The 72089-nt window shown below is 42.3% G+C and overlaps 1 pseudogene; it reads left to right on the forward strand.

Moving 5' to 3' along the window:
• Positions 1 to 34559: 34559 nt before the first annotated feature.
• LOC142457837 (peroxiredoxin-1 pseudogene) lies at positions 34560 to 35225 on the forward strand (annotated as a pseudogene).
• The last annotated feature ends 36864 nt before the right edge of the window (positions 35226 to 72089 follow it).

Here is a 72089-nt window from a genome sequence, read left to right on the forward strand (position 1 = left end):
ATGGAGACTCTAAGGAGCAGTGCTGAGACTGTCGTGTACCTTCACCTCAGCTCGCCCAAACCAAGAGGCTGTGAGGCACAGCAGGGGCAGGAACCAGGGGAGCATACGACAGAGATGGCGGACCAGAGAGACGTGGTTGGTGGCTGAGGAGAAGTGACACTATGGACCACCAGTTATATCCGTCCAATGAATGCCCCCCAAAGGTGAAAACGTCCATTTACTGATCTTTGCTTTCAGCGAGCAAACATGATATTACCGACACCAAAGGCTATGGTGTGAGATCTTGATGATGCACCCAGAAATGCCCAGAGATCTTTCTGGTGCCATGCCTGCCAGCACATTCCACACCAGGAGCACGGTGCACTCGGCACATCAGCAGCTGCTTCTGCTGACAACGATTGCAGCCACGTTGCCTCTGTGGCATTGAACTCTGGGGGGGGGGGGGAACAGTGAAGCCACGGTTGTTATAGTATACTTCTCAGAACTTCATTTCTGAAGTCCTTGTTGGATAATATGAAGAATTAGCTTAGAGGTAGGAGAGGCCATGAGCTTTTGAGTCAGATAGACCTAAATATGAAGTTTACATATGACACCCTAGACCTTTATTCTGCTTGCCAACCTCATTGAGCTTCAGGGTTTTTTTATTTGTAATTAACACACGCACTCTTTGTTGGCCAGCATGGCTGGATTCCAAAGACCAGGTCATTGTACAAAACCCAGCATTTTGCAAAACTGGAGGAGGAGCACATCAGATGTTGAAGCGGCTGCCTCCTTACATAACTGCCAACCACTGAGAAGAGTGGCGCAGCTGACGCATCGCCCGGCAGTCCCAGCCGGAATTACTCCTGCTTTGTACCTCAGCATTCGTTAGTGATAGACATACATCATTAATGCACGACAGGACCAGGCAGGAGATTGGTTTTTTACTAATGTCATAAATTCAAAGTGATAAAGAATAGCGGATAAATGAGGAGTAGGTGTAGAATTTAATGCAAAAAAAAAAAGAATTTAATGCAGCCACGCATTAAGTAAGTTGAAAGGTAAGGTGGATAACCTGTCTACCTCAGTCTGTGCGCATAACAACTGAACCCAAAAATGTTTCCACTTTTCAATTTTTCTTCACTGAGTGTGGAGTCCTCAAATCTCAAACATGGGCAAATAAATGGACTTCATAATTCTTCAGTATACAATGAATAATTGGTTCCTGGATAGTTCCACCATTTGACCTCTTTTGAATTCATTTCTCTCTCTTTTTATAATAAATCATTTTATTGGGGCGTATACAACTCTTATCACAATCCCTTCTACTTCTCATCTTCAGTCACCCACAAATAGTCAGCAGAGCAGGTGAGGAAGAGGAATTGGAGGAAGGCTCACTCACACTCACAGCTGGGTCCCATTGTCATGGAGAGTTCTTGAAGCCCACCCTCCAGGCCTGAGCTAACAAACTCACATAGACTCAGTTCTCTGTTTATTTTCTTCTGCCTGCTACCCAGAGCGTTTGCATAACAATTACAGCTGCCAGCAGACATTTGACTCTGCAACATGCACCACTTGCAAAACTCTGCCACGGAGAATCACTTTTGCGGTTGATGGAAAGGAGAAGGTGGCAGAGTTGGTCATTTACCATAATGGCTTTTTCATGATAAACAGCCAGCATCTGTGATTATTTCCAAAGGCACTGAGAAGATTCAAAGTCTTACATTATTGGACTTTAATTAGGAGTCTAGTTTGCATACATTGTAAATGTTAATCACTGTTCAGTGAGCCAGTGAACTCAGATAGGTCACCCACAGCCTACACTCTCCAGAAAGAAAATATCTCCTCTGACTTCATGTTGAGAAGGAAAGCACTGTGAAGCAGCGGCCCAAGAGTCATTGTCAATGAAAAATAGTGAAGAACAGAGTTCAGACGGATGAGTCTGAATACGAAGATTTTTCAAATCTGACTACTCGTCACGCTCCACCCTACTCCTTGTCAAGGTTATGCACACTGTTACCTAACTGATAGGTTTTGGAGACTGTTTGGCAACTTCTGGACATAATTGGAGAGACGGCGGCACATATCACAGCAGGTACCAAGACTTTTGACCTACAATTAGTCTCAACACTGGGTTGCCCTGCTCCCTGAGAAGGCCAACCTTGGCCCACCACCCACTGTTTACTCTCCTAGAAAAAGTAAACAAAATAAACCTTCACGCAACAACTGTGTTGCCTCAGATAAAACCACATTCTTTCTACTTTTGTAGTATTAAGTTGTCCTTTTTAAAATAAAAGGAGTTAGATGGTAGCTGTATTGCTTAATGAACTTTAAAATCTGATGAGTCTCAGAGCTTTAAAAGAAAGAAAGGAAAAAAGGAAAACTAAAATAAAGCAGCAACCTGATCAAAACAAATTTCTGGTCGATAGGTGAAGCCCCCAAACCTGGGAACTGCTGGATTTAAATAGATGCAGTCCTATTACTTATCAGGCAAAAAACACATTACACGGAACTGTTAGAAACCAGAAGCTTGAGTTTGACTCTGTTGTATGGTCCTTCTTTTCTTGTCCAAGGCAGTGTTCGGAAGCCAATATTCCTCCCATTTCCTGGCTCTCCCTCTGATGAGAAAGGAGAAACACTTGGGAGGGGAAAAAAATATGGATGCAAGGTACTTGAAGACAGAAATTATTTCCTCAAAGTGTTTTCATCATGCTGTTGAAAACCACTTCCTACAGTGGCCTAATCACATAAATCACAGTAAAAGGTTAAAGACAAAGTTCAACTGTGCCAAATTACCCGTGATGGTTTCTCAGAAATGGATTACTTTCGATTAAAAGGTGAACTCCTTCCGCTACCCATGTGAATACTCTTGGTGGCTTCCAGACTGTAAATCCACATCTCCCTACGAGATAACGTGCATGGATGTTTGGTTGGGGGACTGTTTTGGGAATTTCTATCAATATTTGACTCAACCTTGACGTTGGATAGAACATCCATGAAGTGTAATTACATGCTTTCAGCACCAGGGGCAGCAGTCCGAGTTTTCAAAGAGAAAACTGTGGTAATTAACTCATCCCCATTGAAGGCATGACCACTCAGAGAGACCCTATTGGACAGGAAGCTCCTGTGGGCTTCCCAGACTGCAACTAAGGCTGTTGTTGTTGTTGTGGTTGTGATTGTTGTTGTGGTTGCTAGGTATTGTTGTGGAGGTTCCAACTCATAGGGTAGTACTGCTGTCCAGCTATCCGCACAATTGTTTGTTTATATTGAGCCCATTGACTCATCCACAGTGTCAATCCGTCTTGTTGACGGTCTTCCTATTTTTTCACTGTCCCTCTACTTTGCCAAACACATGTCCTTCTCCAGGGACTGATCTCTCCTGACAACCTGTCCAAAGGACGTGAGGCAAAAAGTCTCGCCATCTTCTCCCACAAGGAGCATTCTGGCAGTACTTCTTGCGAGACAGATTGGTTTGCTCTTTGGGCAGAACTTTTCATGTTCTTTGCCAGCACCATAATTCAAACACGTGGATTCCTCTTTGGTCTTCTTTATTCAAAATGCCCAGCTTTCGCAGGCATATGAGGCGTATGTCCAGCTTTCGCAGGCATATGAGGCGTATGCCCAGCTTTCGCAGGCATATGAGGCATATGCCCAGCTTTCGCAGGCATAGCTTAGGTCAGGCGCAAATTAGTCTTTGCCTTCTCAACACTTTCAAGAAGTTTTATGCTGCAGCTTTCCCCGGTGCAGTGTGTCGTTTGACCTCTTGACCGCTGCTTCCATGAACACTGTATGGATCCAACTATATAATCCAATTCCATTTTTCTGCCTTGAAACGCTCTTAAATACCACCAAAATCCATTTTATTTATTTACTATTCAAATCATAAACACTGTGAAGAGAAACATGCTTCAAAGATATCGTTTGGGTAATATAAAAGATGTTAGGAAAGTTGAAATGATTGATAGCTTAATGATTCTTCGTAAAGTCTGACTACCTCAGCCTACTACTATACTCTGCTTCTCTTGATAGATGCTTCTGTTTTTTCCTAAGTAATAATTACTAATTTTAATTTATCTAGAGTATATAGCATAATTTTAAAAAAACCTACACAAACATTTATCTTATTGCTACTGAGTTAATTCAAACTCATAGCACCCCTATAGGACAGAGTAGAACTGTCCATAGCGTTTCCAATGCTATAAATCTTTACACAGTCAGATGGTCTCATTTTTCTCCGTGGGGCAACTGCACGGTTTACACTGCCAACCTTTTGGTTAGCAGTCACCTGCTAAGCCTTTGGGCCCCCCAGAGTTCCTTTCAAGGAAAAGCATAACTAATATCATTTCATTGTACATGTAAAATATTGAAATGGCAAATTTATTTGTTATATATTACCATAATCAAATCATTATAGAAAATTTTGTGTCCATACACACAAAATTTTCCTAGAACCCTCTTCCTCTTTTGAGTAATATAGGATTTTCTATAATGTAGGATTTTTGAGTAATTCTATAATATAGGATTTTCAAGTAAAATATGATTTCCTATGATTCTCAGGAAAACCCTCGTGAACAAGATAAGTAGGTAAGCGGGAAGATGAATTCCAGAAAGCTTGAAGAGAGCTCTCTCTCTGGACAGAGAAGGTCTTTCAGAAACATAAACAAACATAGATAACGTCACTGTCAGATAACAAGTGTTGAAAGCCTGCTCTACAAACACAACTATGACTAAAAAGCCTAAGATGGTGACCTTGATTTTAAGTGCTTTTAATATGGATAAGAATAAGGAAGGGGGAAGAGCAGGAAGACTTGCCCATTGCAGTAAGCCACCTTTCATACACTACTCTGAATCCTCAATAACTCCACCAGAGTACAACTCTCCCATTATTTGCAGATAGAAACAGACTCAAAGTTGGGAGTAGAAATCAGCTCTCTTTGTGTCTAATTCCACATTCGACTCATTCTTATTCTCAGGGCTTCCCTTAAACTGCTTCATTTTCCTGTATCTGGAAAGACTTTGATATCACCTTACTTTACACTGAAGAGGATGGTCCAGGTTTGCCTAAGTCATCGGAGAAGGTGAGCAAGAACTCGGATCTCCTGCTTCTGAGACTTTTGCTCAATATAACTCCATTCTTCTCCACCCAGCTACTTCAGGTCAACACAAAAACTTCTTCTCCAAAGCCTATCTTGGCCTCTGTGAGTTAAGTCATTTTATTTCCATCTTTCTCTTTTCTCTGATTTTACTTCTCGCGTTGTGCTTATCCTTGGCCCATTAACTTTCCCCCTTTTCAGTGGCATCAAAATCTTCATCTCAACTCTTTGCAATCATAAGAGGATGAACTGTGTTCGTGACTGTTGAGTCAGTTCCAGCTCACAGGGACCACAGGTGAGCAGAGTGGACCTGCTCGTGGAATTCTCAAGGGTGTGTGACCTTTTCAAACAGATCACCAGAATTGTTCCAGATGGATTCTAAACACCAAGCACCGTGATAAGTGTTTTACAATGCTTCCCTGTCCTATGTACAGCCCTACATTGAAGATATTAATTGCATGATTGTATTGATGGGGGTCAGAAATGTTAAATAACTTACCCAAGATCACAGAGCTAACCTTTCCCTCTTGGTGCAACTGAGTTTAAACTTCCCAAAGAGAAAATATTTAAAGCATGGTTTCTTAACATTTCCATAAGACTCACTCAGCAGGTAACAATTAAGCACCTACTATGTGTGGATGAGAGGCGCCTTAGTGGTGCAGAAGTAAAGCACTCTGCTGCTAACCAGAAGGCTGGCATTTCAAACCCAGGAGCAGCTACAAGAGAGGCAATCTCCTTCCATAAAGCTTACAGCTTTGGGAGCACATGGACGTTGTTGTTCTTGTTGCTGCTGTTTGTTTGTTTTTTCTTGCTTATATACTTTAATGTGTGAAACACCAAATCAGGGTTTGTCGATGGTAGTGAGATGGCATTATGGATTGGACTATGTCAGAAAATATGTATTGAAGTTCTGGTCCCATTATCTGTGAACGTCATCCCATTTAGAAATAGGTTTTTCTCTGTTGTCTTAATTAAGAAAGGTCCTATACCTAATCATGTCTGATCTACAAAATAGCACAATAAACAGATACACACACACACAAAGATGCCATTTGAAGATAGACATGCATGGCACGTTTTACAAGCTGAGGAAGTTCAAGGGTTTCTGGCTACCGGAAGCCTAACTAGACAAAGATAGACTACCCACAAAAGCCATTCCCTGAGTGAGAACTTTTAGTATTCTGAACTATGAGAAAATAATTTTCTGCTTATTAATGTCACCACTTGTGGTAGATTCTGCTATAACAGGAGGTCACTAGTGCAGACACACACCTTAAATAAGAGGGACAGGATTTTACCCTCAAAGAGCTCAGTATCCACTAGACCATCCCGATAGCCTGTCTCTAGCTCATCCCTAAGCCTCCTACAAAGTTAGGAAATTAACCATATTGTTTTATGGATATTCTTCATTAATCTCTGTAAAAAAGCATTCTGATAAATACAAACAGAAATGTATTCTGCCGTGCAACCTCAAGCAAGGTGCTTAAGTCTTTGGTGCCTTTGTAATATTTCCCAGCATGCACCACCGGCTGCCATGGAGTGGACTCTGACTCACAGAAACTCAAGTGGCAGAGGACAACTACACTCCACAGGGCTTTCATGTATAGCTATAGGGGGAAAATTATAGAGAGATAGAAAGAACTGTGTATCAAGAGAATAGTTGCCAGGGTTGTAAAAGCGGACAGGTCCAAGCCCAGGGAGGGTTCGAGTTCATGGGTCCCGTGTTAGGCTAGCGGCTCCTCCTGACCCATCTCGCTTCAGGACTATGACCAGCAGGAAGCCACAGGCAGGGGATTGCAGAGGTGGATGAATCCAAGGTTAGCGGTCAGGCCTGCGGTTGCAGAGGCAGTGAGGTGAAGACTGGCTGGTGTATGGCAGGCTCTGAGTCAACTCCAAAGAACAGGAGGGTGCTGAGTCAAAGGTAAGATTCAAACCAGCACTGAGGACACGTGTTTTCTACAGCACCTGCTGCCACTGGAAGGGGGCCACGCCCCTGCGCAATGATGCTGCGCACAACATCAGGGCTGTGCCTTGAGTCAGGGTGCTAAAACTTGATACTTTGAAAGAAGATCCCTGGCCTTTATTTGAAAGTTTCTCTGGATGGGTTCGAACCTCCAACCTGGCGGCTAGCTGTCTTAACCATTTGTGCCACATTTAAAACATGCGTTGATGCACACTTATTTGGAGGAACATGCATGCTACTTTTGTAATACTGGAAATAATTTAGTAACTTTTTCTGTATTTTTAACATTAGAAATAGATTTTTTTACATAAGTTCTTGAGAGCTATTTGCTTTATGGTAAAGCATACACTTGGAAAGGGGCCACTTATTTATTGTGCAATTTTGTTAAATGACATCAGGAATGAACACCACTTTCCCTTTTCCCATGGTCTCTTTCTTTTTCATATGCTTTAAAAATATTTGTTAAAATCTGCATTTGTTTTATAGACTATAAATTTAATGTCACCACAAAACTACTATTGCAATCAATATGGTATCAAGAAACAAAAATGGAAACTAATTATATTTTACTGTAGTCATATATCCCCGTAGTAACATTCCTAAGGTACCAGTAACATAATTAAATGCCAGAGGTGTTATCAAAGATACATTTTAAGGTCTAATTAACTGATAATAATTATGGTTCAATGCTAAGTCTTCATGATAATTAGTGAGACATTAACAGAAAAAAAGTCTGCTAATCTGAACATTATGAAGCTGTTTCCCACCTGTTGCTACGAGGATGGAGTTCTGTCTCCAAAGAAATGGCTTCAGGTTCTCTGATTGAATTCAGAAAGGAAAAGATGTAGTTTTATATGGAGCTGGGATAAAATACAAGGAGTCGTGGCGGCACTGTGGATTGCTTTGTCCTTGGGCTACTAACTATAGACTCAAAGGTTCAGACGCAACCACAGACTCCCCAAGTGAAAGATGAGGCGATCTGCTCTTATGAAGATTTGCAGTCTGGGATAGCAATGGGTTGGGTTTGGTGATGGAATAAAATAATTATTATCACCCCTGGACTTTTTCCTTGACTCAATATAAAGCAGAAGTGAGGAATGTCTGCCCCACAGGCCATCAAATCATCCATACCAGCTAACATCACATGCTGCACCAGAGACCAGCTGTGCCAGTCATAACATTGTTGTTGCTGTCGTCGGATGCCAGTGAGTCTGTTCTGATCCATGGGGACCTTCTGCATGAAAACGAACCACTTCCTGGTCCTGCGGCATTCTGACAACCTGTTGGAGCCTACTCTTGCAGCCACTGTGTCAGTCCCTCTCCATGAGGGCCTTCCTATTTTTCACTGTCCCTCCACTTTACCAAGCACAATGTCCTTCTTCAGGGGCTGGTCTCTCCTGACAATATGTCCACAGTATGTAAGATGAAGTCTCACCATCCTTGCCTCTAAGGAGCACTCTGGCCGTACTTCTTCCAAGACAGCTTGGTCAGTCCTTTTAGCAGTCCATGGTACTTTCAATATTCTTCCCCAGCACCACAATTCAAATATATCAATTCTTATTGATCTTCCTTATTCAATGTCCAGCTTTCACATGTATAGTTGGTGATTGAAAATGCCATGGCTTAACAAACTCAGGGTTAAGGGAACCATCTAACCTTGAGGGCGAGGAGGGTGTAGAATGCCTGGTGGGGTTTGATCAAGTGCAATGTATCCGAGAGGAACTTCTGAGAGCTGAATGGAGGGTAAGCATGTTAGTGGGACAGGAGGAAGGTGAAAGGAAATAGAGGAAAGAAATAAGAGGCAAAAGCTATTCATAGAATTATAGCTATAGACATGTATATATGTAAATATATGAATTTATAATGAAAGGGATAGAGGAGGTCAATGTACATATATTTATGTGTTAAATATTACGATAGCAGTCGGACTTTGGGCCTCTACTCAAGGCCTTCCATAACACAAGAACACTTTCTTTTAATAACCTGGCAATCTTAGATACTCACCTTCCTGACATGATTTCTGAAGACAAAAAGTGTGCATAAGCAAATGGGGTAAAGAAAGAGGATGGTACCCATGCAGTGTCTGGGATCTTAAAGGCTTGAAGTTAAACAAGCAACCATCTAGCATGGAACCAAATAAGCCCACATGGACGAAGCCCACCAGCCTGTGTGATCATGAGGTGTCAAGTGAATCAGGTATTAAACAACTATATAAATGTGAATGGGGGGTGGGCTGGAGTGGAGACCCAAAGCCCATCTGTAGACATTGGCTATCCCCCCACAGAAGGATTATAAGGAAGTGATGATTCAACTAAGGTGCAGTATAGCACCGATGAAATACATAATTCCTTCTAGTTCCTGAATGCTTTCCACCACCCCTCATACCCCCAACTACCATGACCCAGTTCTACCTTACAAATCTGGCTAGACCAGACAGCACACATTGGTACAGATAAGAGCTCTCAACACATGGAATTCAGGACAGATAGACCCCTCAGGAAGAGGAGTGGGAGAAGCGATATCATTGAGGTAGGGCGATGATCTTGGGGGGAAGATAAAGGAGGAACCCATCACAGGGTTGGATACAGCTCCCCCCCAAAGGGGATGAATAACAGAAATGTAGGTGAAGGGAGACAATGGACAGTGTAAGATATGAAACAATAATGACAATATATAATTGATCAGGGGTTCACAAGGGTGGGAGGGTAGGGAGGGGAAAAAATAGGAGCTTATACCAAGGGCTCAAGTAGAAAGAAAATGTTTTGGAAATGATTATGGCAACATATGTTCAAATATGCTTGATACAATTGAGGCATGGAATGTTATAAGATCTGTAAGAGTCCCCAATAAAACAAGTTGTAAAAGAAAAGGAAAATGCCATGGCTTGGTCAGGCACACCCTGACCTCAAGGCAACAGCCTTGCTTTTCTACACTCCAAAGAGGTCTGTGCAACAGACTTACCTAGTGCAGTTTGCCTTCTGCTCTCTCGATGACCGCTCCTTGATGGCTGCTTCCGGAGCACTGGTTGTGAATCCAAGCAGGGCCACGTCCTTGAGAACTCCATCTTTTCTCCATGTATCACAGGAAGGGCGGGTTTATTAAGTATTTGACCAAATAAGCGGGTAATTTTTTAAGTTGATAATTTAGTATGATCCTCGTTGATGTTATAAATATCCAAATGGCCTTGGGCAGAATACTGGTTCCACACCAATGATTAAAAACCAAACTGAACTCACTGCCATCGAGGCAATTCCAACTCATAGTTTGGAGGTTGGGCTTTGAGTCTCTCCAACTGATGGTTCAGTGGCTAAAACACTCAGCTGCCAATTGGGAGGTCGGCAGTTGGAACCAAGGAGCTGTTCCATAGAAGTAAGATGTGACTTGAAGATGCACAAGCTTGCAAGCCTTGCTGGCAGCTCTAGCCTATCCCAAAAAGTTACTAGTGTTCACAATCAACTGGCTGGCAATCGCTGGTTTGGTGTGGACTTGATTCTCCATGGACTAGAGTCTGCTTCCAGGTCCTGCCTTCTGATCCCAGTGCCATCCACTGCATATCATGGTAGACACTTTCCTCTTGGTCTCCATCTATAAATCGGGAAAATGGGAGCATTGCGTCAGCTTTCCTTTGGAGTCCAAAATTGTTCTTGCAGATAGACAAACAGATATCAGCACGTAGCCTCAAATAGGTTGCAAACGTCCTTGGTGTCTGGATGTTCTTATAAAATGGTAGTCCAATCTTTCCTGGCAAGATTTGGAGAAAATTGAATGGAATATTGCCAAAAATGAGCCAAACACTCTCTTGGGCAAAATAAATGGTGTGCCATGCTACGGAAGCCCTGGTGGAACATGTCTACTCTCTCGGCTGTGATCTGCATGGTCAGCAGTTGGAAACCAGCAGTAGCTCTTTGGGGAAAAGACTGGGCTTTCGACTCCTATGAAGAGTTACCGTCTCCGAAACCCACAGGGATCACTGAGTCAGGATGGACTCGCTGGCAGTGAGTGTGGCTTGGAGTTTCCGGTATCACGGTGGATGTGCATTGTGTACTTATAAAACCAGCAAAGTACTAAAGACATGGTGTGGGGTCTTCCACTCCCCTCTATGGACAACACACAATTCTAGTTCCTAGGTGCAACTTGTTTTACTGGTCTTCCTCCTTTTAGGAGAGGTTGATCGTGAGCTAGGCTTGAAATTCCATTTTCCATCTGCCTGGAAAAGAGACATATTTCATTGAAGCCCCATGGCTAGGAGTGAGAATAGGGTTTTATCCAATGGTAGCTAGAGTTGGAAGAGAGGTAGAAAACTATGTAGCTCTGGTTTCCCAAACCTAGCTGGTCATCAGAATCATCTAGGTATTTACGAAAAATCCAACTTCCTAGCGCCTCCTCCTAAGAGAATTCTGATTCTGTAGGCAAATCTGTGGCCAGCAGTTACCCAACCAACTGGTGCTCTAACCTATGACCCTCTTCTCAGCTTGCTGTCACTTCCTGTCACCTCTGGCTTGGGAAGGAGGAGATTGCCTTGGCACTCCCACCATGAGCCGACTTTTCTTCTAAGCTCTGGGGAGAAGATTCCTTCTCTCAAGAGAGAGCAGGACTGGAGGAGGTCAAGACATCTCACCCACAATGCAAAAGGTTTCTGTGGAGCTAGGAAGGGAAGCAAGCGAAGACTTAGCCAGAGAAGGAAGGGGGTGGGGGACTGGATGAAGGGAGAGGAACCAAGGCCCTGTAGCATCTTCAAAGGGCTGGCTCAGCTCAGCCCCAAACTCTTTCACAACCAACCCAATAAGCACCTCTGTTCCAGGCTGCTGCAGCCTCTCCTCTGCTCCCGGGTGTAATCACTCAGGCTGCACTTAGCCAGCACCCACGGAGGTTAGGTTTTTCAGTAAGGTTTTTTCTCATGTCTATTATTTTGCAATTGTCTTTGTCTCTTTTTCCTCCTTAAAAATATATAATCTATACATCTATTGCAATAAATATAAGCAGATAAAACAAGTAATGAAAAATAATCTGTAATAACCTGTAATCCCACCACCTCCAGAAAAACTATCACACACCCACATGGCCTACACAGATGTTTTATATCCACATGTCCTCTTTTATACCACGTCACCATTTTATAATCGGCTTCTTCTACTTAACTCTGTGTTATCTTACTCCAAGTCTCGGTGACAGCTTCTCTAGATAGTTGTGCTTGAAGAGGACATGGAGACTGAATTCCAACATCTCCCATCCAGACACTCCCCATTCCTTCAGCTCTCCTCTGTGCTGCAAGCCAGTACACAGATTTGGCACTTTTTCCACCCAGATCTCTGAAGGGGCTTAGCCCTTCCAAGGGTGACTGGGGTTCTGCTGATTGATACACAGCCAGTAGCCCAAGGGCAGGTCAGCAGGAGACAAAGTGATTTCTTGCCGCTCTTCTCCCACCACGGGGCTCCCTCGCCGACCTCTACAGCCATCCTCTGCACACAGTGCTCTGAAGCCTCCGTCCCCTAGAGCCTGCCCGCCCTGCCAGCAATCAGGCCTGGTGCCATCCCAGCAGATGGGCCGGAGAATAGGTAGTCCATGTTCATTTCTGCCGACAAATGCAAGTATCCGTGTCGATGTGGAAAATACGACTCCGCGGGAGGATGTATCCTTCAACACTCAAATAAAGACAGACACCGTCAGAATCCCAGCAGAGGGACAAACTCACGGGGACCCGAGAGGAACAGCTGTCAGGTCTAGGACAAAAGCACTCCCGTGGAGAGGGGAGGGTGGCAGTGAAGCCAAGGAGCTCTCTGGTGGGGTTCCCTCGTGTTAGGCAGAACCCCTCTTCAAGCCAAAACAAGCTTGCTGGCCCAGCCGGTGCCTGGTTAAGCAGGCCATTAGCATGCACAGCCTCGCCCAGCAGGCTCTCCAGATACATAAAGAGTCCGTAACGTTTGTGCTGCAGCCCTGACTCATTATTTGCTATGAAAGTTTATGCAGCCACAAAATTAAATGGGAAAAGCACATTAGGAAGGGTTTGGAACCTGCTTAACTCATGCCTGACAACAGCAGAAAGACCAGGATTTAGCAGTCAGCAAAGTCATTTTCTTTCCCAGCTTAAGTCGTGGGTTGTCCTTGAGGGGGGAGTTTATACAAACAGGAACCCCACGGCTGCCCGAAGCAACTTCTTGGTGGCAAGTTCCTGGATGCCCCCTGCGTGCAGCCCAGGAGCGCCTTGGCAGAGGAGGCTAGCAGGCTGGCAGCAGGGCAATCTTGCCAAGGACCCTCTGCCCCCATTGTCACTTTGCTGAATTCCCCACACACTGATTTCTATACGTCCTGATGGCTGCTTTAAACTCAGCTCTGAAAATGTTCTGAAATTGATTAGGGTGATTGCCCAACTCTTCCTAAGATGATGGAGTGGTCAAATATATGACATGTGAATGATATGCCAGTAACACTCTGTTTTAAAACTCAGTTCTGAAAACAACAAGAAAACAACCTCAAGCACAGGTCAGGTTTTTCTGTAAGATCCTGGCTTTTACTAAATCACAGCTCAGTCAATTCTGGCCCCATGGCCCGCTCCACCCATCTCCTGTCTTAGGAAATAACATTTCATTGGACTCCAGCTGCGTTCACTTTGACATCAGGCTCTTTGAAAGGCAATGTTGAAAAGTGACACCGGACGCCGGTGGCCAACAAGGTCAAAGAGCTGTACTCGTCGGCCCTTTGCAGGAAAAGCACGCCCGCCCATCTACCAGGTCATTAAACGAATATGAAGCAACGTTTATTTGTTATTGCTAATAAGAGTTGGCTGCTACTTCTATCCATTATTTCTTAAAAGGCCTGATCATAGTAGCGATTAAAAGGTTGCACGATTATGGAATATTTCTTTTCTTTTCACATACTTCTATAAGTGTTGTGTGTTTTTTGATATTTGGGGAAAGGCTATTTTGGTGGTTTGTTTTTTTTAAACAAAGTAAGCAATGTCTTTGCTGTGCCCGCCTAGTACAAATAGTAAAATGACAGAAGTGGTTGCAGATGCAGACATGACAGTCAAAGCGATGACATTTTCACCTAGGGGAGAAAGGGCAGCAGACCACACACATGAAAGAATAGCATCCAGTCAGATGCCTGCAAGAAAAAATAGGGTGGACACTGCGGGAGCCGTCCACACTGGCACGCAGGTCTGACCCCAGGGGGAATGAAGATGGGAAGGAAGAGGAGATGGGGTGGAAACATATTTTATAGACTTTAATTTTTTGAGACATTCCCAGTTCTTAGAGAAAAAGTATGGTGCCGAAAGCACGGGGTTACTCTTTAACCCCCTCCCATGAACACCTGGCATCCCTGCCTTCCAATTGATGCACCAATACTGTCCAGGTCCATTATTTATTTATTCTGATTCAGGTGAAAGATGACACAGAGCAAGTTGGTTTTCCGTTCAGCCATTCACGCATTTCGTTTGGTGGCTCGGACTGCAATCTCCAAACGTCGCCGTGTTCTTCCTAATCTCCTCTCTTTGTTGACCGTTTCTGTTCATCCTTCTTTCCTCTCCCTTCCTGCCTTCTGGGCTTTGTCCCTGGGCAAATGCTGCTATTTTGACTGCCTTTGGTTGGCTGTTCTAATGACTACACACCTCTCTGGCAGCACTGTTGTCCAGTTAGATCTGTCTATTATTTGACACAAAGTTGAGCGGCGTAGATGAGCTCAGTCCCAGACTTGAATTATCTCAGAGCCCTCCTCTCGGGGGTTCCTTTAACTCTACTCTTTTCTCTATGTAATCTTGAGATGGTGCCATATTTATTTCCCACCCTGTTCAGGGTCTCTTACGGAGATCCTTTCAGAGAGGTCAGCAATAGGGCCAGGCGCCATCTAGCTCTTCCAGTCTCCGGTCATGAAGGCTGGTTCACATGTCCATTTGTTCTTTGAATTATTTCCTTGGGCCTTTGATGATCTTCACTCTGCTTTGTTCTGGGCAGAGAGAGACCAATAGGTGCTCCTTCAATGGCCACTCGCAAGCTTGTACTATCACAATTGCTATTTACCTACAATGTAAAACATTGCCTTGGTGGCTTATAGTATGCCAATTAACTTTTGTGTTCACATAATTATTAACTGAAAGTCTTGTGAGGGACGGAAACATTTTAAACTGCTCTGTAAGGCAAGAAATGCTCTAGCAAGGCCGTGAGGGTCCAATCCCCTGTCAGTGGAGTCCTATATTGCCCAGGAATGAGCCTGATCAGTACCCCTGCTACACTTAGTCACTAACTGTGAACAGCCCCATGGGATGCTCAGATTTGGAAAAGATGTTGGGATGTGTTGCAGAGACCAGAAGCTGCGGCTTTGGACAGTTAAAGTCAGAGATCTGAAGGATATGTTCTTATACCCACAGAAAAGAAAAATCATAGCACCTGGACACAGAATGGCCACAAATACCAATAGAGAAAACCAAACCCACAGCCATCAAGTCTATGCTGACTCGTGGGGACTGCATGTATCACAGAGTTGACGTGTTTCATAAGGTTTTCTTGGCTGTAATCTTTATGGAAGCAGGCTTTTCTTCCGCAGTACCACTGGGCAGACTGGAACTGACAGGCTTTTGGGTTAGTAGCCCATGTGTGCCTCTCTAGGACCCCGTGAGTCGCTGCCCACGAAATGTCCATCTGCAGAAAATTTCAGAGCAAGAAAAGATTTTAGAGTTGTGTAGTAGTCTAAATGCTTCCATTTGTAAGACATGAGGCTAAGCAAGCAGTAAAGTAACATTTGTTGAGCAACTCCTATGGATAGTAACACAAGCAGGAATATCACAATTCCACCAGTCATGAAGGAAGTCAACATCGGCAGGCTGATGTTGATATAGAAGGCTGAACAGAGGAGACTGCACGCATCCAGGCAATGGGATATAAACTCCAGACATGTGGTGAAACCACAACACGTAGAAACGGCAATGCATGAAAGATGTCTCCACATGGGAAGGAAATACGTTGATCCCTGTAACACAGATGGGCAGTCACGGCCTAGTAAATGAGAACAGAAGCGAGGTGAGAAAAGAGGCAATGAGGTCCGTTGGGCTGGGACAGAGCGCCATGTCCTGAGAAGCCCGGTGGGAGTGAGCATCAGGTCTGCGTCTCACTGGCAGAGCCATACTTCAAGTTATAAACGTGAGCGTTCTCCATGGGGATCGGACCCTGGAGGTGGGCAAGCAGAGGTGGCTAGGGGAGAACAATGTGGCAGGGATGTAGGGAAACAAAGAAGCCAGCAGACAGTGGGCGAGAGAAGGAAGGGATGGGCCAGAAACCCCAGTTCTGCAGAAGCCCGAGGAGGGAAGAGTCTCAAGAAGCAAGTGCAGGGCAGCAGCACCAAAAGCTACAGAAAGGGCCCGGCTGGTGAACAAAATCACAAGAGAGGCTTGTTGGCGGTGACTCCACGACCAGTTGCACAGTTTGGACGGAGTACACAGAGCCTGGAAGCTAGCAGTGGATGGACGGGGGGCGGGAGGGGTGAATACAGTAGCCAACTGAAGGCTGAAGAGTATGATTGGCCAACCTTGAACTTTTCTCAACTGATTTTGCTGCTGTCAGGTTGGGTCTCATTCTCTTATTCCTGCATTCACTCATTCCTGACACTTGTTTGTCCCATTGGGTCTCCAGGAAACTCTTCCCTGGTGGAATGCAACTCCGTGAAGGATGCAATAGGATTTTGTAGGCAGGTCTTGGTACGACTCTTTATAATAATGTGCTGAAAATAGGCTACTGGAAACCAAACTATTTCGCATGGGTATTCCTTGGCCTCTGCTCACAAAGGCTTGGTTTATGTCTTTTCTGAATCTATATGTTAGAGAAGGTGAGGAATTTCCATTGAAAGACGTAGACCTGAGGAGAAAGCTTTGAAAGCTTTTTAATAAATCAACTTGTAGGCAGAAACATCTCAGAACTCTCTCACTCAGTTTCCCTGAACTTCTCTGACTCTCCGTCACTCTCTCTGTCTCTCACACACACACCCATATACAACACCCCCCCACACACACCCATGTACATTATAAAAAGTTACATGAGGTTTTGGGCCCAGAGATCATCATTATAACAGACCGTATGGTTTTCAAATCATTTTGTGTGTGCGCTCTGCAGAAAATCTTATAGTAGTAAAGATGTTAAGCAGTAACCATTACATTACAAATAAAACTTACACTTGTCTCTTTCTAAAATGCTACAGTTTATTATTGTTGTTGTTGTTGTTACAAGAACAGGAAAAGCGACCCTACAGTTATTCCCCGTCACAAAAGAAAAATATCATGCTGGCAACTCATTATTTCAGGTTGTTATTATGTTAGATGATCGCTTCTAGGTGTAAGGCACATACCTATAATGATCACATTAAGGCAGAACCTCATTAATAATAGATGAGACCTGATTATATCCATTCCTGATGTTAGCGTAATAACCTGTGGCATTTTTTTGCAACAAAAAATAATAATCTGAACCTTTTTGCTTAAAAAATTATTCTTGGGCACATATTCGTGCCAAGTGGTGAAATCAAGCTGTATTTGCATCAAGGAGCAGTCCTGGACATGAGTCTTTCTGGTGCCTATGAAAAGCAAGAATTGCCATTTCAAAGAAATCCTAATAATTTTAGTTTGGATTTTTTGACCACACACAGATTTGAGGAGAAGGGGTTTGATAGGTTGGTTATGTTGCTCTTATGGGCCATCAGGCCAGCTCTCACCCATAGCAACCCTCTGCACAACTGAAGTAACCACCGCCTGGTCCTGCATCATCCTCACAATGTTCCCATGCCTGAGCCCACTGCCAGAACCACGCTCTCAATCCGTCTCCTTGCGGACCTCCCTCCCCTTCACTCCCCATCTATCCTCCTAACAGGATTCTCTGCTCCAGGGACTGGTCTCTCCTGATAGCAGGTCCAAAGTAGGTGCAATGCAGTCTTGCTACTTCTTGTCTATCAGTTTGTCGTACTGTGGTGGCTTGTGTGTTGCTGGGATGCTGGAAAGGATGTCACAGCTACTTCAAATGCCAGCAGGGTCAGGCAAAGTGAAGAAGTGTCAGGAGCTTCCAGACGAAGAAGAGACTACAAAGAAAATCAGAGACTGTCCACTTGGGAGGACTTTGCCACTGAGCACTTTATGATTAGCAGCGAGCCACCGTCAGACACTGAGAACCCCATGAGCACCAGCAGACCGTTGTCAGACATTGTCAGCTAGCATGCCGGAAGATGAGTCCCTCGGATCAAAAGGCACTCAAAATACAACTGAGGAAAAGATGCCTGTGGGGTCAACCACAATGACATGATGGGGAGAAGCCTTCGGGAATAAAGCCCTTACTGTTGGCACATGATTGAAAATGAGAAGAAAGAGCTGCAGACGTCAGTGATCATTGCAACTTGTAATGCGTGAAATATGAATCTAAGAAACTGGAAGTGGTTAAAAATGAAATGGAAAGTATAAAGATCGATATCCTCGGCCCTAGTGAGCTGAGATGGACCGGCAGTGGCTGTTTGGAATCACACAGTCATATTAATTACTATGGCAGGGATGATAGATTCAAGAGAAATGGCGTAATATTCTTCATCAAAAAGCACATTTCAAGATCTATCTTAAAGTAGCGTGCCATCTGGGGTAGGATTATATCTACCTGCATTCGTGGGATGCAGTCACAACAACTATTTTTCAAATGTATGCACTAACCATGAAGGCTGGTGATGAAGAAATTGACTAATTCTACCAACATCTTCACTCTGAAATTGAGCGAGCCTACAATCAGGATGCATTGATAATTATTGTCAATTGGAATGCAAACGTTGGGGGGCAAAGGAAGGATCCGTGATTGGAAGTGGTGGTCTTCTTGGCAAAGGTAAAGCTGAATATCATGTTTGCTAAGAGGGAGGGGTCGTGAGCAGGAAGAAGAAGAAGCTCCACAAGATGAATGGCAAGGTGGCTGTAGTGATGGGCTTGCACATGACAATTTTCAGGATGGCCCAAGGCTAGGCAGTGTTCTGTTTTACATCGGGGTGCTATGAGGTGAAACCTAATCAATGACACCCAACAGCATGAGCTTGAAAAAAAATGTGCTTTTGTAAATCATAATTCTTCTAATGAAGATAATGCTTTCCTATTAGAGACCTTTGAAACATGAAGGAGAGAGCAGGAGGAAAAGTCAACGGTCATTGTGAGTATGCTATCATTTTTCCTTCCAATCTTTCTTCTTTGTATATTTTTATGTACTTGAACTTCTACCATCAGATTCTTGGAAATCACAATGAATGAGTAATATGTGTTACCTGTTTTGTGGATAAGAATTTGGAAGATTAAACTTATTTTCCGGCAGTATTTGCTCATGAAGAACAGAGAGACCAGAGTCCAACCTATGTCTCCCTTGAAAACAAATCTCTTTCCCCCAGAGTGCCCTGTGATGTGAGAAGCGGGAGGAAAACTGCAGGGAGAGAGACCCCTAGAATTGATGGCGCCCTTAAGATCCCATTCACAATAATGCCAAGGACTGAAGGGCTTTGGATGAAGTGCTGGCAGACTTCCCCCACAGAGCAGCTCGCCCCGTGTCTTAACCTTTGAGCCCACAAAAACTCACTGCCATCTAGTTGATTCTGACTCGACCCCAGGTAGAAATAATTGTCTCTGAGATGAGCTCAAGGAATTACAATCTCCTTTCATGCCAGCAAGGAACCCTGGTGTCATTGTTGGGTATGTGCCAGACCACTCACCACAAGGTCAGCAGTTCCAACGCATCGCTGCCCATGGGAAGAAAGATGAAGTGATCTGCTTCCAGAAAGATTAACATCCTCATAAAGTATTGGGCCGTGATGGGATGGAATCCACTCAAGGGCAGTGGGTTTTCATACCAGTAGCCTAACTGCTTGCTCTACACCTAGAGCTGAGTGAGGTGAGGTAAGGTGAGATGGGATTGTCTTCTTTTTTATCATGCTTTGGTGGAAGCAACCCTATAAAAGCCTTCATGTCTACTCATTTTATTATTTGTGCTGTTGATACAACACTGCTCTATTCGGTTCCACGTAAGAAGTATTTGCTTTGCCCTTTTAAAGGAAAATTCGAAAGACATGAAGGAGGGAGGGCAAAAAGAGAAAGCAAGAGAACCAAAGGAGAAAAGCAAGTTAGTCTGCCCTGTGCAATGGGCAAGGGTTGGTGAACAAGCTCTTGCAGTTTTGCATGTTGTTTTCATCCATAGGCTCCTTTTTTATTATTATTATTCATTAAACGTTTCTATTTGTGTCAAGCAATTGGGAATTGCTTGCTTTTAACAGTTTAATGCCTCTTGCAGTCAGTGATCTAAAGAAATTAATGTAAATGAAAATAAATTGGGTATTATGCCCAGTAGGAAAGCACCCCAGCCAGTATCCCTCATCCAATTCGCTGCCTAAGCCAGAGTGCAGACCTTCGATGCAGTGTCATTTCCTCTTCATAAGGTGCCAAACACAGGCTCCATTAATGGTCAATTTGAAGGATGTTTCACAAAGGGGAAGAGCATTCGCATCCAGGAGGTACTTGGAGGCTGGTGTCCTTTGTATGAGTTCTGGCTGGAACATTCATCCTCAAGGCAATTTGGAAAGAGAGACAATAGGCAATAAAGCTAAGTCATCCCGGAGACCTCAGAGGGCTCTCCCCTAGCCGGGGTGGTGGAGCTGGGCTGCAGCCAGAACTGTTCTCTCTACTCAGAGCTTCGTTCTCTCTCCTTGAAGGTCATTATGCACAGTAATGCCGGGCTAGGGAATTGGAGGGGGGGAGGCTGAAATGCAATCCCTGACCCCTTTGCACAAAAAGGCTACAGCCGTTGTGAGCCTCGCATTCGTCTTTTTATCCTTCATCCTATTCTTCGCAGTCCCCACGCTGAGGCTCTGTCCCGGGGCACTCTGACTTCATGCTTAGAGCACAAGAGGATTTGTTTTACGTTGGCATTTGGGCTTATACTCAAGTATGGTGACGACAGTGAGGACCGTGAAGAGAATGAGGAGGAAGAGACGGTGGTGACAGCAGAAGCTGTCCTTGATTTCACACGTAGCTTTCACCAGGAACTATTCCAGAAGCCAGAGAGAAGTGGACAGTTCAATAACCCACCCAAAGCCACTGCTACCGGTTGACTCTGACTCAGAGGGTCCCTATATAGAGTTGCTGACCTTGTACATCTTTATGGGAACAGATAGTCTCCCCTTTCTTCCATAAAGTGGCAGGTGGATTTGAAGCAGTAAACTTGTGGTGATAGTTCAATGTTTACCTAAGAGCAATACCAGAGATCCTTTAGATAGACAGCTACATGTGCATGTACACAGACAGCAGGAATAGCAACTAGTAAGTAGAGGAACCAGGGCCTGAAACCTGGCTATCCGCCTGAGTCCTGGGCCACTACTGATTCTGCTTTCCACACATGGTCGCTTGCTAATTCTCACAGCAGCCTCTAGGACAGATGAATGTACCTATGTGTCATAGGGAAGGAAACAGACTCCGAGAGATCAAATCACTTGCCTAGGTTAATCCAACTTCCAACCATTGCTTGTAATACCTCATGGTTAGCAAACTATTTTTATGTCTGCTAAAGTCTTTCTTGTAAGAAGTTATGGGAAGCGGATGCTAAAATTCAAGTCCTCAGTCGGACTGAGAAGAGGGGGGCCTAGCCACTCCTTCCATGTCCACTCACACCAGGGTGACAACATCCTGCTTGTTCCCATCACAGCCCGTCAACTTACTTCCAAGTACTTTCTTCTTTTCTTTGATTCTTACCCAGTGCCTCTCCCTGGAACTGTAAGTTCTAGGAGGGCAGGAGCTGAGTCTATCTGATATGACATTGACTGTCTATAAGCACTCAATAAACATTGATGCAAACGTGAGCATTTTTCTTTAACCTCAGGAGTAAAGCGAAGGAAAACAACTCCAACAAACTAGAAAGCAGAGGAAAATGTTGAGTGAAGTTTCCTATCACCTAAGATTGTCATCTATTTCTGAGGACAGAAATCGCTTAGCAGGACACTGTGCCAAATTGTGGAGAAAGGAGAGTGATTGTTATGCCACAGGCCTGGCCTCCGAGTCTCGCAGCCCAGCGCCACCAGCAGGAGGAGGACGAGCCCGCTGGTATCTCTCACGTGGCTAACAGCTCTAGTTAGGCCTGCTCTTGTTCGTGGCAGTCAAAGCCGCTCCGACTCAGGGAGACCCGTGTACGATAGGACGAAACGTCACCCGATCCTGGACTGTGTTCAAGATGGTGGACGTGCTTGAGTTCGCTGTGCCCACTGTGTTTTGGATGCCTTCCACCGCTCTACCCAACAATAGTGCCTTGTGGTTCATAGGGTTTCCACGGACTCTTGTTCGGATGTAGATCATCAGACTTTTCAGCTGAGTCAAATAATCCCGCGGCAACCTGTCACCATGTGTGGCTCGGCTGGACCTTGAAATACTGATGACACAAACTCAAGCATCGCAGTAGCTCAGAAGTCATTAGAGTATGACAGTGACTCGTGGTGGGAGGTACTTCAGCAGCATTTAACCACTAGTCATCTCAATACCCTCTAGAATAAGAAAAGAAGAGAAAAACATGGCTTTGTCTTTCTTCAGCAACATTAGCCAGAGGTTGTGACTGGTTGGACCACTAAGCACACAGGTGCACTAAGGACAAAGAGCACATGTTGATATTAGGAAACAGCCATGCCCAAGAGAGAACTGGACTGGGAACTCTATGGCTATCGAAGGAGACTACAATGTACATCAGCATGCAATTAGGAATTTGCTTACAGAATTGCTTTTGACAGGCTGTAGAACCGTACTTCACCTTTCAATCTACAGATTCAGCATGTACAACCTCTGGAATTTCTCGACTGTCCATTCAGAATCCCTACTATTTCGTTAGACTTTTCCAAACATCATTGCTTCTGCTAACACTTTGACTTCAATATAAGGAAACTGCTCGTTAATTCAGACCCTCACCCTAACTCAGCTTCACATTTTCCTCATAGGCACAGCTCACAAGAAGCTTATTTATAACAGTATTGAAGATGTGCAACAGTCTGTTTAAACCAACAGTCTCCCTAGCTCAGCAGACACTCTGACAGTTCATCCCCCTCTTCCTCTTAATCAAGAGTGCAGGGACTAATAAATATAAAGCAGGCTGGAAACACTGACACATGAGGAGTTGTGAGATCTCTTTTCTTAGAGCGGTTTCACTGTATGCAGGAGGCCCATCAATCTTGGATTGTGGGATGCTCTTCTCCTTTGAGTATAAAACCGGCTTTGAACATTCTCTGAATGGTATGACTTTGTACAAGGCAAACTGCCTGTCTTTGAGGAAATGTAAGTTTCCCTAAGCAAACAACTTGACAACAAGTAATTGCAATGTGATGAAAATATTCATTTCTTGATACCTTTATCCACAGAGATCAGGAAAACTTATCGGGTAAAAAAAGGAACTTGGACTTGAGCATTTCCTTTATCTAATACCTAGGACTCACTGGACCTAAGGGTTGACTATGTCCCATTTCTTTTCAATTCACCCAACCTACCATGGCCTGAGCAGAACCCACAAATCCACCTATAATTTATTAAAGATTTTCATGGTACTCTGTCCAACTAGTTCACAAAGCAAACTCTATTAACAAATGCTCCCATCACTGAAAATGGGAAATACAAGCCAGGGCCACTGTATTTAAGTGTTTATGGCTGGGAATTCAAAGTATACCTTAGTGCTAACAGGGTAAATGACTCTGCATTTAGCCACAATTGGTTAAATGTTTGTCCAAGGTATGCGTCAGGGTCATGTCCGCTCACCATACTTATTCAATCTGTTTGCTGAGCAGATTATCAGAAATACTGGACTATATGAAGCAGAACTCGGCATCAGGATTGGACGAAGACTTATTCACAAACTTCAATAGGCATATGACACAAACTTGCTTGCTGAAGATGAAGACTTGAAGCACTTCTTGATGAAGATCAAGGATTGTAGCCTTCCATATGGATGATAACTGAATGTGAAGAAAACCAAAACTCTCACAACTGAACTAATATGATGGAGCATCATGATAAAAGGAAAAAAAATTTGAAATGGCATACACAATCAATGCTCATGGAAACAACAGTCAAGAGATCAAACAACGCATTGCATTGGGTTATCTGCTCCACAGACCTATTGAAAAGCAAAGATATTACTTGGAGAAATAAGGTGCATTTGACGCAAGCCAGAGTCTGTTCAATTAGCTCATAGGCATGTGAAAGTTGGGCACTGATTAAAGAAGACCAAAGGAGAATCAATGCATTCAAACTATGGTGCTGGTGAAGAATATTGACAGCACCATAGCATGCCAAAAGAACAAACAAATCTTCCTTCGATAAAGTACAGCACCAATGCTCCTTGAAAGCAAGCATGGGGAGACTTCATCTCATGGTCTTTGGGACACCAGTCCCTGGAGAAGGACACCATGCTTGGCAAAGTAGAGAGGCAGTGAAGAAATGGAAGCTCCTCAACAAGAGGGGGTGACACAGAGGCTGCAATGATGGGCTGGAACATGACATCAATCGTGAGGATGCCACAGGACCAGGTGGTGGTTCATTCTGTTGCATAAAGGGTCACTATGCATTTGAACCAACCCATTGACACGTAATAACCACAACATGTCCATGGACAATTTATCAAGGGATAATTGAACCTAATTTCTCTTGAACTTCCTTTGGCCTCACTCAAGGCACCCTCGACTACTAGGTGGAAAATGTAACACAATAAGCCCCGTGTCTTCTGTAAAACTACATTATTTTATTAGCCTTTGTTTTTCTGTGTTCAGTCCTTATAGACTGAAATGTCTCATGAGCACATCATATGGAAACTACCCTACTGAAAATAATGCGGTTTCCATCTTGTGTGTATTTTAATACAGCTGAGGAAGAAAAAATGATTTCTAGATTTTTAAAAGAGAGCAGAAGGGAAGGACACTGAAAACAAACAAATGCACCACAAAAAGGTCTCATCTGCATAAGCAAGAAGAGTTACTAACCAAAATCAGGAAAAGTTCCTGCCTTCCCTGAAGCCTGTATCTATCAACCTTCTCTGGCTGGCCAATGGCATAACCAGAGGGGTCCTAAGATGCGGAGTAGAAACATTAGATGGTAGATATTGCGCCACATGAGGGACATGCATTAGAATTGTATGAAAAGGGCTCAAGCTGTGAAGGAAAAACTCAGCGACCTTTGCTGGTCAGAGAATGAGGCAGGAATCAAGGTAGAAGTTTTTTTAGATTGAAAAGCTGAGTTTCAGAGGATGGGTGACTGACAGTGAGACAGACTAGCCTGGGCTACTGCTATAGAGCCATCACTGATGTTCAGGAGGATGTGTCATGGTTATAAGAGATCCTGTTCTAGAAGGCAGGGACTATCAGGGGATCAGGTTTCCCTGGTGTTGGTGTCTGCCACCTAGTAATGAAACTGACTTACCAGTGACAAACAAGCAAAGAAAGGCCTGGAAACATCACTGATGTTCAGGAGGATGTGTCATGGTTATAAGAGATCCTGTTCTAGAAGGCAGGGACTATCAGGGGATCAGTTTTCCCTGGAGTTGGTGTCTGCCACCACTAATGAAACTGACTTACCAGTGACAAACAAGCAAAGAAAGGACAAACAAATGGTCAATGCCACCTTACTAACAAATCAAAAGATAGTGGGGTACAAGATTGTTCAGGAGGATTCACTGGAACCTGGAACCACTCTGAATAGCTTAAGGCTGCAGCTAGAGTTTTACTTGGTTACTGAAAACCTTCCTATTATGTTCAGTTGCCCAGGCTCTAGTTAAAGCCAGAGCCCTGGAAAGTCTTTCTTTTTCCTCAGGGAAGAAAGTCTACAGGTTGTGGGACTTTCAACTTGAGAGAATTCGTATAATGGTAATTCATTATTCTTGAATTTTAAAAAATAACATAAAATAGGAAGTCCAGGAAACTTCAGATTATATGTTCTTCCTTGTGATGGGCTTGCAGAAATACGAAATGTGCCCAAAGCTACAGTGAAGAGAAAATCATCACCATGTCGTTTGTTAGATTTTGACACCAAGCATTCAATAAACTCATAATGTTAAATAAAAGCAATCCATATGGTAAAAAAAATTATGGACACATTTAAAGTGCCTTCAAAGTACACTTAATAGCATTAGGTACATTTATAATTTTCTTAAATGATAAAAATAAAAGTAAGACACATGTCTGATGCCTGATCCAGGAATAAGTATGATGTCTGTGTGTCAGGAAGAGTAGAGGCCAACATAGAGAGAGCAGTGATCTCTTCACAGGAATAGATTGTTTTGCCTCTTGGTTTCATTTTGAATTCTTTTTGGGGACTAAGGTATGCATGGCACAGATCGTGATATTTCCAATCACCATATATGCATGCAAAAGCTGGATTATGAATAAGGAAGCGCTAAGAAGAATTGATGTACTTGAATGATGGTGCTGGCAAAGAATATTAAATATGCTACGGACTGCCAGAAGAATGAGCAAATCTATCTTAGAGGAAATCTATCCAGAAGGTGCTTTAAAAATGAGAACAGAGAAACTTCAGATGATGTATTTTGGATTTGTAAGAGGAAGGACAAGTCCCCAGAGAAGGACCTTATACTTAGTCAACGCAGTGATAAAAAGAAACGCCCTGAACATGAAAGAAGGAGCCCTGGTGGGGTAGTGGGTAACACCTTGGCTTGCTAACAGCATGGTCAGCAGTTCAAAACCATCAACCACTCTGAGGGAGAAAGATGAGACTTTCTACTCCCATAAAGAGCTCCAGTCTCAGAAACCCACTCCATTCCATAAGGTTGCTGTGAGTTGGAATCAATTGATGGTACTGAGTTTATTTGTTTGTTTAACATGATGATTTTACCCATATAACAATTGGTTCAAACACAGGAATGATTGTGAGGGTGTTGGTTTTGGCCAGTTGTATACAGGGCCCCTAGGAGACACAGCTGACTTGAGAATATCAACACATTCATTATGAAAAGACAAACATGCTAAGTGTTTCAAGTTACATCCTGAAAGAGAAACAGGGTAACAGTAGAAAAGGTGGTGAAATATGAAAGAAGTCTTCTTTAGTTCATAGTAAAATGCCAATGGTAGTTCTTAAAATTATTTTATAAATGTTCCATGGTTATGTAAGATCAGTGGAAGCTGAGTGAAGGGTATATAGGAACTGTTTTACTCTAACTGCAACATTTAAAGCAAGTATTGTTATTCAAGTAAAAATAAAATGTAAATACATATGTCACAAACCAGAGCAAACTACAAGCTTTTCTCTTGTGAACTGTTTTGTTCTGTTCTTTGTCAGTGGTTTGTTTTTGTTGTTTTGTTGTCTGGTTGTATACTGTTGCTTTGTTTTCCTCTGTCTAGTTTTCGTGCATGTTAGTGACTCCACAGGTCTGTCTGAATAGGACAGGCTGGATGAACTATCTGGAGGAAAAACAATGGGACCGACAGTTCCGGGGGGACTTGGGGTGGGGGGGTAAGGGGGGTAAGGAAGTGGTGTTAACAAACCCAGGGACAAGGGAAAACATGTGACCCCAAATGGTAGAGAAGGGGGAGTGGCAGGCCTGGTGGGAAATGATCAAGGGTAAGGTTGCTTAGAGAAGAGGTATACTCTAGCCCAGGTGGCGATGAAGCATGGTAGTAGGGCAGGAGGAAAGTCAAGGGAGATGGAGGAAAGAGCTAGGAGTCAAAGGGCATTCATGGAGGTCTAGACAAAGACATGTACATGCAAATATATATAGGAGGATGGGGAAATAGATCTATGTGTCTATATTTATAGGTCAAGTATTAAGGTGGCGGAAGGACCTTGGGCCTCTACTCAAACACTCCCTCAATGCATGAATACCTTCTTTTATTAAATTGGAACTCTACGATGCTCACTCTCCCGACACAACGGCTGGAGCCAAAGTGGGTGAACAAGTAAATGTGGTGAAGAAAGCTGATGGTGCCCGGCTATCAAAAGAGATAGTGACTGGGGTCTTAAAGGCTTGAAGATAAACAAGCGGCCATCTAGCTCAGAAGCAACAAAGTCCACATGGAAGAACACACCAGCCTGTGTGATCGAGTGGTCCCAAAGGGATCAGTTACCAGGCATCAAAGAACAAAAAATCATATCATTGACTGCACACCTCCATGATAGGATCGCTGAAGACAAATGGGTGCACAAGCAAATGTGGTGAAGAAAGCTGATGGTGCCCGGCTATCAAAAGAGATAGTGTCTGGGGTCTTAAAGGCTTGAAGGTGAACAAGCGGCCATCTAGCTCAGAAGCAAATAAGCCCACATGGAAGAAGCACACCGGCCAGTGCGATCACGAGGTGCCCAAGGGACCAGGTATAAGGCATCATGCAAAAAAAAAAAAAGATATAAGTGTGTGTATGTATGTGTATATATGTGTATATGTATATATGTATGTGTATATATGTATATATATATATATATCATATCAAATGAAGGGGGAAGTGCAGAGTGGAGACCCAAGGCCCAAGTGTCGGCCAATGGAGATCCCCTCATAGAGGCGTTTAGGAGAGGAGATGGGTTAATTAGGGTGTGAGGTAGTATCTATGAAGAACACAGCTTTCCCCCAGATCCTGGATGCTTCCTCCCCCCAACTACCATGATCCGAATTCTACCTTGCAGGGCTGGATAGGACAGAGGCTGTACACTGGTACATATGAGGGTTGGAGGTACAGGGAATCCAGGGTGGATGATACCTTCAGGACCAAGGGTGTGAGGGACGATGCTGGGAGAGTGGAGGGTGAGTGGGTTGGAAAGGGGGAACTGATTACAAGGATCCACATGTGACCTCTTCCCTGGGAGAGGGACAGCAGAGAAGGGGGGAAGGGAGACTCCGAATAGGGCAAGATATGACAAAATAACGATGTATAAATTACCAAGGGCATATGAGGGAGGGGGGATGGGGAGGGAGGGGGGGAAAAAAGAGGACCTAATGCAAGGGGCTTAAGTGGAGAGCAAATGCCTTGAGAATGATTGGGGTAGGGAATGTATGGATGTGCTTTATACAATTGATGTATGTATATGTATGGATTGTGGTAAGAGTTGTATGAGTCCCTAATAAAATGTAAAAGAAGAAAAGAGAAAAAAAATGATTAGGGCAAAGACTGTACAGATGTGCTTTATACAATTGATGTATGTATATGTATGAACTGTGAAAAGAATTGTATCAGCCCCAATAAATTGTTAAAATAAATAAATTAATTAATTAAAAAAATACATATGTCACAAACCAGAGCAGGAGTCAAAATGGCCACTCCCCAAAAGTTCTTTCTTTGTTACAGCTACATAATTTAGCGTTGATGTGCTATTTTATTTCTTAGTTGAAATTTGTTCTTTAATCTTGACTGGTTTGTTTTGTTTTCATCCAAGAGAATTTTTGAGGACTTTTCAGGGAAGTTCACATGCTTGGTAAAGGCTCAGCAAATAAGAGCCTGAATGAGACTCGGGATAGCTGGTACCAACTCCCTTCAACTAGAGATTGAATGTGGTGAAGCATAATTGACGGTGATGTTTTTATAGGTTGACAGCATCTGTCTCTGGTTTCTCTGGTATTATCCAGACAATTCTTACTTAGTGAGCTCTGTTGGTATAGTGGTTACGTGTTGGGCTGCTAAGTGCAAGGTCAGCCACTCCATGGGAAGAAGACACGGCTTTCTACGCCTGTAAAGAGTTTCAGTCTCAGAAACTCACAGGGACAATTGTACGCTGTTCTACATGGTCACTCTGAGAAAGCATCGACTTGATGGCAGTGAGTTTGGTCTGAGTGGGCTCAGGAAGTACAACCAAGATTCTTTCATTTGTCCTGAGAAAGACAACACAATAAGAAACTCCTAACACTCCAGGAGGCCTGGTAGGTTTTGGTCAAGAGCAATGTAAATGAGAGGAACCTAAAACCTAAAGGAAGGCCTAACATGATGGTGGGACAAGAGCAAAGTAAAAGGAAATAATTAGGAGGCAAAGGGCATTTATAGAGGTCTAAATACAGGCATGTACATATATAAATATATTTTTATATATTGATAGGGATATAGAGCTACGTACATATAGTTATGTGTTAAGTATCAAGGTAGCAGACAGACATCGGGTATCTACTCAAATACTCCCTCAGTACAAGAACACTTTGTTCTAATAATCTGGCATTCTGTGATGCTCACCTTCCTGACACGATCACTGAAGACAAAATGGATGCATAAGCAAATGTGGTGAAGAAAGCTGATGGTGCCCAGCTATCAAAGGATATAATGTCTGGGGTCTTAAAAGCTTAAAGACAAACAAGCAGCCATCTAGCTGAAAAGCAACAAAGTTCACATGGAAGAAGCACACCAGCCTGTGTGATCATGAGGTGTCAATAGAATCGGGTATCAGGCATCAAAGACCCGGAACAAAAAATTGTATCAATGTGAGTGAAGGTGGGTACAGAGTAGAGACCCAAAACCCATCAGTAGACAATTGGACATCCCCTCACAGAAGGGTCACAAGTAAGAGATGAGCCAGTCAGGGTGAAGTACAGCACCAATGAAACATACAACTTTCCTCTAGTTCTTTAATGCTCACTCTCTCCCCCACTCCCCACTATCATGATCACATTTCAACCTTACAAATCAGGCTAGATCAGAGCATGTATATGGGTACAATTAAGAATTGGAAATACAGGGAATCCAGGGCAGATAAATTCCTCAGGACCAATAATGAGAGTAATGATACCAGAAGTGTAAGAAGAAGGTGAGGGAGAAAGGGGAAATTGATCACAATGATCAACATATAACTACCTCCTTGGGGGACGGACAACAGAGAAGTGGGTGAAGGGAGACATTGGACAGTGTAAGACATGGCAACATAACAATAATTTATAAATTATCAAGGGTTCATGAGGGAGGGTGGGGGAGGCAGCGGGGAAATGAGGAGCTGATACCAAGGGCTTAAGTAGAAAGAAAATGTTTTGAAAATGATGATGGCAATAAATGTACAGATATGCTTGACACAGTGAATATATGGATGGATTGTGATAAGAGCTGTCGCCGGGAATTGACAGAGTATCCATAGAGATGTTTCCACAAAGGGCTGCAAAGCACGAAGTGGTCACTTGTCTACACCAAGACATTTAGAGAACACCTAGCTTGCCAAGGATGAAGATAACCATATTTGTGCCCATTTCAAAGATAGGTGATCCAACAAAACACGGGATTTAGTCAATAATATGATTACCATTACGTGCAAGGGAAATTTTGCTAACGATGTTAAAATGGTTGGAGGAAGCTGCCATAATTCAAATGTATCTAGAAGAGGAACTGGAATGAAGGCTATCATTGGTGGCATTAGATGGACCTTGATTGAAAGCAGCGGGTATCAGAAAGATGTTTACCTGTGTTTCACTGACTACATAAAGGTATTTGTGTTGATTTTAACAAATGATTCATCGCATTGGGAAGAATGGGAATTCCAGAACTCTAAATTGTGCTCATGTTGAACTTATACATTGACCAATGACAGTCATTTAAACAGAACGAAAGAGGGATTTTGACTGATTTAAAATCAGGAACATCTTACATCAGGTTTTACTTTTTACCAAAGTTTGTGCTAAGCAAATAATTTGCTCAGAGCTGGACTACGTCCAGAAGAATGCAGCACCAGGACTGCAAGGAGCCTCCGTAACAGCCTTCAAGGTGTAGATGTTACAATGCTGCAGGCTGAAAGCAAGGTGGACTTGTGGCACTTGCAGATGAACATCAAAGACTACAGCTATAGCCTTCAATATGGGTTTAAATTTAACATAATGAAAACAAAACAAATCTCCACAACCGAACCAAGAAGTGGCATCATGATAAATAGGGAAAGGATATAAATTGTCAAGGATTTTATTTTATTTGGATCCACAATCAACATCTATGGAAGTATCAATCAAGTAAACTAATGGCATATAGCATTAGACAAATCTTCAGCAAAAGACCTCTTTAAAGTATTAAAAAGCAAAGATATCACATTAAGAAATTGAGTGTGCCTAGTCCAGTCATGGTCTTTTCAGTCCCATTATATGCATGATAAAGCTAAACTATGGATAAGAAACGGAAAAGAAACAATGTTTTGAATTATGTTGAAAAGGAATACTAAATATACCATGGAATGCCAGAAAGCATAAATAAATCTGTCTTGGAAGAAGTACAGCCAGGATGTGCCTGAGAAGCAGAGATGGCAAGACTTCATCTCAGGTACCCTGGGCATGGCATCAGGAAGGGCCAGTCCCTGCTTGGTAAAGCAAAGGGTCAATTTAAAAATTAAGGTCCTCAATGGGCTGGATTAACACAGTGGCTACAAGAATAGGCTCAAGAAAGGAACAATTATGAAAATGGTATAAGACTCCACTCTAACCCCCGCCCCCGAAAAGGACAAACTCAATGCCATCAAGTCAGTGTGGACTCATAGCAACCCTACAGGGCAGGGTAGAACGGCCCTTGGGAGTTTCTGAGACTGTCACTGTTTCCAGAGTAATACCCCACCTTCCACTGGCAGTGAAGGCCTGGCAGCGCTTCTGTTGTACAAAGGGAGGCGATGAGTCAGAACCAACTCAACAGCAGTTAACAACAGCTCCTCTGCAAATGCATTGTGGGTAAACAAAACAAGTGATGTGTGCTTGATAAGTTAATCCATTTGGATCATACGAGATTGGCTCATGTATATCAATCAATGATATCTAATATTGCATTCATAGGTCCAACCCAAAGTAGTGTTTATGGTGCTCATTGCAGGAAAGTTTTGGAGCCACATATACAAGTAAGCGGATAGACTGTCATAATAATTGTTTCCACAAAAATCCTCTTCTATGGGGCTGCCAATTTGCACTCTTAATTATATGCACTTTCTTCCTCCTAAGAAATTATATAACCAATAAAATGTTCAGTAATGCTTGAGATTGTATTGTAAAGCACCAGCTCAAAATCATGTTTCATGACACAGTGATGTGTGTGGCAAGTCCTTTATAACCGTTCACAAAACTCTAATATGTACTGTTGCCTTAACTTATGCTTCTTACTATAAATTAGTAAAAACTTAAAAACAATGCCTCTGCTCACAGTCACTCATTTACATCCCTATATGATTTCTTGAGGTGTGGGCACAAGCAGGGCTCTGGGAACGCTGGGAGTGTTCCAGGGGTACAGTCGACAGAGGCCATATCAGCAGTCAGAGGAAGAGTGGTCCCACTGTTGTGAAGACTTAGCACCTGCTACACTTTCTGAAATCAGCCATAATCATCTTTAACTGTTTAACTGCACACCATCATTTTCTTTGAAATCTATATGCAATCTGACATCGATAAGGTTTCTCTTGAGCCAATGTCCACATTTTTATTAAAACAGTGCTTCTTACACTTTCCATTAGAGTATTTTGTTTTGATTTTTGTTTGTTTTTTCAAACAGATCTTTCAGTTTATTCACTTTTACAGAAACATGTCCTGAGTGCCTCCCATGTGCCAGGAAACACCTGTACTTCAGGACATGACGGAACCGATCTTGCCCCTGTACTCAAGAATCTAGTTATGGTGGCAAATAAAAAAGTCAGGCAGATGCTCAATATAGGATAAAATAAAGTTACAGAGTGCAACTAATCACCAACTCCTTATGTAAAGGACAGAGAGCCAGGTTAAGTAGAGCCATACTAAAGGAGAAGGACAAAGTAGGAGGCCTTTCAATTCCCAACCTCAACACCTACTCAATAGCCATGGCAATCAGAGAAGCCAGGTGCTGGTACAATAATAGACCCACCGACCAGCATAACAGAGCAGAGAACCCAGAAATAAATCCTTCTACCTACAGACTAATGATTTTTGACCAGAGCTGAGAGACATTAAATGGGGAAGAGACAAATGTCTTCAACTAATGGTGCTGGGAAAATTGGATTTCCATTCATAGAAGAATGAACCAAGGGCCATACCTCACTCCTACATAAAAACATACACAAGATGGTCAAAGGCCTAAATGCAAATACTAGAACAGTAAAAATTGTCAATGAAGAAATTGACACAAACTGAGAGACCCTAATATAGAGCATAAACACCCCATCAAACATAATGAGAAACCATACACACACACACACACACACACACACACACAGTAGAATCAATGACTTGGATTTCCTAAAAATGAGACACTATGTGCATAAAAACTAAAAACCAAACTGACTGCAATCCTATAAAACAGATTGAATTACTCCTGTGAGTTTCTAAGACTCTAAATCTTTATGGGAAAACAAAGCCTCATTTTTCTCCAATGGAGCAACTGATGGATTCAAACTTCTGACTTTGCAGCATCAAAAGACATCACCAAAAGAGTCATCACAAACAGAACCCACAAACTGGGGGTGGAGATGTAGATAATTTGGCAATGATATATTAGACAAAGAACTAATCTCCAAAATCTATAGAAAATGTCAACATGTCAACAAGAAAAAGATAAATAATCCCATTTAAAAGGGGGTGAAGCAGCACGCTCTCTCCGGCTGGTGACAACAGGTGCTCGCTCCTGTAGGCGCCCCTGCTGTTAACAAGATGTCTTCAGGAACTGCCAAAATTGGGCACCCTGCCCCCAACTTCAAAGCTACAGCTATTATGCCTGATGGTCAGTTCAAAGATATCAGCCTGACTGACTATAAAGGAAAATACATTGTGTTCTTTTTTTACCCTCTTGACTTCACCTTTGTGTGCCCTACGGAGATCATTGCTTTCAGTGACAGGGTAGAAGAATTTAAGAAACTCAACTGCCAAGTGATTGGTGCTTCTGTGGATTCTCTCTTCTGCCATCTGACTTGGATCAACACACCCAAGAAAGAAGGAGGCCTAGGGCCTATGAACATTCCTTTGGTATCAGACGCCAAGCGTACCATTGCTCAGGACTGTGGGGTCTTAAAGGTGGAGGAAGGCATCTCATTTCGGGGCCTCTTCATCATTGATGATAAAGAAATTCTTAGGCAGATCACTGTAAATGACCTCCCTGTGGGCCGCTCTGTGGAAGAGATTCTAAGACTGGTTCAGGCCTTCCAGTTCACGGATAAACATGGAGAAGGGTGTCCAGCTGGTTGGAAGCCTGGCAGCGATACCATCAAGCCTGATGTCCAGAAGAGCAGAGAGTATTTCGCCAAGCAGAAGTGAGCCCTGGACCATTTCAGTGTGAGGCAGCCATGAGTAGCCTTGAGAAAAACAAACAAACCTCTTTTGTATTCTTCGTATTTCAAACATAAGGCCTTAGACTCTACTGAGAGCATGGTGTTTGATAATAGGATAGGCATTTTTTGTAGGGGCTGGGGAGGGGCAGTCTTTCTACACCCCAGTGAAAATGACCCTGAGCTGTTTTGGGCAGGGCCTGAATGTATCATGTACTAGTAGTGGGGCATAAGCCCATTGATCTTTTGTAGTTGTATTAAACTTGAACTCAGAAAATAAATAAATAAATAAATAAATAAATAAATAAATAAATGAATAAAAGTGGGTGAAGCACATCATAAGCAGTTCACCAAAGAAGAGATTCAAGTGAAAACGTTTGAAGAAATGTTCGTGACTCCTAGCTATTCAAGAGAGGCAAGTCACAACAATGATGAGATACTATGTCACGCCAGCACTGTTAGCAAAGTTCAAACAACAGGAACAACAAATGCTAACAGGGGGGTGGGGTGGAGAGCTTGGAACCCTCCATGTTCTGGATGGGAACGTAAAGCAGTACGACCTCTGTGAAAGTGGTATGTGCTTCCTCCAACTATTTAGACTAGAAATACCATAGGATCCAGCAATCACACAACCCAGTAGCTCCATAAACAAGGAACAGCACAGACAGATGTTCATCCCAACACAGCTCACAAAGCAAGCAGATAGAAACGACCTAAATGCCCACTGAGGGGAGGATGGGGAAATGAAGTGATCCATACACACCATAGACTACAGGAAACATTAAAGAGGAAGAAAAGTTCAATAATGATTATATAAATTAGGCAAATAAAGAAGAAATGCCATGGAGGGATCTGGAGGGCATTATGCTGAATGCAGTTAGTCCGTCCCAAAAGCATAAATATTGTATGAAACCACGGTTAGACATTTTTTCAGATATCAAGATAAAAGTTTCCATACCAAAAGAAACCGCTTTGATGGTTTCCCAGGGGTGGGAGCGGAAGTGAGGAAAATAGCAGGAAAAGGCTGGAAGACAGACAGGTGTTCACTTGGGTGCAGGGGAAGATAATGTCATCTTAGAAAGAGATGAGCAAAAAGCGGGGGAGGCAGGGCAAGGCACTGAGAGGACGAATAGGAGTTCAAGTTGTTCAATGCAAAACTGAAAGATGAGGATCTGATAGGGAACCACCTAATCCACGCACGCTCACAGGTGTGCTGTTTTGTTTTTCATGTTATAGAGGAGTGCAAACTGTCACGAAAGTAATGAGCAGGGCCCGAAGTGGGTGGGGCTCTCACTTGAATAGGGACTTCAGAAAAGATCCTCTGAAGTAGTAATATTTAAGGTGAGACTTAACAGGATCAGAAGGGCAACCATGTAAAGGGCGCTTGAGGTGGGCAAAGCAGTATCCCCACGGGTCTGAGGTTGGAGAATAAAAATGTGGGCTGAGACAAATTTGCCTGGCCATGTGATTTCCCACCAGGAACACTCGGCAGCCCAGGCAAGACTAGAAAAAACATAAATTGGACTGACATAGCACTGTAAAAAAAATTGGCAGAATATGATGGGATACCCCCTCCCCACCAAAAAAAAATGGAAAAAGCTCTGATGGATGAAAATGTTGACAAAATCCACGCTCTTGTGCTCAAAAACTAATGATGGACCATTGAAAAGATGGGAAAGTTAACTGGACTGTGTTGGAGCTCAGTTCCGTGGATTTTAAAGGAAGATTTGGGAATGTGAAGGGCCTCTGGGGAATTTGTGCCTGGGGTTCTGACTGACCAGGAAAAAGAGCTTCAAGTAGAAACATGTTGTGCTTGGAAAGAACAGCTCTGAAGTGACCCAGACTTTGTTTCCAAGCTCATTACTGGTGAAGAGACATGGTGCTGTTCTTACGACCCCCAAACAAGCATCAGTCAACCCAGTGGAAAAGGCTATCATGACCTCGCACCCAAAGAGGCTCATCAAGTGAAATCAAAGGTCAAGACGATGCTCAGTTTTTTGTTTGGGTTTTTGGTTTTTTACTGAGGGGGACAGTGCATTTGGAGTTTGTTCCACCAGGTCAGACTGTTAATCAAGCTTTCTATTTAGAGGTCCTGAAAAGATTGCATAACAATATGCTACCCCAAAAAAAGGTCTGATTTGTGGCAGACTGGTTTGATTTGTGGCAGACTGGTTTTGCCACCACGATGATGCCACCTGCTCACACAGCCATCTCAGTGCACCAGTTTTTGGCAAAAACATTATGCTCCAGACACCTTACTCACCTGACTTCGCCCCCTGTGAATTCTTTTTGTTCCACAAATGAAGAAGGGAAGGAAAGGACAGCGATTTGAAGAAGTGGATGAAAGGACAGCGATTTGAAGAAGTGGATGAGGTGCAAAAGAAAAATAAAGAGGGAGGTGCTGTCAGCCATCCAAACGGATGAGTTGGAAAAATGTTTCCAAGAATGGAATCACAGATTTGACGAATGCATTAAGTATAATGGAGAGAATTTTGAAAGTGGTAGGTTGTTTTTGTAAAAGAAATTTAAATACATAGCTTTGAGGGGAAAAAAAAATCAGTTGCGGGAGCGGGGAGGTATGTGTCAGTGAGGGGAGGGGACGTGGGCACTTTGAGGAATACAATCATGTAAACATCACTGCAAGAGACCAGAGCAGCCGATAGTAACCTATGCTGGGTTGTTTGGGTTTTTTCCCCCTTTTCTTCTTCTTTTTTCCTCTATTTTTGCCCCCTGCTCCTATGCCATCCGTGCAGAGATCCATCATGGAGACAGTGAGGCACTCAGAACTGTCAAGCAGATTTCACTAAAATCCAGACGTGTCGGGAATAGAGGTGAAAGTTCCTGTCATCAGGTTTTTATCATTTCTTAGGAGACAGCCAGCAGCCACAGATCAACAAATGGAGCCTCGGGCAGCCCTTTCTTCACTACTTTTGTACAATTCCACCCACTACCACCTCAGAGAATGTGGCAAAGCCTGGGACCACTTGCTGTGTCTCACCTATATCTGCCACTCGCATAAATCAAGCTTCCCTGTTTGTAATTTATGTCTCGGCATTTAAAGTATACCTGGCTCTTTATTTTAAATAGATAAATCAAATCAAAATTGTGTTATTAATATATTGGGAATGTCACAAGGCTCCTGATTTATTTAAAGATGCCTTGCATTCCCGATCTCCATTCATTTCAAGTTTCTAGCAAGAAAAATGGCTGCCTGCTCATCCTGCTCCTATTTTTATGGCTCCATTTGGCAGATTACATCTCAGCTCCAGAACCATTTTTAATAAGATATGCAATTTTTAACTGTTGATATATTTAAAAGAATACACACGATTAAGATTAATTGATATAGTTCCAGATATACTCGTAATGGATTAGTCTGTCCAACACATTTAATTCATGCCTGATAGCCACGTTTTGCTTTTAACTTCTTCCATATACATAAAAATCTATTCCCTTGTTTGCTGAAAAGTCAGAGGTGCCTATTGGAAAAATTAAAATGACCTGAACAGTGCTTGGTACCACCTGCCAATTAACCGTCCTACAAATTATAAATATTCACAGGGAAAGATCAGAAAAGAAGTGTGATAAGATGGAGAGAAAAATGATGTAACTAGACCCTGCAAGTTTCTTTCAGGAGGTGGAGTGCCGGGAGAACGTGAGAATTAAGTATGCAAGGCATGGGGAGGAATCTATAGGAAAGGACAAAAGAGATGCCGTAGAAGTGATTCATTGTTGTCTAGCGAAGGGTTATACCCATACCAGGTCTCAAGTTAAAACCTCCTTCTCAATTCCATCTGGGAGCCTGAGGGGCAAAAGATTTGTGACTGCCCTTACACAATGACCAATATTTTCATTTATTATTTTTATCCTCCTATCTATGGTGAACACATGATTTTAGATATAGGTGACAACTCTAAGAAAGTAGCATAATGAACCTAGTTCACAATTTTGGATGGGACACCATTTTTACAATTTCAGATGGGACAGCAATAGGGTTTATAGACTGGGACTGTGTTTTCCTTTGATTTTTGATTCCGCTGCGATCAAGTCAATCCTGATTCGTCACAGGCTTCTATAGGGTTTCTAAGGCTGTAACTCTTTATGGGAGCAAGTAGCCTCACCTTTCTCCCATGGAGCCGCTGGTGGGTTTGAACTGCCAACCCTGTGGTTAGCACCCCAACACTTACTCGACAGCACCACTAGAGAATTGTATCAGAAGGTCATTGTAAGTGTCAAATCTTTGGTGAATAGCAATTGGAGTCTTATAAGCTTTTGAGCCACCATCGAAGATACAAACATTCTTCTCTCCCCACTTGCAAGAAAGAATAATTATGAACATTGAAGTACACATGAAAATAATTAGCCTAGCAGATTAGTGGACCACACAAGCATCAGTCTCCACAACCCCGAGACCAGAAGAACTCGATGGTAGCCAGCTACCTCTACCTACTCCTCTGAGAAGGGTCACATTAGAAAGTCCTGGATGGAATGAATCCCCCAAAATGTGCATCAGAACCCCAAAGCTTAAAAGGGACTTGGCTCACTAGTTAGGTAGAGGCTGGTGGGACCCCCTCTGGTCATGGCCCTTAGTCACCCTTCAGGTTTGGAAGTGAGCTCACCTTCATGTGAGAATAATCAAAAGGGCAGCATTTATCCAAGGTCAGAGGGTTAGGAAAGAAAGGAATAACAACAGAGAGCTCCTGGAAGATGTGGGATAAGTCATACCACAGGAGGGGATGGAAACAGATGTGTTGAAACAAGATGTATCCATCGTTAAATGTAAAATTGATACTCTACTCTGTAAACTTCCACTTAAATCACATAAAGAGATATTATTGCATATTTGTTAATAGTATCGCATATCAATGTTGAACATTAAATCAACATTTGCTGTAAAAAGAAAAAAAATCAGAAATACAAAGAGTTTTAACAAGGTAAAATAAACTTCGCCCAGAAAACATAGAGGTGTTTCCGCCAGGCCGGGGTGGCTGAAAACCGGGGCAGGTGTGGGGTCCCTAGACAGGCTCCTGTCCCGGCCCCCCTGGTCGTGGCCACTGTACCTTGCAACCTTATCCCAGCTCAAAACGAGGCGCCGCCAGCCTCATGGAAGACATGCTGGCTCATGTCCTGCCAGCAAAGTCTGCGATGAGATCCTTCCTCCTGGTGGGCGAGCACCTCTTCGGAAGGAGCTTGTAGGAAAAGCACTTGGTGCTGCTTGGAGATGGAAGGACACTTGCAGGCTTGTTAAGAAGCGTTGATCAATTTGCTAACTTGGTGCTCCATCAGCCTGGGGAGCGTATTCACGTGGGCGCAAAACCCGGTGATCTTCCTCGAGGGATTCTTGTGGTCTGAGGGAAAACGTGGTCCTCCAGGAGAAGCAGACTCAACTCGGGCAAAGAGCCTGACGCACCCCACTCGCAAGTGTCTAGGAACGACACCCCAGGGGAGCCCAGGCTGGAGCAGCAGACCGCACCCAGGCTCCTGCACTTGGTCCCTCCGTGCCTCCAGCACACACTCTGTGTGAGTACTGAGTCTTTAGCTCAAAGGCCAGGAGCGCAGCTGTCACTGAAATGAAGGTGACCTCCTGGTCACCTCTGACCAGAGACAGCCGAGTCTTGAAAAATCCCTTTTATTTTAGGTTCTTTTACTGATGTGATCATGTGGCTTTTTATATACATGTAACAAAATCACCGCGCAGAAGCAGTGGCACGGGCCCCTTTCTCGCATCTCTGCGGAGCCAGCAGCCGCATCTTCCTTTTGCGTGCCTTGTTCCGCAGCAGGCTTCCGCAGGGACATTCTCTACTTGGGAATAAAAGGTGAGTCAGAACAATCCACAGTATCCCCCACAGCTACGGTGCCTTCCATGAGGAGGTGAAACTAAGATTCTGCCTGTAAAGGTATGAGCCGTCTACACTGGAATTTCCCCCTTCTTCCACAATTTCAAGTTGCTAGTTACTTATAAAAAAATACTTTCTTACTACCTAAAAATAAATAAAATGAACACTTAATCATGCTTAAGGCAAACCTTTGCCATTTATACTCAATGTTGATTAAACCCAACAAATCTAATTAAATAAGAAGAGAAAGCACTGGAGTCAGACTCAGAAGCTAAGTGCCCCTGTACTCTGGGGAAGCGGGAGCTTTGGTTCTGCCTCCTACAAGGTAAGTGCATCACACTGTATGATTTCTTCCCTTCTACTTCAGCCCCACAATACTATGATTGACTCTAAGGGCGCTAATATTGCTGCCTTCTATTGAGGATAGATTCCTACATATCAGTTTCTGACTTACAGGCATGTTTTATTGGCTGGTCTAATAAATAATATATTTTTAATATTGTACAATATGGGGTAAAAGAACTTTTAATGGGAGTTCTTTGTATAAACTGGTCTGAAGAGCTATCTTCATTGCAATTTTACTTTTTTCCCCCTTCTGTAACTTATTCAAAACCATCAGAACTCAGACCTCATCACCTCTCTTGCTTTGGGTCATTTCCCTGCACTCTGTCACGCACACATTAGTCCTTGGACAGACACCACTCAGACTTACTGCATACACCACCGAAAACCCTCAAACGAATCATATGGTTAAAGGGCAAGTACTGCAAAGAGTGGAGTTTACCAGAATTTCCATTTATAAAAGCTATAAATATTTTGAAGGTCAAGTCGAAAAGAGGGAGAACTGCTTATAGGGTCCAAAGAGGTACACTTAGGACAATTACGAATAAGCAGAGCGTATCCAGGACTCTTAACAATAGCTAATGCATGGTAAGGCCATTTCTCAAGAGAAATCAAGAAGGATAAATGGCTAACATGCAAGTTTAATGTTGGCAAAGATCGAGTTGCTGAGAATAATTTTAAAGAAAATAGAATTCTCACTGCCATCAAACTGATTCCAACTCATAGTAATCCTCTAAGACAGAGCAGAACTGTCCCAGGGGGTTTCCAAGTCTGTGAACTCTTTATGGGAGTAGAAAGCCTCATATTTCTCCTGCAGCACAGCTGGTGGTTTAGAACTGCTGACCTTGAAGTTAACAGCCCAACTCATAACTCGCTATATCACAAGGCTCCTTATAGAAAGAATTAGATCCCCTTTGCTTCCATTTTCAGCTTTCCGTTTCTAAGATTTACTTTACTCGCCAGTGAGGCTGCCTGCTCCATACAAGGGCAAAGGAGTCACTAGAAGAGGAAATGTATTCCGATGGCTCAAAATCTACACTCCTCAGTCTGTCCAAGAAGATTAAAATTGAGATAACTAAATTCAATCCCCAAAGCCACAGTTAAAAAACGAAAAAGACACCTGACTGTCCCATTCTCTCTGATGTGATTTTCATGAGCCAACTTCCTTCATGTTTCTAATAACATATCGTAAATGCCATTGCCACAATTGAAAATGTGATGCGTGCTTGATCTAGCACACCAAGTTGCAGGCAGAGTAGACAAGAGTGGCAGTGGGCCCCACATCCTCTTGTCCAGTGATACTAAAAACCAACCAAACTCACGGTCATGAAGTCCATTTGGACTCATAGCCACCCTATAGCACAGGGTAGGATCGGTCCAGTGGGCTTCTGAGACTGTAACTCTTTGCAGGAGTAGTGCACCTCGTCTTTCTCCCAAAAAGCAACCCCCACATAACCACTGCACCACCAGGGCTTTATAGCTAAGGCTTCACTTCTGTAGTAAAGACGCAGTGGGCTGGGATGGCCAGGTCTGCTAGGATGGTATCTCTTCTGCCACCTCTTCCAGGAGATCAGACTCTGCCTATTAACCTAAAGGGAGAGGCACGCGAACTTTGTACTTAACCTGGGACCTGAAAGGAAGGAGAAAAATAAGGGCCACTCCCAAGCCATAGCGAATTCGGAAAGCCTCACATGATGGAGGCTTAGGATCTGGTGAAAACGTTCTAAAAAGTATGCCACATTTGAGTTCAAGTTGAAAACAATCCTATGAAGTAATTTTCCTTTAAAAATGAGCCACAGTATTATGAAATCTTCTACATCTAACGATCAATTAAGCAAATGCTGGGAACAGAGAAACAAGGTAAAAAATGCCTTGCGGAAACAATCAACTTCAGAATATGAGACATTCTACAGAACACATGACCTGATTTCTTCAGCAAATTGACAGTCGGGGGGGAAAGCATGTTGCACTAATTGTGTGCATGTGTGTGTGTGTACACTCTTTAGAATGAGTGAGTTTGATAAGGTAATAATCATCTGCAGCACATGAACCACGTTAAGATCTGATTTGAACAAACCAAAATGCAAAAAGGCAGCCCTGAGACAATCAGAGCTATCTGAACGTGCTCAGAATATTAGATGGCATTCGGAAATTATGCCTTTTTGTTGGGTGTGATACTAGCATATGGTTATGTTGGTGGTGTTTATTTTTTTAAGTCTTTATCAATAGAAAAGGAGCTCTGGTGATACAATGGATTAAGCACTTTATCTTTTTTAAATATATAAATCATTTCACTGGGAGTACTTTAATGTCAGAGCATCACAGAATGCCAGGTTGTTAGAATAAAGTGTTCTTGCATTGAGGGAGTACTTGAGGCCAATGTCTATTGGCTACCTTGATACTTAACATATAATATATGTACACAGGCCTATATCCTTATAGTTATATATAATATATTTATATATACATACCTATATTTATATCTATAAATGTTTTTTGCCTCCTAGTTCTTCCCTCTATTTCTTTTTAGTTACCTCCTGTCCCACTATCATGAAGACCTTCTTTTGGCTCTCAGTAACTCCTCTGGGCTACATTCCACTTGATCAAACACCACCAGGCATTCTGTACCCTTTTTGCTATTGGTTTTAGATCGCTTGTTGTGCCCTTGTCCCTTGGATTGTTGGCTCCCCCTTCCCTTCCCCTCCTTCCCTTTCCCCCACCTCCTCCTCTCCCCTATTCCCCTGGAACTGTCAGTCCTATTGTTTTCTCCTCAGGATTTTTTTTTTTGCCTATCTGATACAGATAGACAGAAAAGATGAAGAAGAAGGAGGAAGAGGAGGAGAAGAGGAGAAAAGGGCTTATAAATAGTTCCAGGTCTGTCTACCGACCCTTATGTATGCTTGTCAATCAAGTCTGATGAGGTGCCAAGCCTGCCCTCTGAGTTTGAAGTCTGTTTGGGGGATTCCTTGGGGACTTCGTTGCTTTGCTCCTCTTGCTGCTCTGTTGTGTTCTCTTCATGTTTGGTCAGCCTGGGCACAATTCCCTCACTGGGTCTCCAGTGCTGGCCCCCTGAAGCCCCGTGGTTCAGTGAGGGGATGTTGTGTCTGTGTTGGGTCTGGCCCTCTGGTCCTCTCTGTGTCTTAGCTGCTCTGAGCAGGAGTGTCATCCTTGGGGCTTGGCGGGCCAGGATGCAGTGTGTTCTCTCTCTCTCTCTCTCCCTCTCCCTCTCCCTCTCCCTCACTCACATTCTTGCCCTCTTAGTTTGTTCCCATGTAGTCTGGGCAGACAACTCCCCAGGCCGTACCTTCAGTGCTGTCCTCTGTAGAGCAATCTTCTGAGAGGGGTCGACATGGCTGGGATTGGGGCTGGCTCCAAAGACGTCTCTGTCAGTTCACTGCTTCATGCCGGTATGTTGCCATCTAGGCTTGGTGCACTGGATGGAGGTCTTGTCCTTCTCTCCCTTTCCTGTGGAGATATATACAATACCATCCCCATGGCTGGGTTAGTGCCTTTCCTCCACTCTCCATGTTCCTGTTCTCTCTCTCTCTCTCTCTTTCCCTTTTCCCCTCCTTTTTCATTGGCTGCCACATGCATCCCTGGGCTGGGTCTCACCCAAGCCAGAGACAGCACTTTATCATATTTGCAAGCAAAATAACAAGATAAGTGAAATTTTCTTTAAAGGTCTTAAGAAGGGTGGTGAGTTAGATCAAATAACATGGGTAAAATCTAGATCACTGTTGAAGCTGGGTGATAGAAACCTGTGTTCCATTTTAATAATCTCTGCCAAATATTTCAAAATTATCAAATAAAAGGGTTTTAAAAAGATAAAGAGTTACCATAAAAATTTTAAAGTTACATAAATATCACATCCTGAAATAATTTATCTCATCACAAAATGGAAATTATCACAATGTTCTGCAGAAGTAAAACCTTAAAATAAATTATAATACCCCATTTGATGAGAATGCTAGACCCATTAAGGTGACAATACAGAAGCACACAACAAGGTAAATGCTTATGGAATATTTACTCTTACACATTATGATCACAACTTTTAAAATATGAAAAAAGACATAAAGAAAAGTAATATCAGGTTGATATGTCATAAAATATTGTTTTAACTGCTGGTATATTATTTCTGAAAAGAAAACTGTCACGTACCCAATAGCAAAGCTGGGCATAGACCAATGCTGTGGACATAACACTTGCCCTTGACATAGCACTTGCCCTGCCGCTGGACAAAGTGGGTATGTGATCGAAATAATTCAAGAATCATTTCACCTCTAAAAATGATATAAAATATCTTCCTTATAGGGACACTATAAGAATTAGAGGTGAAAAGTAAATATCTATCACAATACCTGGCTCGTAATAAATATTCAATAAACAGTAGTTATTACTATTAACACATGAAGGATAAAGTTCTGAGAAAATATTTTTAAAGAGGTGGGGGCGGAGTAGGGAGTAGAGACTTCAGCTCAACTACTTTGCACCTGTTCTCAGGAGAGACTAGTCCCTGGGAAAGGACATCATGGAGAGTAAAACAGAAGGTCAGCAGGAAGCGAGGAGGACCACCAAGGAGATGGACTGACCCAGTGGACTGACCCAAACATAACAAGAGTGAGGTGGCCAGAACCAGTGTTTCTTCCACTCGATGTCTGCGAACATCGACCATGTCAGAGAGTAGAAATGGCAGCAGACTCTGGGCAATACGGTCTTTCTACACACAAAAATGAAGGTAGGGCAAAGTCCAACATGATCTTAAAACCCTATCTGGATCATTGGAGGTGAGGACCATTTGAAAAAGGGCTGAGACCTGTCTGGGGAGCTGGTGCCAAGAGGCAAAGGCGGGCAACAGAGAGGTGAATACGGCCAACTGAAAGGAAGAATGGATTAGCAACATAACAATATATGGCCCAAGAGTCAGCAATTCAAACAGAACAACTAGACATTGCCTGGTTGAACATCGGGAACAGTGTGCATCAGGTTGGAATTCTTGTACCATACTTACTAGATCTGCATGCGGAGCAAATAAGCCTAGAGGCTGGACTAGATGTGTCAGGATTGGAAACAGACTCATTAACAACCTGCAAGATGCTGATGTTATAACTTTGCTATCTGAAGGGCAAGAGAATTTAAAGGACTTACAGATGAAGATCAAAGGATACCACCTTCAGTGTGGATTCCATCCCAATAATTTTTTAATCCTCACAACTTGATCAATAAGCAACATGATGACAAAAGGAGAAAAGATGGACCATGTCAGGGAGTGTATTTTACCTAAATGCACAATCAGTGTTCATGGGCTCAACAGTCACAAAATCCAAAGATATACAGCACTGGGAAAATCTGTCACCAAAGGCTCCTTTAAAATGTCCAAAAGCTTAAGTTGTCATTTTGAGGACTAAGGTATTTCTGACCCAGGCTCAGGTTTCAGCTGCAAGTGAAAACCAGCTCATGGGTAAGGAAACCCACAGGAGAATGAATGCACTTAAATGATGGAGTAGGTGAAGAATATTAAAATCGCCACTGGCTGCCAAAATAACGAACACACCTGTCTTGGAAGAAGTACAGCCAACGTGCTTCTTAGAAAGAAGAATGGCACGATTTCATCTCACATACCTCGAACATGTTATCATGAGGGACTGGTCCCTGGTGGAGCAGATCATGCTAGCAGAGGATCAGAGAGGGAGAGAGAGAGAGATGTCTTTGTGCGTTAGAATGACACACTCAGTACAATGGGCTCCAGGATAGCGATAACTTAGGAATGTAATGCAGCCACTGGGCAGTTTCCTTCTGTTGTGCATAGGATCAGGGTGATTTGGAATCAACTCGACAACACACAGCGCACACCTATGTATTTTCAAAAGATGAGCACCAGAGAAAGAAACTCAGGAAAAATGCCAAGAGGATACCAAATACAGTAGAGTACAAAGACCCTGTCCTGAAGAGTCTAGAGATTCTTGACACTCATAGACAATCCCTGGGTATTTTTGTAATACATAGTAGAACTTCAGAGTTCAAAGGAACCTGGAACCCATGTAACTGATCTTTCCAAGTCTGTGCCTTCATTCTACACAGTGAGAAATGTAAGCCCAGGAAGGTGAGGACCCCAGGCCCTCTAACAAGGTTCTAGAGGAAAGTGAGGCCTGGAATTCTGGCTGATAAATCCTGACACCAGTGTTCTTGCTGTTCTTCATTTTGCCCTCCGCCACAATCGTTCTTCCTATTAACACCACCAATTACATTATTTTTATCACATTTATCAACATGTGTGGTTCTCCATGTCTTAAAGTGCTCAATAAGATTAAGAAACGTAAACTGTTCACTAATATCTTTCTCATCAAAATCTCCCCTCTGGCCTCAAATTAGCATGAAAGTAGAGAGAATATACGGAACATCTGTGCAACACATGTTTCATCAGCACCTGCTGTAAGCCAGCCGGGCAAACAAAAGACACAGACCAGTCAAGGAGTCTGCAATCCAACGAGGAAGAAAAATATGGCTGCAAATAAGTATATTCTCCTGACTCAATATACATCATAATGTTCACTGTGCCCTGGGTTTACAGAGCCTAGAGCTCATTGGACCTGAGGAAGGAAGCGAAAATATCGCTGAGACGTGATGTTGGAGTTGTTCCTGAGCAAGAATGAGAGTGCAGCACCAACCAGAAGGTGGCTTGTTCCATAATGTGTGTCAAGTACCAAACCCGTTACCATCAAGTTGATTCCAACTCACAGCACCATAGAGGATGGAGTAGAACTGCCCCACAGGGCTTCCGAGACGGACATCTTTCCACCAGCAGACTGCTACATCTTTCTACTGTCAACTGGCTAATGAGTTTGAAACACAACTTTCAGTTAGCAGCCAACCCCTTGGCCATTATACCACTTGGACTGCTCCAGAAAGCACAATAACTAGTACAAAATATAGGAGCAGTGATTTGGAGCAGGGGAGGGAGGAGATCTAGTCGGGAAAACTGGCAGCAGAGTCAATACCCCCAAAAAAGTCAACCTCAACATAGTAAAGAGGTTTTTTTAAGTGAAAAAATGCATTCCTTGTCTCTGAGCTGTATCTATAATGAAGTGATTACAAGTGAGTCATCACCAGATGTAGGATAAGAAGACTCTAAGAACAGGACAAATTCTTGGGTCTTGTGCATATCCCCACAGCTGTCACCCAGCCTATATTTGGGACTGCTGGTCCTGGCAAGCATACAGATTCTGGTTCCTAGGGAGAAAATGGTTGGGGAGGGGAGAGGGGCCATGCTTCTTTTTCTACTGGCTTTTTCTCCTGTTCTATAAATTGGTTTTGATATTTAGATTGGGAATTCCACCTAGAAAGCAGCATGGTCTTTGTGGTATGACCTCTTTGGTCCAATATGGTTTAAGACAAATGATCTTTCGAATCTTTCAAATCCATCCAATAGGAGGCACAGATTAACTGCCCTTGGGGGAAGCAGATCCTCATTTTCTAAAGAACAACCTCTGTTGGCACCAATTGATATGGATGTATTATGATCACACGAGGGAACTATCCATCTTTCTTCCACCGCAAAGTTCACTCCAAGCAAATTGCTAGGAAGGCTGCATAAGACAGTGTCTACTCTACAGGAAGGTCCAACCACACGTCTACTGAAGAGGAAGAGAGGTAAACGAACACTGCCGAGAAGCAATGCTGTGCTGGGGATGCCCTAAAGTACTTTAGAAGTGTGCATTTAAAGAGGTTTTGCTTTCTTTCATTTTTATGCCCTTATTCCATTGAATTTTACTCTTCCGAGGACCTCCAAGTAGCCAATGCACGTTAGAATATTTCCATTGAGGATGAATTTGGAGATGATACAGCCAGAAGATTGATAAAACTCGAATCAGTGGGGGGTGCTATTTCTTTAAACTCCTAGATATACATTCTCTAGCAGAATTCCTATTATTTGCCAGACAACAGGCCATTGAAGGATATACACTGACATGAATAGTAGTATTTCTACTACTTTTAAAAAATACTAAATACTCTGTGATGTTTCCCGTGTATTAGTACATCTCTCTGGTCAAGATGAGTACATTTTCTGCGAATGGGGGCTGACAGGAGAATGATCCCAGGAAGGTATTAAGAAAGCCCATGAGGACTTGGCTCACCCGCCTGCCAACTTTCCTTGGGATGCGCTCACCCTGACTGCTGATTTCTAGTTTTCCTGCTGCATATTTGCCGATGTCTATTAGACTATTATAATATTAATAGGGTCTCAGCAGGTGTCATTATTAATTTTGGAGAGGAACAAGGACAGGCAGAGCCGCAGTGTTGATAGATTTGTAGAATATGTTAATCATAGCCAAGTTACTTTTTTTCAGATGTTTTTTTCTCTAGCAATCATTTATGATATTTAATAATGTGTCAACTCGAAGTCTTCATACTTGCTTCTTAGGAATCTACTTATGTATGTGATTTTTACAGTAACAACATAAGGAACAACTGTTATGTCCCATCAAACCAGAAACCAAGCCCATTCTCCTCAAATCAGAGCCCTCTCGCATACATCTAGATGATTAGCTAAGAAGTGAGAAGAGGTTTAAAGCTGGCATAAAAACAAGATTCTTGCCCTTAAAATGAAAAATCTGAAGTAGCAAGTTAAGTAACTTCTTAACAACTGGTAGCAAAACTGAAGTGCATGAAAATCTAGGACTTTCTCATAACTAAGGTTTGAAACATACCAGGTTTAAAATCGAAGGTGTGTATTTAACCAAGGTAACCTCAGCTATTTCCCTGGGCCAGAGTAGAGGACTCAAAGATAACTGAAAACACAACTAAGAAAGGTAACCCTTTACAAAGGACAAATATTTGCCTCTTCTCAATAACCTGTTTTAAAACGTTTTATTATGAAACATTTCAAAACAGAGAAGTTGAATCCTATCATGAATCCCAATCTATCCTCCACCGAACTTCAACAATGATCAATTTGACTTCTTTTTCAAATAGATCATGCAGGCTCTGATGAAAGAAAGGGTGAGAAATGCAGATGGGAGCAGAAAATAATTTGGCTGATGGCCTTATCACCGTCACTATTCATGAAAAGGCTCTTAATGTGACTTCAAGTAGAAGCAGCACTATTTGGGAGCTGGAGGCTGAAATAGCCTCAGTTATGCTCTCTCTGAGGCTATCTGTACCGTGTGTCAAACAGTGATGGATTTCTCTGTTTAACGTGCGCAGTTGAGCTTTTCATGGCCCAGGCTCACAAGCTGACAAAATAAGGATCGTCCTCTTAAACCACAACTAAAATATAAAGCAAAACAAATGAAACACTGCTCATGGAGGTATTTTCAATATTATGCAGTTCATGTTTAAATTGATGATCCAGATGTCTTCTCCTGACCTGGAAGACTCTCTGTGTTAGTCTGGGCAAACTAGAGAAACAAATTCATATGTGTACAAGAAAGAGCTTAATATACAAGAGTAATTGTATATTAAGAAAACAGCCCAGCCCAGCCCAGATCAAGTCCATAAGTCTGATATTAGCCCATATATCACATACCAGTCTATAAATTCCTCTTCAGACTCATGCAACACATGCAATGATGCCGAACACAGAAAAATCACAGACCAGTGGGTGGAAAGTCTTGTGGATCCAGTGGTGGTGGAAGCATCTCAGCACTAGCATGGATCTCCACCTCCAGGGCTCTGGCTCCATCAGCATAGCTCCATGTGGCTTGTCGACAGGAATGTCTCATAAGGGAGAGTGCCCCCTCCAGGGAGGAAGACCAGGATTCTCAGAATCCTCAGGAGAAGGCCATGCCCACACAGAGGCCTCGTTGGATATGACCTGATTGACCGGCTAGACTCCACCCCTTCCTCAAGTTGACTATGTTGATTATGTAACTGCCATACTCTCAGAGCTTCTCAACTGTAAAACATCAATTTCAACCCACCTCCCAAAAGGATTCAATGATGAATTTTGTGAAGAAAAACATTATACAAAATGGAATGCCCAGGACACAGCCTTGTAACTAATCCTTGATTCTCAGCAAATTCTTTTTTACTTTCCATTCTTATGATTTGAAATCTGGAAATAAACATCATTTCTCCTTCAAGTCTTCAGATCTAGGATGTAACTGCATGAAGCTAACCTTTAGAAAGACAAATTCATCCTTCTAAAGCCAGAGCAGAACCATGATATCCCAAAGACAGACACACCATAGAAAAGACAAGAGCCTCCTGATACCTAAATAGCCTGCCAGTGGATAGTTACTTTTCGATTTAATACCGCAGGCAAAAGCTTTCTCTTTTAAGGCTGACCTTTTACTCTAAAAACCGACTGTAACAGTGGTAGGGATGGATAGAGTGTGAGAAGGGAAAAAGATGGCTCACCAAAGGTTCCGGTCAGTTGATGTTTGCTCCCACATGGATTGAATGATGAATACTCTTCCCGTGAATCATTTCAGAGAGACTGTGGCTCCCTTTGTCTCAGCCTTATTTTTAACTTAGCCATGGTCATACAAGTGAGTGGGAAAACAGGGATATTTTGAGCCATTTCTATCCAAACAAGGTGGTGCTAAACACAAGACAGTCATTTCATCCCCATCATACTCATAAAAGTTCCATTTAAGCACACCTTCCTTGGCCAGTGCCCACGACTGCCATTCTTAGAACAGCAGATGTCAGCGTGAGTTGAAAAACAAGAGAATGAGTTGGCCCATCTGAGATGGAGAGAACCACCACATGGTACAAATGGTTAACACACCGGCTACCTGGCTCATCGAAAGATGGAAGGCTTTAGTCTAGAAACACCTCAGAAGAAATGCGTCGCCTTCTACTTCTGGAAATGCAGCCATTCAAATCCATAGGGAGCGCAGTTCTACTCAAATAGACACGAGGGAAGCATGAGTCAGAATCCGCCCAATGGGAATGTTACGTTTCTGGAGTGGGCAATGCTTCGGTTATTGGCTTTGCACGATGAACAAATTCACGCCAGCACCGATTTTGTAATCCATGTGGGTTTTTATGAAGGACAGGGCAAGTTTCAGGTTTTATAGTCTTAAAGGGGTTCACAGCCAGGCACAAGGAACCCCGTGGAAAAGAGCACCCACACGTGGCAACTGGGGGAGGGACCCCAGGGCCTGAGCGGTGGAGGAAGAAAGGGACACAAGGCTGCAGAGGCCAGAGAGTGGGGCAACAGGACTGGGGCCAGAGGCTGTGGCAAGAGAGCCTGTCAGAGCATGCTTCCTGCCTTCATTCTAACCCACCACCCGGCTGGGCGAAGATGGGGTTGAAGGTATTGGTTGGCCCCGTTGGCTGGGTTGAGCCCACCTGGGTGATGGCATGAGCCTGGGCGTAGTTTGGACTGTCCAAGTATACCTCCCACTTGGCTGGGGTTTTGAGTATGGGCATGCTCAGTTTGGGGGTCCTCATTGGCATCTGAGTTGCCTAATTTTCCCCAACCTCCTCTCTGGGGGCCTTCACAGGCATGGGAGGGACAACCCCCCTGTCCCTAAGCTAGCTACCTAACAGAAACTGTTACTAATGAAGATGGAGTAGTCAATACAATTTTCAGTGTACTATGTCCATCTACAACCACAGTGAAAAAGAGTAAATCCCAAATGCTTTGGGACAGAGCCATAGCCCTGCTGCTGGGTCAGCCAGGAGTCTGCTAACCAGCCCATCTGGATGTGGACAGCCAGCCTTGCGCTCCCCGGGCCTCCATGGCATGTGGGAGGCCAGAGGGACGGTTCCTCAAAGGAATCGCCAGCTTCCCTCCAAGTGTAACTCAAAAGCTACATTCCAAGCTACAAACTAGTGAGTTGGTGAGTTATGACTTTTACAATTCTGAAGCTTTCTCTTTCAGTTCCATATGGTTTTGTTACACTAGGGCTCTTGTAAAGCTGAGATAGGTTGACCAGTGGCCAATGGTCAAAACAAAGAAGCTTTCTGAAATCTGTTTCTAACCTGTTTCCCCGAAAATAAGACAGTGTCTTATATTAATTTTTGCTCCCAAAGATGCGCTAGGTTTAATTTTCAGGGGATATCATATTTTTCCATGAAGAAGAATACAGTACACATTTATTGTTGAACCACAAAAAATGAAAATTTGTTACCTGTATACAGTAGTAGTTGTCACCACAAACCAGCACAACCAGACAAACTGTGAATCCTACAGTATCAAGAATATCTTGTTACAAAAAAAAAAGAATATCTTGTTACTACCATTATTTCCATGTACAACAATCTATGGTACATTTACTCACACTTCCTGCCTGCTTCAGCTGCACTGCAGCCAACAGTGAGCTGTGTGGCGGCCCCTGCCGCTATGGTCCAGAGTCCAGAGTTATGGTAGCTCGGGGGGCTTATTATCAGGGAGGCCTTATGTTCAGGGAAGTCTTATTTTCGGGGAATGCCTTATGTTTCAGCAAGAGGCAAAACTGTAAGCAGGCCTTATTTTCGGGGGAGGTCTTACTTTCGGGGAAACACAGTAGTTACCCATCGTTAGCCCTTACTACTTAAAAAAAAAAGGCAATGCCAGACAGACAAACGCAGAGATAGAAATAAAAATTCTGCTTAGTCCTGCAGGCTTTCTCTCTCTCTCGCTCGCTATTTTAAATAAATTGATTTGGATCAATTTGAGATAACTGCTAGGAGAGGCAAGGTTGCGCTTTCAAACACATCGCTTGTTTTTGTTTGCGGTCTGGGCCAGTGTTTTTCCACGGGCACAATGCAGTTCTAGAAGAGTTAAAATGAGCAGCCCCACCTGCTGAATCTGCCAGGAAACACACGAGGAGCAATCAGCTCTGGGAAGAGCTGCTCTGAATGAGGTATTCCTGGCTGCTTCAGGCCACGGTGTTTGTCAGTCTTTCAAAATTCAAGTCATTACCAGATGCTGATCTACTATAATATTGTGATATTTTATCTGATTACACTTACCTGATTGTGCCTTATCTGCTATTTGCCTTCCCATTCTTCCATGTATATTAAATGCAGGTGCTTTTATTATTCTGAGAGCTAGAAAGTGTCGGCTGCTCTGAATATAAATGGGGATATTATATCATTAACTTGCTCCAAAGCAGGGCCATTCACTGTGTAAATCACATGCAAGCTACCTAGTGGAGACACAATAAACCATAATGTCTGAAGAAAGGAAGCCATGAGGAATGGATACGGAGATAAAAATTTAAGGCATTGTTAAAGAAAGGTAATCTTCAGAATCCTATTTGGCTCTTTCAAACTAGCACTGTTGATAATATAACCTTTCTATTAAAACTGGGTTTTTTTTAGTTCATAAAAAAATATTTGGAGGGAGGCACCAGAACATGGAATGTCCTCACCAATGGGAGCGCATAAAAAGACGATTACTAACATTCACTTGACTTGTCTGAGTCAGGAGAACATTGGAGAGTACCACTCTCATCGCCCGGAGCTGTGCACTTTGGTTATCACCTGTCTTTGTCCCCTAGAGAGGAGCCCTGGTGACGTTCTGGTAAGCGTTGGACAGCAAACCACCAAACCACCAGGTCAGGTGGCTCCAACCCCCCAGGGGCTGCATGGGGAGAACGATGAGGCTGGGTGAGCTCCTCAAGATTGACAGTGTCTGAAGTCCTACATGGATATGGGGGGCTTATGGGTCGGATTGGGCTCAAGGACAGTGGGTTTGGATCTGTTTTTGCTTTGCTTTGCTTTGCTTTGCTTTTAACCTGGGCATACTGCTCCACCCAGGTGAACAAATAGTCAAATGCTTCAAGCAGTTCTACCATTATAAGGCGAATAGTTTAGGAGCTGGCTGCAAATTTCAAAGGCAGTAGCATGCAGTGAATTAAAGCAGAAGGGTGACAGGCAGACTGCCCAGCTGGCTGGGGTTAGTCCCACTCTGTTGGCCTCACTCAAAGTTAACCCACAGTTCTGTAAGTGGAAAGATCTGGAAAAGCCCTTTTGGGAGCAAATGCCATGTGGGAGTTGAAACGAGTGACTGCCCTCCATCAGCTAGACTACCCGATGGCGTGTTCATTCATCAGCTTGTCCAGTTTCGCTGCTGAGGTAACCGCTGGGAACTGGACCTGCCAAGGAACACGGGCTTCCATCGGTGCCTGAGGCAGAGTGGCCACGGTCACCTGCGATCTACAACCTGACTCTGCGATCCACAGGCGTGTGACAGTGGCTGGGACGCGGGGAGCATGGCGGCTCACTCCTGCGCGCTCTGCGGGAAGCGGCTTCGGCTCTGGCTTCGCTCCTGAAGTCCAAGGCCGGTGCCAGGAAACCGGCGTGTCAAGGCCGCTCTGCCAGTATACATAGATGCACAGTGGAAAAATGAAAGACCAGTGCTGCTGTTGAGCGGATTCCGACCCCTGTGCACAGTTGGGGGGTTTCAACGGTCAAATCTTTTGAAAGCAGAGCACCAGACTCCTCTTTCAAGGTGCCTCCTTGTGTGCTGTAGTTTCGAAGCTGGGCACTTACCCATTAGCCCAGCAGAGACTCCCTATAAAGGCACAAGACAGTCCGTTGCCTTTTTTTTAATTAATAAATATTTTTATTGGGGCTCATACAACTCTTATCACAATCCATACATACATCAATTGAGCAAAGCACCCTTATACATTTGTTGCCCTCGTCATTCTTTTTTTTTTTTTACATTTTATTAGGGACTCACACAACTCTTATCACAATCCATACATATACATACATCAATTGTATAAATCACATCCATACATTCCCTGCCCCAATCATTCTCAAAGCATTCGCTCTCCACTTAAACCCTTTGCATCAGGTCCTCTTTTTTTTCCCCCTCCCTCCCCGCTCCCCCCTCCCAATGTGCCCTTGGTAATTTATACATCGTTATTTTGTCATATCTTGCCCTATCCAGAGTCTCCCTCCTCCCCCTTCTCTGCCATCCCTCTCCCAGAGAGGAGGTCACATGTGGACCCCTGTAATCAGTTCCCCCTTTCCAACGCACTCCCCCTCCACTCTCCCAGCCTCGCCCCTCACACCCCTGGTCCTGAAGGTATCATCCACCCTAGATTCCCTGTGCCTCCAGCCCCCATATGCACCAGTGTGCAACCTCTGCCCTATCCAGCCCTGCAAGGTAGAATTCGGATCATGGTAGTTGTGGGGAGGAAGCATCCAGGACCGGGGGAAAGCTGTGTTCTTCATCAGTACTACTTCACAGCCCTCATTGACCCATCTCCTCTCCTGAACCCCTCTGTGAGGGGATCTCTATTGGCTGACACTTGGACCTTGGGTCTCCACTCTGCACTTCCCCCTTCATTCAATATGGTATATATATATATATATATATATACACACACACACACACATACATATACACACATATATCTTTTTTTTTGCATGATGCCTTTATACCTGGAAAGGTGCTTTTAACAAAACACCTGTTAATGCAAGACTTTCTTTAATCAGAAAGCCTTTTATTCGCCATGAACCACATGCTTCAAAACAAAACATGAGTCCTGGAGATGGCCTCCTTTTTTCAATATGGTCATTCCATATTTGCACATGATTTCTCAGAAAAGACATGTAATGGAATTCGAGCAACCCGATTAAACTTCATTTATTTGTGTTTATATGTAGGATTAGCTTTTCGTGGGTATTGTCTTAATAGAGCTTAAGAAGTCTGCTCCTCAAGAAAAATCTGAAAATTGGTTAAAAGACAAAATAAAACCTAAACAAAAACTACCAGGCTTCTAAAGGAAATCAGAGGAGAATCACTTCATTTGTTGTGAGCTGTAAATATTTCTTAGATCACAGGAAGCAATAAGCAAATTGTTTAAAGTACTGTTGCCTTCAAGTTGCTTGCAACACCGAGCAGCCCTGCAAGAGAAAGGTTAAATTCCCCATAGGGGTGTCAATATTTTAATCTATATGGCAGCATATTTCAAAGCTATAACCTTTATGGAAGCACCCCTCCCCCTCGGGGTGCCTGATAGGTTTGAACTGCTACAGCCCTTTGGTGAGCAGCCAACTGCCTACCCACTGTACCACTAAAGCTCTTCTGAATGACACCCGACTTTATCAATATGAACCCCTCCACTCCTCAAAATATATTATTAAGTCGGGATCCTCTGCTCGGAGAACTGGTCCCTGCGCACGTCTCCTCTTTCTTTCCTATCCCTTCCCAGTAAACTGTTTTGCTTTCTACCAAAAAAAAAAAAGTAGGGATCACAATTATATTTTGCAGACATACCTTATGCGATTAGATTTCTTGGTTAAAAGGGTCAAGAAAATAGTCTAGTGAGACATCTTGATCAATTGACATAATACAGTTTATAAAATGATGGTCTAGTTTGGTGAGTAGTGCTTAAGATACTCATCCAGGGCGAAAGAAAAAGAAGGAAGTGAGAAACTCTGATAAGAAACTAGTTTACACTGGCTTAAGTGGTTAAAACATTGCCTGTTGATCCTCTTTCTGAAGCACATTAGTCCTGATCTGGGTTTCAACATTTTCTGTGTTTTTGTTTGTTTGTTTTCCATTTGTTCTTATTGTTTTTCTCAGATGTGCTATGTTATTGGGGTCAACCTCTTGAATTTTTGTTGTATGTTTTTCAGGATGTGAAAGCCAGGATTGATGGACCTATAATAAGTGCAATAAGGGCCTCTGGGCGGGGAGCATGGGACGTAAAAGGGAGCAGATGTCAAGGAGTCCAGGAAGGAAAAGAATGCTTTTAAACAGATCGTGGCAGCGATTGTACAAGACTGCGTGATGTGATTGAAATATGGAATGATATGATATCTGGATTAACTTCCAATAAAATGGGTTTTTTAAAAAAAAAAGAAGAAACTAGTTTATAGGACAAATGGCCTACAAGAACCATGGCCTCTTCTACCCTGAGACCAGAAGAACTAGATGGTGCCTGACTATTGCTACTGATCATTTTCATCAAGGTCACCATCGCTGGATCCTGATAGAAGGGGAAGAAAATGTAGAACGGATCTCATATTCCTTAAAAACAAACAAAAAATGCAGTCTAGCAGATCCTGAGACAACTGCTCTGAGACACTCCTCCACTCCTGGACCCGGCTAACCCCTGAGATGACCGTGTCCCTAAAGACAATGAGTGAACAGCACTGTCAAGTACTTTGTCCCTTTTCAAAACCACACAAATGAGACTATTCAACAATTACTTTAAGACAAGGATGCAAATGTAAGGGAGCAGGAAAACTAGATTAATGGAATTGAATCATCCATTCCAAAATTGTGAAGGAAGTAACGCACGTCACTGAACAACTTGTATAGAAATTGTTGAATGGGAGCCAAAAGTACAGTGTAAATGTTTATTGAAAACACAATAAAACACTATTTTTTAATGTAGCATTAATGGCCTTAATGAATAGGCACCATATTTGTGGAACCATATTTGCCACATGTATATCTGACAAAAGACCCAGGATATACAAAGAATTCCTAAGACTCAGCAATAGAAAGACAAACAACCCAAATAAAAATGGACAAAATTTGAAAAGACAAAGAAAGTACTCACATATAAATGGCTGATAGACACGCGAAAAGAGGTCAACATCACTGTCATCAAACCAAATTCACTGCCACTGAGGTCATGCCAACTCATAGCATCCCTGTAGAACTGGGTCCCACTGCCCTGGGAGTTTCGAGGACTATAGCTCTTCACAGGAGTAGAAAGCCCTGTCTCCATCCCTTGGAGCAGCTGGTGGTTTCGAACTGCTGACATTGCAGTTGGCAGCCCAATGTGCAACCACTACGTCCCCAGGGCTCTTCCTGATATCATGGTCATGAGGGAAATGTCCACAGTGAGATATCAGTACACAACCAACAGAATGGCTATAATTAAAGAAGCTGATGTCACCAAATGAAGCACAGTACTTTCCTAAGTATGCCAATGACCAGAGGGGAACTCCCTATCACTATCGGGACTTTTTTTTTTGGTCTTTCATTATTGTCTCATAATTCTATTATATACCTAACCTACCCATAGTCTACAACCCAGGATAGTGTTATGGCATGAGAAATAGTCGTTGACTACCAAATTTGTTGTGCCCCTAAGAAACTGTAAAAGATTCCCTACCCGAAAACTATTTCCTATAGTGATTCCCAAAATTGTAGCATCAACTTGTCTTTTTTATTTTTAATCTTGTTTTATTAGAGGCTCATACAACTCTTATCACAATCCATACATACATCCATTGTGTCGAGTGCATTTGTACATTCATTGCCCTAATCATTCTCAAAACATATGCTTTCCACCTAAGCCCCTGGCATCAGCTCCTCATTTTCTCCCTCCCTCCCCACTTCGCACTCCCTCATGAACCCTTGATAATTTATAAATTATTATTTTGTCATATTTTGCCCTGTCCAACATCTCCCTTCACCCACTTTTCTGTTGTCCATCCCCCAGGGAGGAGGTCACATGTAGATCCTTGTAACCTGTTCCCCCTTTCCAAACCACCCTCACTCTACCCTCCCAGTATCACCACTCTCACCACTGGTCCTGAAGGGATCATCTATCCTGGATTCCCTGTGTTTCCAGTTCCTATCTGTACCAGTGTACTTCCTCTGGTATAGCTATATTTGTAAGGTTGAATTAGGATCATGATGGGGGGGGGGGCGCAGGGAGGAAGCATTTAGGAACTAGAGGAAAGTGGTATGTTTCATCTTTGCTACATCACACCCTGACTAGCTTGTCTCCTCCCAGAGACCTTTATGTAAGGGTATGTCCAGAGGCCTACAGATGGGCTTTGGGTCTCCACTCTGCACTTGCCACCTCATTCACAATGATATGATATTTTGTTCTTTGATGCATGGTACCTGATCCCTTCGACACCTCGTGATTGTACAGGCTGCTGTGCTTCTTCCATGTGGGCTTTGTTGCTTCTGAGCTAGATGGCCGCTTGTTTACCTTCAAGCCTTTAGGACCCCAGCATCAGCTTTTCACAGTAGAAAATCTTAGAACGAAGAAAAAGGCTCTGATTTGGCAGCAGACAGATCCAATCTTGACATTTCTATTTTCTTGTATTATCATAGGGATGATATCTACGATCTCAGATTTCATAAGAAATTACGATCACCGCTATTTTTCATTCGGCTGTTTTCACAAGTGAAGATAATGTGTGCCAAGTACTGAGCACAGTACCTAACACAGTAGACGATTAGTTGCAATTGTGATGATCTTCATATTAACCTTTGCCCTTTCCCTTGGTTCTCTCTGCGCCACAGGTAACATGTGAAATCCTACCATCTGCATGAAGACAGTGTTTCTTCACTGAGGCCAGGACAGGGATGACAGAAGATGCTTCAACAGGAAGGACGTTTCAAAAGAGACAGCAGGTTGCCAAGAAGGCACTTCGCTTATTTCACAATTTTGTCTAAGTCTATTGATCCCAAATTAATTAGCTTATCTTCATACAGTTGTCTTGTCCCTTCCAGGTGTCATACTGAAAGAAAACTGTTTAAAAAATACTTGTTCATCCAAATGTAAAAAAAAAATTCAGAAAGAAACATTGTATGAAGACTATTTAAAATGTGATGATTTTATTTCTGACTTTATTTTCAAATGTCGAAACACTTTGCTGAAGGAGTCCTTGGATGGCTCAACTGGTTAAGCCCTTGACTACTAGCTGAAAGGTTGGAAGTTCAACTCCATCCAGCAATAAGTACCATAAAACACAGATCGGAGAAATCTGAAAACCCTCAGAAGTACAGTTGGACTTTGCACATACGAGGCTGCCATGTGTTAGAACCAATTCTTTGACATCTAGCATCAACAATCAGAAGTCTACTTACACACACACACACACACACACACACACAGCAGCCACAAGGACAGCTGATTACACATCACAAACCATGTTCAAGCATCGCCTGCCACCTCATTCCTCATCTACAGAGACGGGTCAGAGATTACTTGCATTCCTATCCCACTTGAAAGTTCATCTTCACTCACTCTTAGACCATTTTCTTGCTCGTGCACAAACCTGGAGGATGTGGGCAGGTCCAAACGGGCCGGTAGCTAACATTCCTGAGCGCACAGCTACAGGTCAGTGTCCCTGGGCACAGCGAACACTGGGGAAACATACAGCAAGGGCTGGGCATGTCTTTGGCAACCATGGTTATGCCTTTATATAAATAAACTTATATAGAGAGATACACACACATAAATACAATACATAAGTCGCTTAAAAATAAAACAACTTCACAGCACAAATATTGTATTGGCAATACTTTTGACAGATCACCAGTGAAGCTAATACTCCTTTCTCATCCTGTAAGGGCAGAGATGAATTCACCTCACTGAACACTCGTAGCAAATGTCCAAGAGACCAAGCACTTGTCCAGATTCTAGGGACTCTAAAGGGCATAAATACATATGTGAGAAAATATATATTTAAATATTTATACATAAATGTAAATAAACATTTATATATAATATACATAGACAGATATCTTAGGAAGAAACACAACCTACCCTGAACCAGTGCTCAGTGGCTGATCTGTTAGTCTTTGTTAACCTGTAAAATTTTCTCAGTCTCTAAAGACTCATTGAAATCCAAGGATCTGGGTTAGAAACTGCATTCTTAAAAGTGAAAAAGAGGTTGAGTAGCTATTTGCTTATAGACTAACTCATCTATCTAGAGATTGATCTCTGCCAAATTCTCCATGACTCTGTTGCTCTGTTATTTATGAGGTGCTGTGGCATCGAGTTTCAGAAATTACCAACCAGTCAGCACTGAGGGGTATGTATTTCCTTGCTCACTCAGTGGCAAGACACATATATAATAAATCCTTAGGAAGTTTGTCTCTTTCAGTTGGAGTCGCAATAACTGCTGACTCCATGAATTGCCACAAAAACACATTCCCGAGTGAAACGAAGACCACCCGAGGCAGAAAAGAAGTACTTCGGTATTTCAGTGTTTCCAGTAAGAACAATTGGGTAGCGATGAGAAATAAGAAAGTAGGTTCTGTGACTGAGGGTTTGTTTCTAAAAATAGTTTATTCTAGTTTGTCCCCCATGGAAAGATAGTAACAAATTAATTGCCCACATGTCCATTTGTGAAAAAGAATTTTAATAAACGTATTTTACTTTAGTGGTTGCAGACAGGAGTATTAACCATCTGCCTTTTGTAGTATTTAAACATTCTACTAAGAAACGTTTTGCAACTAGAAAATAGTGATTCATGGACTCATACATTTATTTCCCAAAACTTCTTTCTGTGCCAGTTTATTAAGGGCCGAAAGTTACCATCGTTCCAACACTTTTTAACAGGCTTTACCTACAAAGCTATGAAAAACAGAGGACAGTACAGTACTTAATTGCAAACAAAGACTTTTAAGAGATTATCTAAAATTTTGCTAGCAGCATCAATTACCACTATTTGAGAAAATAATTACAAGGAAAAACTGGCTATGTAACTCAACTAACCATTTCCTTATTTAGACAAGTATCCTCTTGCATAATAAAAAAACATGGATAAATGAATTAACATTCTACTTCTCTGCTTCTGTGAAACACAGCAATGAGCATACAACCAAAATGAGGTAATGTAGCGTATAAACCAAATAAAGCATATAAACCAAAAACAAAAGAACATTCACTGCTGTCAAGTGGATTCTGACTCAGGCGACCCTATGGGACAGGGCGGAACTGTCCCGGCCGGAACTCTCTATGGGAGTACGAAGCCTCATCTTTCTCCCAAGGTGGTTTCAAACTGCCAACCTTGCTGTTAGCAGCCCAATGCATTATCACTACACCACCAAGGCTCCCAGGGAAGGCAAGAGAAGGGGGAATAGGATAAAAGATTTTTGGAGAAGAGTATGTTTTGACCAAAGATGAGGGAAACACTGTAAATGAACAGCCAAAATTCAATGTGCACTGAAGAGAAGCTTAAATGTGCACTCTAAAAAAAAAGTTGTATGTATATGACCTTCTGGGTTGCTGACAGTTAAAAGTAACTTCTAAGATGGTTCCCAGTGAGCTCCATCTCCTGATATCTATGTCCTTATACAATTCCTTCCTTTGAATATTGGCTAAATCTAGTAACTCCCTTCGAATGCATAGACTACAGCAAAGATGAATGATGTCACAAATGCCACAATAGAGATTGACTTCCTTATTGCGTGACCCTCTCTTTCTCTACGTACACTCGATAGACATCAAGATGCTGTTTCAGAGGCTGTCCTTTGACCAGGATCTAAGAAAGACCACCAACTAACTACCAACAAGATTGTTAAACATGATACCTCCGTCTAACAACCCATAAGGACCTGCCAAAGAACACATGCAAATGAGCAAAAAAAAACCAAAAACGCATGATCTTGCAAGTAGTCCTTCCTTCCGACTAGCCATCAGATGGGCCCAGAGCCCTAGCTGACACACTTTCATTGCAGCCTCGGAGAGATCCTGAACCGGGGGCTGAAGCTAAACTACACCTACATTCCTTGCCCGCAGATACGACAAGATAATAAAGGTTCATGGTTTTAGTGTACTAGGTTTTTGTGCAATTGGTTACACGGCGATAAGTAAACAACAAAATAAAGGCCGTTTCTTTAAGTTCTTGATTCAAAATCTTTAAATTTTATGATGAGCTTAAATGTCCTCCAAATTTTGAGCAGAGCATTTCTAAACTTCCCATTGGCTTTTAAAAAATTCCATTCCTTTAAAAAAGGAAGATAATAGTGTCTTCATAATTCTAAGCTTTGTTCGAGCTTTGTTCTTGAAAACTACATGTTTATGAAAGATTCAGGAAGAAAATGGTTTTAAAATATGCACAGGTAATAAGCTAACTCCAATGTGGAAAGTGGATTCCACAAAGATAGAGTACTTTAGAAGCATTGTATGGGAATGAGAAACAGTTTTTATGGTGCTGAAAATTTTATAAAAAATTTTTGCACTTGGATTCATCATTTGAAAATCAAGAGTTAACTTGATTGTGAAATCTATGAGGGGATAAAGAGATAATAGAATTTTCCACAAATTTTTAAAGTCCTCTTGTGTGGTTTAAGTACAATTTATCCTATTTTAAATAAGTATCTTTATTTTGGAATAATTTTAGATTTGTGTTGTGAGTTCTTTATAAATTCTGGATACCAATTCTCACCACCTCTCCAAGCTGCATCAGTAGGAACACAATATGACCGTCCCAGAATGTTGTGATAAACCAAAGGCTGAGCAATATCTCCACAAGGCTTTAAGTAAATGAACAACCTAATGTAGACTTACTATATTGAAATATGTAAATGCTACCACTCTAGGAGGTAGCGGAGTTGCTATTGCAAGGATAGAAACAAGATTGCTACACTATCAAATATTTCTCCTATAAACTGACAAAAAGAAGCTGTCTCTTAGCCTGATGGCAATGAAAGACAGAAGATGAATCATTGCTTGTGGAAACCAATTTATTTAGTCACTCTGAACTGCTGTTATTTATTACTTGTCAGCACGGGCTGTTAGTTCAATTAAATATAAATATCGGACGTTTCCTCTCTTCTCGCTCACCCCACCGCTTAAAAGGAGAGAGAAAAGATACAAACTTAAAACATTAAAAAAATATTTTAAGTCTACTATATGTTGATTGTTACTTTCAAATTGCTTTTTAAACCTCTTGCAACAAGGAAAAGATTGTTCATATTCTTGACTAGTGAACTTTTCAACAGGGACCATTGTGAAAATGCCATTTGGAAACTCTCCTTTCAGGAGAATCAAGAAGGCTGAGTGAGAAGTGTTGATGGCAACACTTCACTCAATTATGAGGAAGCTGGAGGTCGCAGCTAATACAAAGTTCAAATGTTTCACTGTATTATTAAGCTGGATCAGATAACTTACAATATCCATACTTGCTGCATATAAAATATATATTTCACTTTGACCATACTGTTGAATAGCCACTATTTAACCATAAACTTGCTGCCAGTGAGTGGATTTCTACCTATTGCAAACCTCTAGCACAGAGTAGAATTGCTCCTTAGGGTTTCCGAGACAGTAAATCTTTCAGGAGCACGCAGTCTTAATTTTCTCGCACAGAGCAGCTGATGGTCTTGGAAAGCAAGGATTAAGGGACCCCTGACCTAAGCCTTGGTTTTTTCCATCACCTCATAAACATGTGAAATTTGAACAATGAATAAGGAAAACCAAAGAAAAATCAATGCATTCCAGCTGAGAGGCTGGAGAAGAGCATTGGAGTACCACGGACTGCTAAAAGAACAAACAAATCTGCCTTGGAAGAAATAAGGCCAGAGTGCTCCCTCCTAAGAAGTAATCATGGCGAGACTTCACCATACATACTTCGGACACGTAGTCCAGAGAGACCAGTCCCTGGAGAAGGAAGTCAAGCGCGGTAAAGTGGAGGGGCGGTACAATAGAGGAAGGTCCTCACGGAGATGAATTGCCAATGGGTTCCAGCAGGGGAAGAATGGCGACGGGGGACAGGACCTGGCAGGGTTTCATTTCATTGGGCCCAGGACCTGGAAGGGTTTCATTTCATTGGGCCCAGGACCTGGCAGGGTTTCATTTCATTGGGCCCAGGACCTGGCAGGGTTTCATTTCGTTGGGCCCAGGACCTGGCAGGGTTTCATTTCGTTGTGCATGGGGTCGCTACGGATTGGAACCAACTGATGGCCCCTAACAACGACAACAGGATTAGGAGAAAAGAGGGAGAAATGTGTCACGACAAAATATTTAATTTTTCTGTAGTGAAAAATGCACTAATGTTTAAAACGGAGATTTTTTTTAAAGTACAAATATATGCAATTTAAAAATATTGAATATGTTGGTATTTTGAACTAGATATTTAACATCCCATTCCATCAAATGCTTTGGCTTGGGTCAGGTGCCCCTTAGTCCTCAAAGTAATATCCTTGTTCTTTGACATTTTAGTTGAGATTATGCCAAAGAACCCAGTATAAACCTTTATTTCTTTTTTTAAAATTGTTTTATTAGGGGTTCATACAACTCTTATCACCATACATACATCAATGGTGTAAAGCACATCTGTATATTCATTGCCCTCATCATTCTCAAAACATTTGCTCTCCACTTAAGCCCTTGGCATCAGGTCCTCATTTTTCCCCTGCCTCCCTCCCCGCTCCCTCCTCCCTCTTGAGCCTTGATAATTTATAAATTATTATTTTGTCATGTCTTGCTCTGACATCTCCCTTCACCCACTTTTCTGTTGTCCATCCCCCAGGGAGGAGGTCACATGTAGATCCTTGTAATTGGTTGCCTCTTTCCAACATACTCTCCCTCTACCCTACCAGTATTGACACTCACACCACTGGTCCTGAAGGGATCATCCGCCCGGGATTCCCTGTGTTTCCAGTTCCTATCTGTACCACTGTACATCCTCTGGTCTAGCCAGACTTGCTAGGTAAAATTTGGATAATTCTGGGGCGGGGTGGGGGGAAGCATTTAGGAACTAGAGGGAAGTTGCATTTTTCATTGTTGCTACATCGCACCCGGTCTGGCTTTTCTCCTCCCCAAGACCCCTCTTCAAGGAGATCTCCAGTGGCTGACAAAGGGGCTTTGGGCCTCCATTCTGCGCTCCCCATCTCATTCACTATGGTAAGATTTTTTTGTTGTTGTTCTGATGCTGCCTGATACCTGATCCCTTCGGCACCTCGTGATGGCACAGGCTGGTGTGCTTCTTCCATGTGGGCTTTGTTGCTTCTGAGCTAGATGACCGCTCAAGCCTTTAAAACCCCAGATGCTATACCTTTTGATAGCCGGGCACCATCAGCTTTCTCTGCCACATTTGCTCATGGACCCATTTGTCTTCAGCAATCGTATCATGGAGGTGTGCTCCCAATGAGATGATGAAGAAAGCTGATGGTGCCCAGCTATCAAAAGATATAGTGTCTGGGGTCTTAAAAGCTTGAAGGTAAACAAGCAGCCATCTAGCTCAGAAGCAACAAAACCCACATCGAAGAAACACACCAGCCTGTGTGATCACGAGGTGTCGAATGGATCAGTTATCGGGCATCAAAAAACCTTTATTTCAGACAATGGCCATGAAGAAATAAAGTGAAGGGCAGAAAAATAGGAAAAGAACAAAGGGACAAATTTTGTTGTTGTCGTTGTGAACCATAGGGTCAGTTCCAACCATTAGCGAATCTATGCACAACAAAATGAAACATTGCCAGGTCCTGTAGCATCCTCAAAATTGTTCCGATGCTTAAGCCATCATTGCAGCCACCATGTTAATCCATCTCTGTGAGGGTCTGCCTCTTTTTCATTGCCCCTCCACTGCACCAAACACGACTTCCTACTCCAGGGACTGGGCGCTCCTGACAACACGCCCAAAGTACACAAGGCAATGTCTCGCCATCCTTGCTTCTTAGGAGCCTTATTTCTTCCAAGACAGATTTGTTTGTTCTTTTATCAGTTGTGGCACTTCCTATGCTCTTCTCTAGCATCACGATTCAAATGCATGGAATCTTCTTTGGTATTTCTTATTCAATGTCCAACTCCCACATGCTTACGAGGCAATGAGTCTTAGGTCAGGGGCACCTTAGTCCCCGAAGGAAGATCCTTGCTTTTCAATACTCTAGAAAGAGGTCTTCTGCAGCAGAGTTATACAATGCAACATGTCTTTTGATCTAATGACCTGCTTCCATGAGTAATGATTTTTGATACAAGCAAGACAAAATCTGTGACAACCATAATCTCTTCTCCATTTTTCATGATGTTATGACGATTATGTCATCTGTATATCTCAGGTTATTAGTAAGACTTTTCTCCAATCCTGATGCTATATTTCTCTTCATCTAAGCCAGCATCTTTCATCATTTGTTCAGCATACAGATTATGTATGGTGAGAGGATACGATCTTGACACACACCTTTCCTGATTTTAAACCATGCAGTGTTCCCTTGTTCCTTTATCAAAGCTGCCTCTTGATCCATGTACAAGTTCTGCATGAGCACAATCAAGCATTCTGCAATTCCCATTCTTCTCAAATTATCCATAATTTGCTATGATCCACGATGTAGAATGCCTTGACATACATCTGGCATCATCAATGAGATCCCTTGTTCCACATCCTCTTCTGAATCCAGCCTGAACCTCAGACAGTTCACTATCAATGTACTGCTGCAACCGTTCCTGGATGATTTTTCAGCAAAAATTCACTTGCATGTAACATCTATGATAATGTTCTATAATTTGAGCATTCTATTGGGTCACCTGTCTTTGAAATGAGTACATAGAAGAATCTCTTCCAGCCAATAACCCAAGTTGCTGGCTTCCAAATACCCTGGCATAAAGGAGTGAGTACTTTCCATGCTTCATCAGCTTGTTGAAACATTTTAATTGGTATTCCATAAATTCCTGGATCCATGTTTTTGTCTAATGATTTCAGTACAGCTTGGACTTATTCCTTCAGAACCATTGGTTCTTATTCATATGCTACCACCTGAAATAGTGGATTTAAAATTTTTAAAAATCCTTTCATTGGGGCTCTTACAGCTCTTTTCATAATTCATCCATCCATTGTATGAAGCACATTTGTACATATGTTGCCATCATCATTTTGAAAACATTTTCTTTCTACTTGAGCCCTTGGTATCAGCTCATTCCCACCCCCACCCCACCCCCCATGAATCCTTGATAATTTAAAAAATCATTTTATTGGGGGCTCAAACAACTCATCACAATCCATACATATATCAATTGTGTAAAGCACATCTGTACATTCATTGCCCTCATCATTCTCAAAGCATTTGCTCTCCACTTAAGCCCTAGGCATCAGCTCTTCATTTTTCCCCTTCCCTTCCTGCTCCCCCTCCCTCATGAACCCTTGATAATTTATAAATTATTATTTTGTCATATATTGCCCTGTCTGACACTTCCCTTCACCCACCTTTGCCCAGCCCCAGGGAGGTTATATGTAGATCCTTTTAATAGGTTCCCCTTTTCCACCCCACCCTCCCTTCCACTCTCCAGTATTACCACTCTCAGCACTGGTCCTGAAGGGATCATCTGTCCTGGATTCCCTGTGTTTCCAGTTCCTGTGTGTACCAGTGTACATCCTCTGGTCTAGTCAGAGTTGTTAAGTAGGATTGGGATCATGATAGTGGGGGGTGGGGACAAGAATTTAAGAACTAGAGGAAAGTTACATGTTTCATCGTTGCTACACTGCACCCTGACTGGCTCATCTCATCTGAGCCTTGAATTCTTACTTGCATTCTTTCAATTTCAGATATGCCGAGAATATTCTTTCCTTTTGTTTTTCTGATTCTGTCTTTTCACATTTCATTATGATGTTTCACTTTGTCTTCTTGAGCTGCCCTTTGAAATTTACAATTCAGTTCTTTGGCGTCATCATTTCTTCCATTTACCTTAACTACTCCACAATTTAGAGCAAGTTTCAGAGTCTCTTCTGACATCTACTTTGATAGCAAATAGGCAAAAAATATTTACTGAAAATGTTGCTCAAGGAGAGCAAGTTCAAAGAAAACACACCAATCTGACTAAATGTAGATAGCTGTGCCCCTCAGTTTCCTACCCATCTGGTAGTTCTAATAAACTATATTTTAAATTTCATTCTCCCACCCACCATTCCAAACTTTATTTTCTGATAATATCTGGCTGATAAAGGCAAATAATTTCAGGTCAATTCACAAATGTTTTTAAATGGGTGAATCATAGTATTTAAATACTTTCAGGAAGAGCTACAATTTAAGAGTGCCTGAATTCTAATAATAAAGGTTCACGTTGAGACTCAGAAAATAACTGTCATTGAAAATACTTATCTTTCAATGAAGGTTAGCAGCCTTTTTAAAGAATTGATTAACATTCATTAATATATAAATGAAGACATGAAACAACCACGTTCTTATATTGTCACATCTTGAGGCTAACATGTTCTAAAACTGGACAGGGTTGACTCCATTCACTCAACATGAAAAACAATAGGTTGCCTAAGATTCATTTTTGCCACACAGGTTAAAATTCACATTTTAAGTTTGACAAAAGAGTCTACGGATTATGTGAAAAAGATGTCAACTTATGGCAGATTTAAAAGAGAATAGTTGACTGTCTAAACGTGTATTAGAAAAAGAGGGATGATGACTTGTCCTCCACAGTTTCATAACCACACAATATTTACAGTTATAGTCCTGGGTATTTTCCCCTGTGGCTATAGCAGCAGTTTGATTAACTATTGTGGAGCAAAACCCTTTTTACAGGCTTCAGAATACATAAGTATTCCATTTACATAATTTAATGTTAATGGCAAGAAAGAGCGATAAAATATAAAACTTGACAAAATTGCAGTATTTTAACATTTAAATTTGGCTATAAATAAAGTAAACATAATAAACATTTTTTCCTATCCATATATTGCAGATTACACATAGAAATAAACACAAAAGTTTACATAATCATGAATAAGCCAAAGGACTTTATAATCAGATTTTAACTTGATATCTTATTATTCTTTATATTGTATTTTCTTTTTCCATGTTTACTAGTAGAAAAAGGTGTTCAAATAAGCTATTGTATAGCTTGTCTAATATTCAAACAATTGTTTTATAGTTATCAACTGCATTGAGCTTACCTTTTTACTACGGGACAAAAGGGAAATTTTATATATTACTATTGATTGATGGTTCCTCGATCTTTCAGGCAGCAGTTTTTAGTTTGCTTAGTTTTGAAATTATGACAAAGTTATAATAGTCTGATATACTTTATAGGTAATAACAAATTTCCATTACTACCCTTATGTTAATATCACAGTAAAGGAAGAATCACATTAAAAATCTCATATCAAATATATTTAAAGGCAGAAACTCAGTCACCAAAATTTCTGTTCTTTTTTAGACTTGAAGAAGATACACTAAAGAAGGAAATATACTAATACAAAAGAGCAACCAACAAATATGAATTAGTCAGAAGAAATTAGATAACCTTCAAAAGCGAAACAATTTTATAACAGAATTTCTAGTAAAAGCAACTACACACAAAAAAAGAAATAAAAGACACACCAATTGGAAAATCATATGTAACTGCTTTTGTAGATGATGTTAGCTTGCTACTAGGTGCCCCTGGGTCTCATAGTAACCCTGTGCACAACAGAACTAAACCCTGTTCAGTCCTCCACCATCCTCACAATTGTTCTTATGTTTAAGTTCATTCTTGCACCCACTCTGTCAAATCATCTGTCTAGGACTTTCCTTTTTTCTCTGCCCCTCTACTTCACCAAGCATGATACCCTTCTCGAGAGACCAGTCTCTCCTGATAATATGTCCATAGCACATGAAATAAAGTCTTGCAGTCCTTACTTCTAAGGAGCTTTCTGGACATACTCCTTCCAAGACAGATAATACAATCTTATAATTTTTTTTAACTTAAAAAATAGTAAGTTACCAGAATTAATAAACACATTAATAAAATAGCACAATAAGTTTAAAACACAAAAATCAGTTGTATCGCTATATACCAGGTATGAAAAGACCAAATATAAATGTATAGAGATTTTATTTACAATGGCAGCTGAAATTAAAAAATAACTAGGAATAAATTTAACAAAGAAGGTAAATTATTTCTACACTCAAATCTACATAACATTGGTTAAATTAATTGAAGACCAAAATAAATTAAAATACATCTTTATTCATGGATTGGAAGACTTTAAGACATGTAACACTATCCAAAGTGGTGTACAGATTAGAACAATATCTTTTAGAAGAAATGGAAAAGTCATTCCTCAAAATCATATAGAATTCCAAGAGGACTCAAATAACCAAAGCAATCTTGAAAACAAAAAAATAAATT

The sequence above is a fragment of the Tenrec ecaudatus genome, chromosome 10 (assembly GCF_050624435.1).
Source record: "Tenrec ecaudatus isolate mTenEca1 chromosome 10, mTenEca1.hap1, whole genome shotgun sequence".
NCBI classification, from domain to species: Eukaryota; Metazoa; Chordata; class Mammalia; order Afrosoricida; family Tenrecidae; genus Tenrec; species Tenrec ecaudatus.